At 47.1% G+C, this 71,064-nt stretch overlaps 1 non-coding gene and 1 pseudogene across 1 annotated transcript; both read left to right on the forward strand.

Moving 5' to 3' along the window:
* The first annotated feature begins 14,218 nt into the window (after window positions 1–14,218).
* Window positions 14,219–14,301, forward strand: trnal-uaa (transfer RNA leucine (anticodon UAA)). Its single transcript has one exon. It is a non-coding gene; the product is annotated as a tRNA-Leu (tRNA).
* Window positions 14,302–28,563: 14,262 nt separating this feature from the next.
* Window positions 28,564–56,373, forward strand: LOC125728216 (intersectin-2-like; annotated as a pseudogene).
* Window positions 56,374–71,064: the final 14,691 nt, after the last annotated feature.

Raw genomic sequence — 71,064 nt, forward strand, 5'->3', positions numbered from 1 at the left:
TTAATGTCGTCGACACTAGAAACAAAGTTCCTCAGATCAGAGTTGAGTAGAATCAGGTGATGAAAACTAGCGTCAAATAGGCACTGTATAAAAAAGCTACAAGCATTTTAATTATTTCAAAAGTTAGCATGCCTTGGCATGCTCAGATCAGGCTGAAAGGTTTTGATCTAGGCGTATAGCAACACCCAGATTCAGAATATGGAGTAATCTCAAAACTTAGCATGTTAGCATATTAGCATCAAAACCAGATTGTGTGGGCGTATCTCCGCCTAGGAATCTCGTAGAGACTAGAAACAAAGTTCCTCAGATTAGACATGATGAGAAAAGACATAAAACTAGCATCAAAAATGTACAAAAAACTACAATCATGTTAACATATTAGGCATCACAACCAGAAGATCGGCATCTCACCAGCCTAGGAATGCCCTAGAGATTAGAAACAAAGATCCTCAGATCCATCTTAATAAGTAGTAAAGACATAAAACTAGCATCAAACAGGCAATGTACAAAAAACTACAATCATGCTAGCATATTAGCATCAAAACCAGAAGTCGGCATCTCACAGCCTAGGAATACCCTAGAGATTAGAAACAAAGTTACTCAGATCCGGCTTGATGAGTAGAATCGAGTGAAGAAATTAGCGTCAAAATAGGCAATGTACCGAAAAAAAAACTACAATCATGTTAGCATATTAGCAACAAAACCGGAAGTGGGCGTAACTCACCCTAGGAATGTCGTCGACCACTAGAAACAAAGTTCCTCAGATCAGAGTTGATGAGTAGAGTAAAGACCACTTCCGGTTATCTCACTGCTGATTTCCTGGAGCTGCTAGATTCCCTCAACCTACAACAACAACAAGTTGATGTCCCCACACATTCCAGGGGTCACACACTTGACTTGGTGTCAAGTGAGGCCAAGCACAGAGCCTGTGGGACACCACAGGTGACGTTGTGGATGTGAGATTTTGCGCTGCTAAGGGTGACATGTTCGGTTCTGCCAGTTAGGTATGACGTGAACCAGTTATGAACAGTTCCTGAGAGTCCCATGGTGCATTGCAGGCGGTGAAAGAGGATGTTATGGTCTATTGTGTCAAAAGCAGCTGTCAGGTCAAGGAGGATGAGTATAGAAGGGGAACCAGTATCTGCAGTCATCAGAAGATCATTGGTGACCTTGACCAGGGCTGTTTCTGTGCTATGGCCAGGGCGGAAACCGGACTGAAATTTTTTCAAACAGGTTATTCAGTTTGAGGTGATCATGAAGTTGTGCTGCAACTGTTTTTTTTCCAGAACTTAGAGAGGCATGGAAGATTGGAGATGGGCCCATAGTTAGAGAGAACTTCAGAGTCCATGGGTGGGTTTTTTTCAATAGAGGTCTGATGACAGCAGTTTTTAAAGTAGAAGGAATATGGCCAGTCAGGAGGATTGGTTTATGATCCTGGTGATGAGTGGAGAGACGGCAGAGATGTTGACCTTTAGCAGGGCTGAAGGGAAAGGGTCAGGGAACTGGTAGATGGTTTCATTTTCCTGATGACGTTCTCCACCTCTTCCCGTGTGGTAGCAGAGAAGGAGCAAAGTGGCTGGACCTTCTCAGGTAGTAGGTCGACAGTTGGAGGAGGCAAGATATTCGTGAATGGAGAGGTATGAACGGATATTATCAACATTTTGTCTGAAGAAATTGATGTGCATGTTGCACCTCTGCTGTTGCACTGCTGACAGGTTCAGAGGAGAGAAATTTAAGGTCCAGGGCCAGGGCATCTGCATTGATGGTCTTCAAGATTTCTGAAATGGATCTGACGTTTTGGTTTGATATGGGGCGGAGAGAAAGGCCAGCTCCATTGACACTACTTTATGGTCCGAGATACCAAGATCATATACCTGTAGATTACTGATGGGGGCGAAGTTTGAAATGACCAAGTCAAGTGGTGTGAACCCTGGAATGTGTGGGGACATCAACATGTTGTTGTAGGTTGAGGGAATCTAGCAGCTCCAGGAAATCAGCAGTGAGATAACCGGAAGTGGGGCGTATCTCCGCCTAGGAATGTCGTCGACACTAGAAACAAAGTTCCTCAGATCAGAGTTGAGTAGAATCAGGTGATGAAACTAGCGTCAAAATAGGCACTGTATAAAAAAGCTACAAGCATTTTAATTATTTCAAAAGTTAGCATGCTAGCCTGTTAGCATGTAAAATGCCTTGGCATGCTCAGATCAGGCTGAAAGGTTTGATCTAGGCGTATAGCAACACCCAGATTCAGAATATGGAGTAATCTCAAAACTTAGCATGTTAGCATATTAGCATCAAAACCAGATGTGTGGGCGTATCTCCGCCTAGGAATCTCGTAGAGACTAGAAACAAAGTTCCTCAGATTAGACATGATGAGAAAAGACATAAAACTAGCATCAAAATGTACAAAAAACTACAATCATGTTAACATATTAGCATCACAACCAGAAGTCGGCATCTCACAGCCTAGGAATGCCCTAGAGATTAGAAACAAAGATCCTCAGATCCCATCTTAATAAGTAGAGTAAAGAAATAAAACTAGCGTCAAAACAGGCTATGTACAGAAAAAACTACAATCAAGTTAGCATATTAGCATCAAACCAGAAGTGGGCGTAACTCACCCTAGGAATGTCGTCGACACTAGAAACAAAGTTCCTCAGATGAGAGTTGATGAGTAGAGTAAAGACATAAAACTAGCATCAAACAGGCAATGTACAAAAAACTACCAATCATGCTAGCATATTAGCATCAAAACCAGAAGTCGGCATCTCACAGCCTAGGAATACCCTAGAGATTAGAAACATAGTTACTCAGATCCGGCTTGATGAGTAGAATCGAGTGAAGAAATTAGCGTCAAAATAGGCAATGTACCGAAAAAAAAACTACAATCATGTTAGCATATTAGCAACAAAACCGGAAGTGGGCGTAACTCACCCTAGGAATGTCGTCGACACTAGAAACAAGTTCCTCAGATCAGAGTTGATGAGTAGAATCAGGTGATGAAACTAGCGTCAAATAGGCAAAGTACAGAATGTAGCGTCCCCGGTTGAAATGATGGTCTCTCAAACTGATGGTTCACAATCCTTTATTTAACCTTGCCTTGTGAACTCACCGTAAGAGCTATAAAGTGTACAGAAAATAATCACCATTAGTAGCTCAGACAGCAAGTTACCTTTAACACCTTTCCTTATTCCAAAACATAAATGAATTCTTTCCTTTAAGTTCTAATTTTGTTAACGTTTTCTACATGGATTATCTTTTACACGTATATTCAATTTAAACCATTTTAACAACATGTAACAGACTGGGCCACAGCCTGCGTAGTAGAGGTTCTAGGCTGCCCAATCCTCCAAACGGAGAAGGTACAGCAGGATGTAGGTCCCCTGTACCCTCACCAATCGCCTCCCTAGTCTGCTACATGCACTACGTGAGCAGATCGGCTAAGGCTCCAGCACTTCCCTATCAGCGTCACGGTGCCAACCTGGAGTGTAGTACTGTTGGGGAGTAGCGTGATGTTTAAGTACCCACACCGTTACCCCACCCCCCGACCGAAGTACCCAGCAGTAGCAGGTGAGACGCCCCTACTCCGGATGAGAGCCTAAATAATAGAAGCAGGGTAACCACTGTACACCAGGATAGGGTAAATTGAACACATAGGCAGTTTATCTCTGTAAGATTACTAAATTATTAGATGGAAAGAACCAAAGCTCACATAAAACAAAGGACTGCAATTACCAAATTGAGTTTCACCAACCACCTGACTCCCCTCTATTAATGAAACCCCAGCCCCAGTCACCCTACTGAGCGCTCAGTGTCTAACGGTGGAGGCTTCAAGCAAGAACTCCCGTTTACCTCCGACGGGATATTTTTTACCCTTCATATAACACGTTCGTAGTAACCTTACAACAGGACACATTCATATTAAACATGCACAACAACCTCATAACAGAAATGAACCTTATTCATTTAGCACTTTATACCACCGGCACATTGTAATAATCCGTCCGATAACATCAACACTCCCATGCGAAAGTCTGTTCAGTACATTTACTTCCAAAAATGACCGCCAGAGAAATCAGGCATCCGGGCATGCAGTTAGAACATAGCGGGCCTGCCCTGCCAGGTGGGTAGCGTGCGCAGAAATGGGGAGTGCAGCAGCGATCTTTTAAAACTCCGCTTAGTGTCCGTCACGTTAGCAGAAGTCTTCTACTTCTTGGCCAAGTTGCTGATCACCCTGATGTACATTCGCCGAAATAAACTTTATTAAATATCACCTGCGTCGTCCTTGGTACTGGAGCTGATGAGTCGTCTCTGTATAGCAGGGAAGCTACCGCGGATTCCTCCAAGCTCCGGGTCCCACTGCGCGGCACCGGGAGCAGCTCTCCTCTGTCGTTCTGGTAACACACAGCAATTTCCCTTCTCCGGAGCACCAACGTGGCTCGAACCTGCCTTCAGACTAATCTGGTCCTGTGTGACTACATTAAGGAATTCTCCCTACTTACTCTACATCACCCGAACGAACCAAAAAAAAAACCTCCTTTCCCCCTCTCTCTCCCGCCAACTCCACTGCCCTGCTATACGCAGCCACGTTACGTCGTGACGCACCGTCACACTTGCTTTTAAACACCTTTGAATCACGAAATAAACTAAAGTAAATCATTATCAAATTGTCCGTGACCTTACATGACAAATAAAACAAAGCAGCTTGTAAATTATAACCCTTTAACAACGCTTAATTTATCGTGCTCTTTAGCACCTTGTAGTGAGCAAAAACGTAGTCCATTTTACTCGGCAAAACACCTTACAACAGAAATATTAAACATTATACATTTACAAATCAACCTTCAAAACCCACCTTGTTCCTCATCAACCAGGAGCTAAAACCATCACTGGTATTTAAGAAATTAACCAAAAAAGAATCGTAATATACTATTCCTTTTCACGGAACACACCTTGCTTCGACTTCCATGAGTTTTTCCCGCTACTGTGCGGTTTGCAACACTGGTTTACGGCAGCTTGTTGTTCTATGTTCCTTCAAAATAAAAGCCGTTCTTTCACAATAAAGGCATCACTCGTCTTATACAGTTAAACAAGGAATAACATTTACTAATAAATGGAATAAACGAAATATTAATACGGTCATTTAAACTCCCACCAAATCATTAGAGCTCAAATGGGAACCAAACGGAGTGATAATGATTTCCTAATGAAGAAATGACCTGTAACCGTTGACCTGTAAACATTACATTGTATGAAAACACAGTTTACATGACAGAATAAACCTTAAACTTCAGAATGTAATTAAACAGTCTCCAATAGCAAAACCAGTTTCTGCACTGGGCGTTCCACTACAGAAGGTTTACTGTAACATTGTCCTTTGTCCATCTTCCTTTCTCCAAAACGAAGCTTTACCTTTCTTACAAGTCCATCTTTGTCAGTTGTTGTGTCCATTACACGTGCTAATCTCCATTCATTGCGTGGCAAGTCATCCATTTTCTCCATCACAACATCTCCAACCTTCAAGTTTCTCCTTGGAGAGTGCCATTTCTGTCTTGTTGCGATGTTAGACAGATACTCCTTTTTCCAACGTGACCAAAACTGTTCTGATAAATACTGCACCTGCCGCCATCTTTTCCGTGCAAATGTGCGAAATGTGAATTTGCATTTTTACAGGGTGGTTCTGTAACACTCATTAATATTCATGAGAGAATATTACTGATTGGTCACTGAATGCCTTAAACCAGGGGAGCCCAAATCCAGTCCTGGAGGGCCAGAGTCCTGCACATTTTTGGGTTTCCCCTCATTTAACACACCTGATTCATCTCCTTGTGCTAATAACCACACAGCTCTTGAGCTGAATTATTTATGGTGGAACAGGGAAAGAGCTGAGCTACACAGGGCACCGGCCCCCCAGGACTGGATTTGGACACCCCTGCTTTAGGTAGAAGAAACAGGCAGCACAAGTCGATGTTAACTGGCCAATGAGGTAGTGCCCCTCTCATAAATATTAATCAGCCAGCCAATCGTGTAGGGCTTCACTCATGAATATTAAAAAGTTCTCCTGATCCACGGTGCTAAAAGAAATTAGCGCCCAGGACACACTGGATGTGCATCATGTGCGGCGGAAAATATCAAATTTCATTTCGGCGCCCATGTTAACAGATTAGAGCGGCCGCTGTGCGCGAGATGCGGGGCTCACGCCTCGCGGGTAGCGGCGCCGTATCTAGAGTCACGCGCGTGGTAAGCGGTTCGCTATGGAAGCGTATTGCATTCATCTGGGAAAAAAATCAAGTCTGTTTTTTCGAATTAATAAAATAATAATCCCGTTTTTCTGAGCAATATTTTTCTGTTTAATGAGGTAATGAGAACCTTTCTGTTTTTCATGATGCACGTCTCACTGTGTAGTTTAATCCGCTTTTTTTGATGGTTTGTAGACGGTATTATCATTAGTTTGCCGGCTTTGCGCTGGCACCTATTCCGCCCCGCTCCACACTGCAGCGTTTCTCCCGGATCAGTAGATACAGTATGACATATGCTTCATGGAAATGAGGCGATGCATTTGAAATGCATTCAGACCGGCTTTGCTGTGACTAAAGACCATCTTTAGCAATCGCTGTAAATACTGAATCCTCATGGAGCGCAACTCCGGCGCCGGAAACAGCTTTTGTATCAGAATCCAGGTCCAAACTTTTATTAAATGTCACTTTAAATATGTAATAATATTACTTAAATATTCTGTTATTGATGGCCATTTTCATGCCGCACTCGCCGGAATTAGCAGTTAGAAGGAAAGACACTGACTTTAGTATTGATCTCTGGTGCCGTTTTGTGGTAAATATGCTTGTGATGAATATGTCTGATGAATATCGCTGCTTTGTAATTTTACTTCCCCGTAATTTCACTAATTAAGCTGTTAGTTTAGCTCGCTTCCCTCCGACATTTCCTGAGCTGTTTCATAAGCTTCAGTTCCCGCTTCGTTAGGGGAAGCTGTGCTGTTTTTATATCGTACAGAAACATAAAGTACAGGCGGCCTGATGGGATTAATAATTCTTCCTCCTGCCTACAGACTCCTGCCAGCTGACGCTGGACCCCAACACAGCAAACAGACGCCTGTCTCTGTCAGGGGGGAACAGGAAGGTGACAGAGGGGGCAGAGCGGCAGCCATATCCTGATCATCCAGAGAGATTTGACAGCCGCCCCCAAGTTCTGTGCAGAGAGAGTCTGACTGGCCGCTGTTACTGGGAGGCTGAGTGGGATGGATATGAAGCCTGGATAGGAGTGACTTATAAAGGGATCAGGAGGAAAGGAGGGAGGGACTGTCTCCTTGGATACAATGACAAGTCATGGATTCTGTGCTGTTATACTGACAGTTACTCTGTCTGGCACAATAATAAAGAGACTCTCATACCCATACGGCCCTCAGGCTCCCGCAGAGTAGGAGTGTATCTGGACTGGGGGGCTGGTGCTCTGTCCTTCTACAGAGTCTTCTCTGATGGACTGACCCCCCTGCACAGATTCACCTCCTCATTCACTCAGTCCCTCTATCCAGGGTTTTGGGTTTATAGTGACTCCTCAGTGTCACTGTGACATGTTGCTGGTTCTCCTGGCAAAAAGGTGAAATCTCTGCTTTTTAACCTTTATAATCCTTTTCACTCTGAAAGTGTGTCATCTTCGCCATTTCAGAACCTCTGCTAAAATCATCCTAGTATTTGCAGCGACCGTCCAGTGCAGCCATGTATTTTTTGACTTGGCCACTAGCAGACCTCATACAGCTAGTCAATCTCGCACTGACTTTTTTAACCAATATATTTAATAATTTAATTGAGCTGTTGGTGAAATTTAGCAAAATCATGGAACGGCTGAGGTGCCCCTGAGGAGAAGTTTGGGAACTGATGTGGTGTTCATCTAGCCATCCAACTAGATATCAGTAACTTTTTAGAACACAGAAGAAATTATTACTAGTTTTTATTGTGTTACTCTTAATTTGCACACGTTCTAATGTTAAATTGTATTTTTTGTTCTAAGCCAAAGTACACTTGCTACCCAGATAAACAGCTTTAAACATTTCTTTGGACTGCCTAAGACTTTTGCACAGTACTGTATGTTTGACAAAAATAAATGCCTGTGTTCAGTGAGCTGATTAAACACGAAAAATATAGTATTATACATTTTCTCTCTGGCTAGAATATAACTAAATGTAATCCTGATTGGGGGGGGGGGGCTTTCCCTCTCCCCTGTATATGTACATTTTATATATTTATGTGAAAAAATATTATGTGGTACCTTGGGCGGAGCTTAATTCTCCGCTTCTGACGTCATAAGAGGAAGTGGCTTATCCTTGATGCTGATTGGTCGAGGGTTTATGCCCATATATGGTATCAATACATGCTTATGCCACGTGTTGCAGATAGGGGGGTTTGGGAGATTAAACTTTAATAGAATAAAAATACATTACATGTATTTTATTAATGTGCTTTTTTAATTACGTTTTTAAGGTAAATAATAATAATAAAACATAGAACAGGATAATGGCAAGCTAGCGCATACACGTTCAGAGGGGGCGTCCGTCCGGCCCTGTGTTGTTAGTAAGCGCCGCGGCGTATTTTAAAAGAAAGCGCCCAAATGTTTTAAAAGAAGAAAGCACCAAGTGTGTTAAAGAAGAAAACCCTTAGTGTTATTTTAAAAGAAAAGCAGTGTGAATTTAAACAAACATGCCCGAAAGAAGCAGCAGAACAGCAAATTTAAACAAGCGAAAACAACAAACAAGCCCGTCGTTTTAAAAGAAGCGATCACTCATTACATTTAACCAACACGAAAGACTTTAGTTATATTTACCAGGTTTGAGAAAGCATGTAAGCGGCAAACTTTTAGAAGAAATAGGACGAAACGATCCTGGAGCTCCGACACATGCGACTGCCCTGTTTGAACAACGCGGGTCGGAATGGACGATCGCTAGTCCGGCGTTTGGCGCATGCGCACCCACGCCGACGCCCCTTTAAAAATGGCTACGCCGGCGGAGCGCCTGTTTTAGCAAATAAAACCCCTATAACCGTAATGATTTTAAGTAATGAAGCACATTTCTGTCAATGTGAATAATAAAGTAAAGCGCTCTGAGCATTTTCGATAGCAATAATCGCAGTATTTGCGAAGCGATGCTGGATGCGCTGAGCTCGCCGGGAAGGTCATGTGGTCCGCATTCCCTCCCCATGCACACGTGATCAGCTCAATCACACCGAAATTGTCGGTTTGCTGCCCTTCAGGGAAACAATCTAAAGGGTGTTACGGGAAAAGTAATCGATGCAAGAGCCAATGATGTTCTCCTGGTGCCTACCCGTGTTTATGTTATCGTTACTGACACAAACAATGATGAACGATAATAAGCATATTTGTGGCCACTGCCCCGTGTACAATCTGCCACTGAAGATCCACCGTGTGCTTCTCAATGGGGGGCTTGTACAGGGACCTCCAACATCCCTGCGGGGAAGATCCAGGCCTCAACAAACCTGACCACCTAGAATCTGCCAGTCCACTCAGTGCCCGAAAATGCAGCACTTTAACACAAACCTGGAACAGACCTTTCTCAGACAAATCTCTAAGAGCCACCTGCTGAGGAGACACGAAAGAGAGCAGCAAACCCACCTCCTCCCGATGACCCTCTACAGCAGGAGGGAAAAATGGGGACTACTGCCTCCTCCCAACTCAAGCACATTCTTAGTTGCCTCTGGTAGCGTGCAGGACAATGTCCTCCAAAGCTCTCTGAAGAAGTCTGGGGGAGGGGGAAACATTTCCGCATGTAGGGGGCCAGTGGCATTTCATTATTTACAGAAAATTCCATAGAGCCAATGTAGGAACCTGAGGTCAGTTTAACACAGGTCACTGTCCGTGGTGCTGAAACCTTTACTTGATGGGCTGGTCCTGAATGAATACAATGGTTGGCCAGCGTGCCTCACTATGCGTTTCCACTGACTGACACCTTCACATGTAATGTGATTGTTAACAATGAGGAACATTTTACAAGTTACTACAGGAAGCAATATTTACATGCCTGTAGCTTTCATTTCTCACCACAGAAAACCCAAAAAAAAAGAAATAAGAAATACATTCATGTTATATCCAATATATTACTTCATCATTTAAAATCACAAAACATATCTGACTGTTAATCTCTATGTTTTAATAATTTCAATAGCATTGCGTGATTTGCTTATTTTTTTCAAAAGCCACTGTGAAAGCGAAATTTAAAGAAGTTTGGTCCCCTTATAACAGCATTGGGTAAGAGAGCCGAGGGCTGCTGGGATTGTTCTCAATGTCTTGTTGGTGCCGTGTGGGTTGTGCTGCACAAACAGCTTCAAGTTATGAGATAACATGAGCAGATGCCATTACGTCATTAGTGCTACACAAGATATTGTCATGACCTGGCTCAAGGCCATAAGAAAAAGTGGACCAGTGTTAAATCACTGTGCCCTCAGACCTCTTCAGATTGCAAGCCCATTTAAATGGCACAGAGGTACACAATGGGTGGCCTGTATCTGCTTCACTTAATGTGCACCAAAGACCTCATATGAGGACCACAAGAGCCACCCCAGATTTACCCACCATCATGAGAAAGACTAAGATCAGCATGGATCAAATGGCCTATTTGCGTGTACAACCACCACCAGACCACTCTGACTGGCTTTGGGTTTTTGAGACAATATGAGAAGGACAGGTGCCCTTTTGCGTGGAATGTCTCCGATTCCTGTTATTCCTTCTTCCTCTTTTTGTTTTCTTCAAGTGCCAACAAGAGAAATTAATATGACAATAGCAAAGCATCTGTAATTGCAACAATTTTCTAGGAGAAGGGGTGTGTTTTTTGACACAAGTGCCAATATTTTTGGCCATGACTGTAATAGTTATTTGTGATTTGTAATAATTATTTAATTTTATCGATCCATCTACTTACCTACACTAAAAAATGTACTGTTGGATGTAATTAATTTTAAGACTAGTGGTTACATGAGAGAGAGATGCAATACCGCTTTCGTCAAAATGACAGGTCAGGTCAAAGGTCACGTTCAAAAGTTCAGTGGGCGGAGCTTATGTTGTAGTGGGTTGAGCTTGGTTGTGTAACTGACGCAATAGCATGTGGATTTAATTATTTATTTAAATATTTTTTTTTGTCTTCTTCCCCGGGGGTTGGTTGTGTAACTGTTGCAATGGTATTTGTATTTAATTATTTATTTATTATTTTAAATGATTGTGGCTTAGGGGGCATGGGTTGGTTGTGTTAGTGATGCAATGGTATTTGGATTTAATTATTTATTATTTTAAATGCTTATTTTAAATGTTTATTATTTTAAAATGATATTGAGGAGAGTGCTTATGAGTGTGTATTATTTTAAAAATGATATTGATGAGAGTGCTTATGAGCGTGTGTTATTTGAATAAGTTATTATTATTATTATTTTGTGGGGCGCGGGCGGGAGTGAGCGTGGCTGGGTTACCTGATGGAGCGCGAGCGTACGGTGTGCGGTAGCGTGGTAAGGTCCCCGGGCTTCGGAGAATCAGCAAAGGACTTATTCACATACTGGTGCGGTAGCGCGGAAAGGTCCGCACGGCTTTGGATAATCCTCGGAGAGAGCGATGCGGGAGAGCTGAGAGGCGTGCTGCTGCGCGAGTCTGAGAGAAACTGTGAGAGACTGTGGGATAAAATGGTAAAGTTGGAGCAAAGAATGAGAGGAGGAGGTGCAGGGTCTATCGTCCAATAAAAACGCTCGGCGCTAGTTTTGACCGTGTGTTTTTTCCCTCACGCGAGCGTTTGTATCACATCGGCGTATGGCGCCAATTTGTAAAGGTCATAAGTCGAGACATACATCGAGTCTGTCAATTTGTCTGCCAGTAAATTCTGCAGGGCCGTGCCACCTGGCCATCGAGGCGCCCCCCTACCCGGCCACGCGGGCCATACATCGAGTCTGACACTTTTGCCCTCCAGTAAATTCTGTTTAAAGTTTTGTTTTCACATACGTCCCAAATTACAGATAATTTTCTTACACAGGCACGAGTAGCATCATCAAGGCCGTACCACCTGGTCATACATCAAGTCTGACAATTTGCCCGCCAGTAAATTCTGTTTATAGTTTTGTTTGTCATACATGACCGTGCAGATATGGGGTGACAGAGACAATTAAATTGTATTACGTCGAGCGGGGGGCCTTTTCCTCCTCCTAGAGGCATCATCTTCATCCGTACCACGCCCCCACGAGCAGGCCGTGTAGAATATAGGGAGCTTCGCGCTGCAGGGCCAACTCTATCTTTTCAAAAAATACAGACATGTCTGGGACTTCCGAAATGAAAGATTCAACCTCACCTTCTAAGACTCAACAGGAGCAGGAGGCCATTATGCAGCCTCCGGGGGCTCCCAGGAAGATTCATACGGCACGTAGACGGGTACCTATGATGCGACCGTCGGAAGACCCGAGGGCTATCTGGGAGCTGCCCAACGGGAATAAACTGGTCTGCCTCTTTGACAACGTTGCGGAGGAACTGCGCGTCTTTCAGGTCACCGGAGACGGCCCAGACCCCCCGAAAGACGACCCGTATCTGGTGACTTTTTCCGAAACGGAATGGGGAAACTTGAAGACTGTCGTTACCCCGATGATGGAGGAGAGCACCGACCCCGACCTTGAGGTCGAGACTGGAAGAATGGAGATGCACTATAGAGATGCTCGTAAACAGCGTACCACCATTATGAAGTGGGACGTGACCGGGGAGCTGGACAAGAGAATGGTGAATATATGGCAGTGGCCTAAATGCGACTGTTTTGGCCTGAGAATACCGTTAGTGATTTGGATGCAGATGATTCAAGAAAAGTCTGGTTACTACCAAGCGATGTTTAAGGAGAGTCGGGGAGATGACAAAACCTACGCCGTAAGGACCCCCCTCACCCCCTCACCCACCGTCGCTATATAAAGTGGACTCTGTTACAACCCCTTTTCACAAACATCATGGCAGCAGCAGCAGCAGCAGCAAATTATAGCGACGGTGAAAGCGGGGACAATGAGGCTCCAGCAGCAACCCTGACCTCTGATCCCGGGGAGCTCCTTCCAACCCCCCCATCATCACCGGCCTCTGATCCTGGAGAGGACCCTCCGACGCCTGAGATCTGCACGCTTCTCTCCAGACCGGCTCTCTGCCGTGGGATGTTGGCTTGTATTAAGGCTATGATAGTGGGCCTTTTGCATCAGGAAGCATCAAGAGAGAAACTGCTACGGTTGTGAAGTGGATCACCCCAGTCAGAGACAACACCCTTGTCTGTTTCCTCCAGGCAGAAATTACTTTTACATACACTTTGACTCTGTGTTGCGTGACCTCTGGACCGATCGGCTGACACCCGCCTTGACCCACGTTCTATCGACCCTGGGCATCCGAGCGGCCGCCGGCAGGTTGGAGGGGGCCGTGGAAGCTATCCTGTACGATCTGCGTGAGGCCCGCAACGGCATGGTGGAAATCACTCGACTGGAACAAGATCTGTTTGAACAGAACCCAGCGTTTAAGCAGATCCTGGAAGAAGAATTTCTGACTCGTTGGGAGGCCCGAGACTAAAACAAAAAGCATCTTGTGATGGGGAACGGTATCAGCAGACCCTTACGGCGGTTTATGTTAAATGTTTTTTTAGAAAAAGTTAGTCCACTATTGTTGCGTGCTATTGATAAAAGTGATTGTCGGGATGATTATGCTTGTTGCTGCTTTCATAGAGTGTTATTTGAGATTTCTCAAGTCGGAGAAAATTATCAGCGGGGGATGGATTTACTTACTCAACTGATGTCAGAGGGTGAAAGACATTCCCCCGAAAGTCTCATACGCGCTTGTCTATCTTGTATTCCTGACAATGAATTTGACTGTAATCACATTTTTGTATTTTACGCTTTAATAGTAGATGTAGTCACCTCTAAATTTCATGATAAGCAGCCTATCGATGTTAATCAGATGCTTTCTACTCTACATACATGTATCGTTGAAAAAGCCACTATATCCACTTTACTGCATGTGACATCGCTAATCTACCTCAACAACTGTCACGGCTGTAACTAAATGTATACCTGCATTTTGAAAATGTAACCTTCACAAATTGTATACCAGCTTTTTTAAAATATATCTTTCACTAATTGCAAAAATAAAAAAAAATTAAAACTTGAATACCGTTGTAATAGTCTTTGTAAAATAACGGGTAAAAATGCTGAGCAGGTTGGCCGAGTGGTTAAGGCGTTGGACTTAAGATCCAATGGACGTATGTCCGCGTGGGTTCGATCCCCACCCCAGCTAAACTCTTTTGTAAAATAATAATAATTAAAAAACAAACTACACAATATGGGTTAAATGTAGAAAAAACACACAAAATTTCACTGATGTTCACTCAGTCTCTTAACAACCCCCATCCACAGTCAGCTATAAAACGCCGCACCCCGCTCTCCCCCCACTCAGTGTGTGAAAAGCATGTCTGTTGCCAAGACTACAGCTCGCGTCTTGAGCAGTTCGTACTATGACCCCAGCCAACCGGGGTCATACGGAGGTGTCTCCAGACTGCAGAGAGCCGTGCAGCAAGATACGGGGAAAAAAGTGGCTGCTGATGACATCAGAGACTGGCTGTCTATGCAAGACAGTTATACTTTACATAAACCGGTTAAAAAGAATTTCCCCAGGAACAGAGTGTTTGTTCCGAGAGCCATGTATCAGTGGCAGGCCGATTTATGCGACATGCAAGGGCTGGCCAAATACAACGAGGGGTTAAAATACCTCCTTACGGTGATTGATGTTTTTTCTAAAAAAGCCTACGCGCGTGCTATAAGAAACAAGACTGGGGAAGCTGTAAAGGAGGCCTTTGATTCTATTTTAACCGAGGGGGGCGTCCCCCTCAAGCTACAGACGGATGCCGGTAAGGAGTTTTTAAATGGGACTTTTCAGAAACTTTTAAAAACTCATAAAATCACCCATTTCACTACGGCTAGTGAACTTAAAGCTTCCATCGTAGAGAGATTTAATCGAACGTTAAAAGAGAGGATGTACAGGTACTTTACGGCTAAAAACACCCGGCGATATGTGGACGTGTTGGACGATCTAATAAAGGGGTACAACCAGTCATTTCACAGCGCTATTAAAATGAAACCTGCCGAGGTCAGGCCCGATAATGCTCATCTAGTATTTGATAATCTATACGGTCCCCTGAAGAAAAAAAGCACACGGCCACGTTTTAAGTTTAACATAGGGGACACTGTGAGAGTCTCCAAGCACAGTCAGATATTTGACAAAAAGTACGAGCAGACATTTACGGACGAGTACTTTGTCATATGCGAACGTGTACCCAGATCCCCACCGGTATATAAATTGAGGGACGTGAGCGGTGAAATACTCGAGGGAACATTTTATGAAGCGGAGCTGCAGAAAGTCAAAATATCTCCGAGACGCGCGTTCAAGGTCGAGAAGGTTATAGGCTCAAAGACCGACAGAAAGGGGAAAAAGTGGATTTTAGTACATTGGCAGGGTTGGCCCTCGAGGTTCGATTCGTGGATACCGCGGTCGGACTTGATACAGGTTTAATTTTTTAAAAAAGAGAAAAAAAAGAAAAAAAAAGAAAATGGACGCCCGCCCCTCTTTTTACCTCACGCTACCGTCAAACTCTTGTCTCTCCATCTTCCCCGATAACCAGAGTTCGGATTACACCGTGATGCTCTCGCGACCTATAGAGCTACGGGGGCCTTACGAAGTAGCTCTGGCTGAAATCATGTATTGTTACACGTGGCGAAATGTTACACACCCGGATAATACTTTTGAATTGCGGGATACGGAGGCGGAGGCAAAGAGAGAGGCCGATCCTTTAGTGGACCTACCTTACCTTTTTCCTCGGAAAATTAAAGTGGGCTATTATGAATCTCTGAAACAGATTGTGACAGAAATCAACGCTACGTTAAAAAAATTAGGTACCGAAGTTTCCTTCTCATACAGCGAGATTACACGAAGGGTTAATATGACGGGAAACCATAAATACAAGATCCAATTTAAACCTACTCTGGCCTACATGCTGGGCTTTGAGCCGGGTCAGTGGTATAACCTAGGAGGAGGTAGCGGGTCGACCTCACCCTACCCGGGCGACATTCACGCGGGATTCTACAATATGTACGTCTACTGTAACATCGTGGAACCGCAGCACGTGGGGGAATTTGTAGTCCCGCTCCTCAGAACCGTTAAAATAGACGGTGCGTTCGGCGACGTAGTCACTTTGCCGTTCCACAAGCTGCAGTACGTACCGGTGAACAAGCAGAGCCTACAGAATTTGCATATCGAGATAAAGAACGATCAGAATACTCTGATTAATTTCTCCTACGGAAAAACGATCGTCAAGCTACACTTTCGCCCCGTTTAAAAAAAAAAGAAAACAATGGCTTACCACAATCCACAGAGATTTATTACGTATTACACCAGTCAGGCGGGACATGGGCTCCCCGGTTTTGCGGGGAGCCCCGTGATGTACGGGCGTGGGTTGGGGTCCATGCTCAGTAGGGCTTTTAGATTTGTTTTACCCTTTCTTAAGCGTGGGGTCGACATAGCGAAACCTCATTTGAAATCGGCGGTCAAAGGAATAGGTTCGGATCTCGCCAGCTCTGTAGTCAGCGGCCGTTTTACAAACACAGCTGACCCCAAGCAGGAAGGGTCGGGTCTGCTATTCCTGTCTCGGAGGAGGAGGGGGAGTAGAACGAGAGCCCTTCAGGAAAGTCGTAAAAAAAAAAAAAACCTGGCAGAGTCGTCAGGATTCCCAAGTCTCGACCAGCTAAGAGAAACAAGAAACCCCCCGGGGACATATTTTAAGAGAGAGAAAACGCAGCGTAAACAAGAATGGCTCTAGCTCACCGGCTCTCGGCTGAATGTACCAAATCTGAATTGGACCTGTTTGCGGCCCCTATGACGCAATTATCCATAGATCAGACCAATTATGTAGAAATCAACCCATTAAATTCCATTACCGATCAGGATGTTTTGGATTTCCTAATACCGGGGTCGGGCAATTTCTATGTGGACCTCAACTCTACACTGCTATATCTAAGGCTCAAGATCGTTAGGGCCGATGGAGCCCCCCTGCTTGACGCCGACCCCTGCGGTATTATACAGTACCCGCTAAACGGCATATTCTCCCAGCTGGATGTGAGTCTGAACGACGTCCTGATCAGTTCTTCGTCGGCCACGCACCCCTATAGGTCAGTCATAGAGACCCTGCTCAATTTTTCTACGGATACGCTAGAGAGTCAGTTTTCGGCAGGGCTCTGGTACAAAGACGTCGGGGGCGACTTGGATAGCGTGGACGTCTCAGCGCAGGGCCCCAACGTGGGGTTACAGAAGCGAGCCGCCTTCTGTAGAAACTCTCAGGAGTTTTCTCTGATGGGTCCTATACACGCCGATATTTTTTTCAGCGAACGAATGCTGTTAAACAACGTGGATATACGCTTAAAGTTTGTAAAGGCTAAAAGCGACTTTAGTCTCATGTGTAGAAATGACACCGATTACGAGCTGAAAATACTGAGGGCCAGCCTGTTTGTGAAAAAAGTGGAGGTCTCCCCGGCGGTGTCACTGGGTCACTCGGCCGCTCTCATGAAAGCAAACGCCCTGTACCCTATAAGCAGGGTAGTCGTTAAAAATTATACGCTGCCCGCACAATCGCGGGTTTGCCCGCAGGACAACCTCTTCCTGGGCAACTTACCGCGCTACATCGTTTTGGGGATCGTGGACCACGCCGCGTTCGTGGGCACGCGAAACAGAAAGCCGTTCAGGTTTCAGCATTGTGACCTGGAATTTCTGAGCCTCTCAGTCAACGGGCGACACATACCCAGCAAACCGTTCCAGCCCGATTTTAGAGCGAGGCAGTCGGTCAGAGAGTTTTACAACCTTTTCCTGGCTACAAACAGGCATTTAAAGGATTCGCCCTTATGCATCAACCGCGAGGATTTTGAAAACGGATACTCGCTATTTGCTCTCAATCTCTCCCGAGACGACGAGCTGGACGGCGGTGCCCTGTCACCCGCCATCAGCGGCACGTGCCGTCTGGATTTAAGGTTCAGAGCCCCACTACCTCGAACCATGAGTCTCATCGTCTACGCCTGCTTCGACAGCGTGATTGAAATAAACGCCAAGAGACAGGTTTTGGTGGACTTTTAATCATCATCATCATCATGAACACTCACCAGCTGGAATGCGTTTTACGGCCCCTGCTGGGGGATGCTTTTGGAGGCGTGTGGCCTAGCGATTTATTACCCACCCGCATAGAGACCAGGCCCGCTTTTCTGGTCGCAAACACGCATGACCAGAATAGAGAGGGTGAACACTGGATCGGGATAATTTTGGAGCCCCAAGAGGGTAAAGCCTCCTTCTTTGATTCTTACGGTTATCCCCCCGATTCCCCTTACTACCCAAAGAGTTGGGGAGGCACGCTACCGAAATAAGGTATAATACGCGTCAAGTTCAACATGACTTTTCTTCCACGTGCGGGGCCCACGTCGCCTTTTTCCTCTACCGGCGCTTCAAGGGACTTTCATTTCAAGAGACTATGATGTTGTACTCTGACGACTTGAGGAAAAACGACGCTCTAGTATCCGAGTTTATCAAGAAATATCACAAGTGTATTAGCCGTGTTAATGCCGATAAACTTTCAAAGCCGCAAAATGTATGTTCGTTAAAACTATTTAAAGATTGTTATGCTTGTTAGATTCATGTTGGGGAAAAAATAAAAACGTGACACCCTTTATTCAATAAATTTTACATTTTATTAACCGACGCGTTACAGGCGTTTTAATTCTTTTTCACACACGTATATAAAACACTTAATCGTTGTAATCTATCCACGGAGCATAAGGAGTACCCTTTAAAGGCCATAAACGATATTCTGGGGAGGAATCGCGCGCTGTGTGAGGGGTTCCCTCAAGCGGTGGTGGTGAGTCGTCAACAATACGTTTTCTACGTCTCCCGAGGTTCTGTTTCACAGGAGGGGAGGAGGGAGGCGGGGGATCCCTTCCGCCGTAATCTTTAAGATGACTTAGGGCTTTCCTGGCTTGGATGTTACCCACGCTCGTGAGGGGGATGTTTAATTCTGATATCACGTTTAAAAAGGGTTCCCAGCCTTTAGGATATCCGCCGGCGTGGGATTTAGGCTGCGATAAAGTTTTCATCAAATCTAAAATATGGGAACCTTTAATGGGTCTATCTCTGATGATGAGTTCACCCGACTGGGTCCAACGTACCAATTAGCACCGATTCAGGCATCCCGATGAACAAATATGAAATTCATTTAAACTGTGGTACCTTAAATCCGTCAAGTTACCCCGATAAGCCAGTAACCCTGATTCGTAGTACAGGCCACTGATCGGTGTAAACGTATTGTTTAAACGGCGCTGTTGCATTACCAGGGTGAGACGTTGACTTGTTGGTTAGCTATAAAAACAGACGTTAGTGCAACTCCACGTTAATGGTGCGGTCATCATGGCTTATAAATGCTTATTATCGTTCATCATTGTTTGTGTCAGTAACGATAACATAAACACGGGTAGGCACCAGGAGAACATCATTGGCTCTTGCATCGATTACTTTTCCCGTAACACCCTTTAGATTGTTTCCCTGAAGGGCAGCAAACCGACAATTTCGGTGTGATTGAGCTGATCACGTGTGCATGGGGAGGGAATGCGGACCACATGACCTTCCCGGCGAGCTCAGCGCATCCAGCATCGCTTCGCAAATACTGCGATTATTGCTATCGAAAATGCTCAGAGCGCTTTACTTTATTATTCACATTGACAGAAATGTGCTTCATTACTTAAAATCATTACGGTTATAGGGGTTTTATTTGCTAAAACAGGCGCTCCGCCGGCGTAGCCATTTTTAAAGGGGCGTCGGCGTGGGTGCGCATGCGCCAAACGCCGGACTAGCGATCGTCCATTCCGACCCGCGTTGTTCAAACAGGGCAGTCGCATGTGTCGGAGCTCCAGGATCGTTTCGTCCTATTTCTTCTAAAAGTTTGCCGCTTACATGCTTTCTCAAACCTGGTAAATATAACTAAAGTCTTTCGTGTTGGTTAAATGTAATGAGTGATCGCTTCTTTTAAAACGACGGGCTTGTTTGTTGTTTTCGCTTGTTTAAATTTGCTGTTCTGCTGCTTCTTTCGGGCATGTTTGTTTAAATTCACACTGCTTTTCTTTTAAAATAACACTAAGGGTTTTCTTCTTTAACACACTTGGTGCTTTCTTCTTTTAAAACATTTGGGCGCTTTCTTTTAAAATACGCCGCGGCGCTTACTAACAACACAGGGCCGGACGGACGCCCCCTCTGAACGTGTATGCGCTAGCTTGCCATTATCCTGTTCTATGTTTTATTATTATTATTTACCTTAAAAACGTAATTAAAAAAGCACATTAATAAAATACATGTAATGTATTTTTATTCTATTAAAGTTTAATCTCCCAAACCCCCCTATCTGCAACACGTGGCATAAGCATGTATTGATACCATATATGGGCATAAACCCTCGACCAATCAGCATCAAGGATAAGCCACTTCCTCTTATGACGTCAGAAGCGGAGAATTAAGCTCCGCCCAAGGTACCACATAATATTTTTTCACATAAATATATAAAATGTACATATACAGGGGAGAGGGAAAGCCCCCCCCCCAATCAGGATTACATTTAGTTATATTCTAGCCAGAGAGAAAATGTATAATACTATATTTTTCGTGTTTAATCAGCTCACTGAACACAGGCATTTATTTTTGTCAAACATACAGTACTGTGCAAAAGTCTTAGGCAGTCCAAAGAAATGTTTAAAGCTGTTTATCTGGGTAGCAAGTGTACTTTGGCTTAGAACAAAAAATACAATTTAACATTAGAACGTGTGCAAATTAAGAGTAACACAATAAAAACTAGTAATAATTTCTTCTGTGTTCTAAAAAGTTACTGATATCTAGTTGGATGGCTAGATGAACACCACATCAGTTCCCAAACTTCTCCTCAGGGGCACCTCAGCCGTTCCATGATTTTGCTAAATTTCACCAACAGCTCAATTAAATTATTAAATATATTGGTTAAAAAAGTCAGTGCGAGATTGACTAGCTGTATGAGGTCTGCTAGTGGCCAAGTCAAAAAATACATGGCTGCACTGGACGGTCGCTGCAAATACTAGGATGATTTTAGCAGAGGTTCTGAAATGGCGAAGATGACACACTTTCAGAGTGAAAAGGATTATAAAGGTTAAAAAGCAGAGATTTCACCTTTTTGCCAGGAGAACCAGCAACATGTCACAGTGACACTGAGGAGTCACTATAAACCCAAAACCCTGGATAGAGGGACTGAGTGAATGAGGAGGTGAATCTGTGCAGGGGGGTCAGTCCATCAGAGAAGACTCTGTAGAAGGACAGAGCACCAGCCCCCCAGTCCAGATACACTCCTACTCTGCGGGAGCCTGAGGGCCGTATGGGTATGAGAGTCTCTTTATTATTGTGCCAGACAGAGTAACTGTCAGTATAACAGCACAGAATCCATGACTTGTCATTGTATCCAAGGAGACAGTCCCTCCCTCCTTTCCTCCTGATCCCTTTATAAGTCACTCCTATCCAGGCTTCATATCCATCCCACTCAGCCTCCCAGTAACAGCGGCCAGTCAGACTCTCTCTGCACAGAACTTGGGGGCGGCTGTCAAATCTCTCTGGATGATCAGGATATGGCTGCCGCTCTGCCCCCTCTGTCACCTTCCTGTTCCCCCCTGACAGAGACAGGCGTCTGTTTGCTGTGTTGGGGTCCAGTCTGTAGGCAGGAGGAAGAATTATTAATCCCATCAGGCCGCCTGTTTCTGTACGATATAAAAACAGCACAGCTTCCCCTAACGAAGCGGGAACTGAAGCTTATGAAACAGCTCAGGAAATGTCGGAGGGAAGCGAGCTAAACTAACAGCTTAATTAGTGAAATTACGGGGAAGTAAAATTACAAAGCAGCGATATTCATCAGACATATTCATCACAAGCATATTTACCACAAAACGGCACCAGAGATCAATACTAAAGTCAGTGTCTTTCCTTCTAACTGCTAATTCCGGCGCGTGCGGCATGAAAATGGCCATCAATAACAGAATATTTAAGTAATATTATTACATATTTAAAGTGACATTTAATAAAAGTTTGGACCTGGATTCTGATACAAAAGCTGTTTCCGGCGCCGGAGTTGCGCTCCATGAGGATTCAGTATTTACAGCGATTGCTAAAGATGGTCTTTAGTCACAGCAAAGCCGGTCTGAATGCATTTCAAATGCATCGGCTTATTTCCATGAAGCATATGTCATACTGTATCTACTGATCCGGGAGAAACGCTGCAGTGTGGAGCGGAATAGGTGCCGCGCAAAGCCGGCAAACTAATGATAATACCGTCTACAAACCATCAAAAAAAGCGGATTAAACTACACAGTGAGACGTGCATCATGAAAAACAGAAAGGTTCTCATTACCTCATTAAACAGAAAAATATTGCTCAGAAAAACGGGATTATTATTTTATTAATTCGAAAAAACAGACTTGATTTTTTTCCCAGATGAATGCAATACGCTTCCATAGCGAACCGCTTACCACGCGCGTGACTCTAGATACGGCGCCGCTACCGCGAGGCGTGAGCCCCGCATCTCGCGCACGCGGCCGCTCTAATCTGTTAACATGGGCGCCGAAATGAAATTTGATATTTTCCGCCGCACATGATGCACATCCAGTGTGTCCTGGGCGCTAATTTCTTTTAGCACCGTGGATCAGGAGAACTTTTTAATATTCATGAGTGAAGCCCTACACGATTGGCTGGCTGATTAATATTTATGAGAGGGGCACTACCTCATTGGCCAGTTAACATCGACTTGTGCTGCCTGTTTCTTCTACCTAAAGCAGGGGTGTCCAAATCCAGTCCTGGGGGGCCGGTGCCCTGTGTAGCTCAGCTCTTTCCCTGTTCCACCATAAATAATTCAGCTCAAGAGCTGTGTGGTTATTAGCACAAGGAGATGAATCAGGTGTGTTAAATGAGGGGAAACCCAAAAATGTGCAGGACTCTGGCCCTCCAGGACTGGATTTGGGCTCCCCTGGTTTAAGGCATTCAGTGACCAATCAGTAATATTCTCTCATGAATATTAATGAGTGTTACAGAACCACCCTGTAAAAATGCAAATTCACATTTCGCACATTTGCACGGAAAAGATGGCGGCAGGTGCAGTATTTATCAGAACAGTTTTGGTCACGTTGGAAAAAGGAGTATCTGTCTAACATCGCAACAAGACAGAAATGGCACTCTCCAAGGAGAAACTTGAAGGTTGGAGATGTTGTGATGGAGAAAATGGATGACTTGCCACGCAATGAATGGAGATTAGCACGTGTAATGGACACAACAACTGACAAAGATGGACTTGTAAGAAAGGTAAAGCTTCGTTTTGGAGAAAGGAAGATGGACAAAGGACAATGTTACAGTAAACCTTCTGTAGTGGAACGCCCAGTGCAGAAACTGGTTTTGCTATTGGAGACTGTTTAATTACATTCTGAAGTTTAAGGTTTATTCTGTCATGTAAACTGTGTTTTCATACAATGTAATGTTTACAGGTCAACGGTTACAGGTCATTTCTTCATTAGGAAATCATTATCACTCCGTTTGGTTCCCATTTGAGCTCTAATGATTTGGTGGGAGTTTAAATGACCGTATTAATATTTCGTTTATTCCATTTATTAGTTACAAATGTTATTCCTTGTTTAACTGTATAAGACGAGTGATGCCTTTTATTGTGAAAGAACGGCTTTTATTTTGAAGGAACATAGAACAACAAGCTGCCGTAAACCAGTGTTGCAAACCGCACAGTAGCGGGAAAACTTCATGGAAGTCGAAGCAAGGTGTGTTCCGTGAAAAAGGAATAGTTATATTACGATTCTTTTTTGGTTAATTTCTTAAATACCAGTGATGGTTTTAGCTCCTGGTTGATGAGGAACAAGGTGGGTTTTGAAGGTTGATTTGTAAATGTATATATGTTTAATATTTCTGTTGTAAGGTGTTTTGCCGAGTAAAATGGACTACGTTTTTGCTCACTACAAGGTGCTAAAGAGCACGGATAAATTAAGCGTGTTAAAGGGTTATAATTTACAAGCTGCTTTGTTTTATTTGTCATGTAAGGTCACGGACAATTTGATAATGATTTACTTTAGTTTATTTCGTGATTCAAAGGTGTTTAAAAGCAAGTGTGACGGTGCGTCACGACGTAACGTGGCTGCGTATAGCAGGGCAGTGGAGTTGGCGGGAGAGAGAGGGGGAAAGGAGGTTTTTTTTTGGTTCGTTCGGGTGATGTAGAGTAAGTAGGGAGAATTCCTTAATGTAGTCACACAGGACCAGATTAGTCTGAAGGCAGGTTCGAGCCACGTTGGTGCTCCGGAGAAGGGAAATTGCTGTGTGTTACCAGAACGACAGAGGAGAGCTGCTCCCGGTGCCGCGCAGTGGGAACCGGAGCTTGGAGGAATCGCGGTAGCTTCCCTGCTATACAGAGACGACTCATCAGCTCCAGTACCAAGGACGACGCAGGTGATATTTAATAAAGTTTATTTCGGCGAATGTACATCAGGGTGATCAGCAACTTGGCCAAGAAGTAGAAGACTTCTGCTAACGTGACGGACACTAAGCGGAGTTTTAAAAGATCGCTGCTGCACACCCCATTTTCTGCGCACGCTACCACCTGGCAGGGCAGGCCCGCTATGTTCTAACTGCATGCCCGGATGCCTGATTTCTCTGGCGGTCATTTTTGGAAGTAAATGTACTGAACAGACTTTCGCATGGGAGTGTTGATGTTATCGGACGGATTATTACAATGTGCCGGTGGTATAAAGTGCTAAATGAATAAGGTTCATTTCTGTTATGAGGTTGTTGTGCATGTTTAATATGAATGTGTCCTGTTGTAAGGTTACTACGAACGTGTTATATGAAGGGTAAAAAATATCCCGTCGGAGGTAAACGGGAGTTCTTGCTTGAAGCCTCCACCGTTAGACACTGAGCGCTCAGTAGGGTGACTGGGGCTGGGGTTTCATTAATAGAGGGGAGTCAGGTGGTTGGTGAAACTCAATTTGGTAATTGCAGTCCTTTGTTTTATGTGAGCTTTGGTTCTTTCCATCTAATAATTTAGTAATCTTACAGAGAATAAACTGCCTATGTGTTCAATTTACCCTATCCTGGTGTACAGTGGTTACCCTGCTTCTATTATTTAGGCTCTCTCCGGAGTAGGGGCGTCTCACCTGCTACTGCTGGGTACTTCGGTCGGGGGGTGGGGGTACGGTGTGGGTACTTAAACATCACACAACCCAACAGTACTACACTCCAGGTTGGCACCGTGACGCTGATAGGGAAGTGCTGGAGCCTTAGCCGATCTGCTCACGTAGTGCATGTAGCAGACTAGGGAGGCGATTGGTGAGGGTACAGGGACCTACATCCTGCTGTACCTTCTCCGTTTGGAGGATTGGGCAGCCTAGACCTCTACTACGCAGGCTGTGAGATGCCGACTTCTGGTTTTGATGCTAATATGCTAGCATGATTGTAGTTTTTTGTACATTGCCTGTTTTGATGCTAGTTTTATGTCTTTACTCTACTCATCAACTCTCATCTGAGGAACTTTGTTTCTAGTGTCGACGACATTCCTAGGGTGAGTTACGCCCACTTCCGGTTTTGTTGCTAATATGCTAGCATGATTGTAGTTTTTTTGTGCATTGCCTGTTTTGATGCTAGTTTAATGTCTTTACTCTACTCATCAACTCTCATCTGAGGAACTTTGTTTCTAGTCTCGACGACATTCCTAGGGTGAGTTACGCCCACTTCTGGTTTTGATGCTAATATGCTAACATGATTGTAGTTTTTTCTGTACATAGCCTGTTTTGACGCTAGTTTTATTTCTTTACTCTACTTATTAAGATGGATCTGAGGATCTTTGTTTCTAATCTCTAGGGCATTCCTAGGCTGGTGAGATGCCGACTTCTGGTTGTGATGCTAATATGTTAACATGATTGTAGTTTTTTGTACATTTTGATGCTAGTTTTATGTCTTTTCTCATCATGTCTAATCTGAGGAACTTTGTTTCTAGTCTCTACGAGATTCCTAGGCGGAGATACGCCCACACATCTGGTTTTGATGCTAATATGCTAACATGCTAAGTTTTGAGATTACTCCATATTCTGAATCTGGGTGTTGCTATACGCCTAGATCAAACCTTTCAGCCTGATCTGAGCATGCCAAGGCATTTTACATGCTAACAGGCTAGCATGCTAACTTTTGAAATAATTAAAATGCTTGTAGCTTTTTTATACAGTGCCTATTTTGACGCTAGTTTCATCACCTGATTCTACTCAACTCTGATCTGAGGAACTTTGTTTCTAGTGTCGACGACATTCCTAGGCGGAGATACGCCCACTTCCGGTTATCTCACTGCTGATTTCCTGGAGCTGCTAGATTCCCTCAACCTACAACAACATGTTGATGTCCCCACACATTCCAGGGTTCACACACTTGACTTGGTCATTTCAAACTTCGCCCCCATCAGTAATCTACAGGTATATGATCTTGGTATCTCGGACCATAAAGTAGTGTCAATGGAGCTGGCCTTTCTCTCCGCCCCATATCAAACCAAAACGTCAGATCCATTTCAGAAATCTGAAGACCATCAATGCAGATGCCCTGGCCCTGGACCTTAAATTTCTCTCCTCTGAACCTGTCAGCAGTGCAACAGCAGAGGTGCAACATGCACATCAATTTCTTCAGACAAAATGTTGATAATATCCGTTCATACCTCTCCATCACGAATATCTTGCCTCCTCCAACTGTCGACCTACTACCTGAGAAGGTCCAGCCACTTTGCTCCTTCTCTGCTACCACACGGGAAGAGGTGGAGAACGTCATCAGGAAAATGAAACCATCTACCAGTTCCCTGGACCCTTTCCCTTCAGCCCTGCTAAAGGTCAACATCTCTGCCGTCTCTCCACTCATCACCAGGATCATAAACCAATCCCTCCTGACTGGCCATATTCCTTCTACTTTAAAAACTGCTGTCATCAGACCTCTATTGAAAAAACCCACCATGGACTCTGAAGTTCTCTCTAACTATGGGCCCATCTCCAATCTTCCATGCCTCTCTAAAGTTCTGGAAAAAAAACAGTTGCAGCACAACTTCATGATCACCTCAAACTGAATAACCTGTTTGAAAAATTTCAGTCCGGTTTCCGCCCTGGCCATAGCACAGAAACAGCCCTGGTCAAGGTCACCAATGATCTTCTGATGACTGCAGATACTGGTTCCCCTTCTATACTCATCCTCCTTGACCTGACAGCTGCTTTTGACACAATAGACCATAACATCCTCTTTCACCGCCTGCAATGCACCATGGGACTCTCAGGAACTGTTCATAACTGGTTCACGTCATACCTAACTGGCAGAACCGAACATGTCACCCTTAGCAGCGCAAAATCTCACATCCACAACGTCACCTGTGGTGTCCCACAGGGCTCTGTGCTTGGCCTCACTTGACACCAAGTCAAGTGTGTGACCCCTGGAATGTGTGGGGACATCAACATGTTGTTGTTGTAGGTTGAGGGAATCTAGCAGCTCCAGGAAATCAGCAGTGAGATAACCGGAAGTGGTCTTTACTCTACTCATCAACTCTGATCTGAGGAACTTTGTTTCTAGTGTCGACGACATTCCTAGGGTGAGTTACGCCCACTTCCGGTTTTGTTGCTAATATGCTAACATGATTGTAGTTTTTTTTTCGGTACATTGCCTATTTTGACGCTAATTTCTTCACTCGATTCTACTCATCAAGCCGGATCTGAGTAACTTTGTTTCTAATCTCTAGGGTATTCCTAGGCTGTGAGATGCCGACTTCTGGTTTTGATGCTAATATGCTAGCATGATTGTAGTTTTTTGTACATTGCCTGTTTTGATGCTAGTTTTATGTCTTTACTCTACTTATTAAGATGGATCTGAGGATCTTTGTTTCTAATCTCTAGGGCATTCCTAGGCTGGTGAGATGCCGACTTCTGGTTGTGATGCTAATATGTTAACATGATTGTAGTTTTTTGTACATTTTGATGCTAGTTTTATGTCTTTTCTCATCATGTCTAATCTGAGGAACTTTGTTTCTAGTCTCTACGAGATTCCTAGGCGGAGATACGCCCACACATCTGGTTTTGATGCTAATATGCTAACATGCTAAGTTTTGAGATTACTCCATATTCTGAATCTGGGTGTTGCTATACGCCTAGATCAAACCTTTCAGCCTGATCTGAGCATGCCAAGGCATTTTACATGCTAACAGGCTAGCATGCTAACTTTTGAAATAATTAAAATGCTTGTAGCTTTTTTATACAGTGCCTATTTTGACGCTAGTTTCATCACCTGATTCTACTCAACTCTGATCTGAGGAACTTTGTTTCTAGTGTCGACGACATTAAACAGCCATAAACGCTTTTCCTTTAATGATCTGAATGTGGGTGTTGCAGTCATAACAGTAAGTAATTCACAGAGATGTGTAAGGAGTAGATTATTCAGATGCCACCTCTGCACTTGACAGGTTCCCCAGCGAACCCAGTTAGCACCTTTTAATGACAATTAAACACAGCATGTTATTTGTAATAAGCTTGTTCAGGGATTCGTCAGGCATGTTCGTAATAATAGGAAAGCAGTTCACATTAATTACAGACTTTTGCATCACTGGTAAAAGGCTCAGGGCTCCGGCTGTTGATTTAATTACTCCAGTAATTAAATGAGTCACAGCTCACAAGTGACATTGCAGGCTGTGTTCGACGGGAGCTAGATTATGAAACATTTTGTACGTTAATGGTGGTTTCTTGGTGGGAACCCCCCCTCCCCCCCCCACAGTTTTCAGGTCGTTCAGCTTGAAGCTCATATTCCCCTCGCCATTTTTCTACCTTGCAGGTGTGCAGGTCAGGAACGTTCTGGCCTCATCCCAGCTCACTCAGACTCAGCTAGCCACTGTTTGGTGAGTGTCCACTGAATTCTTCACGGCCGCAGTGGTGCGCTTGGTTTATTTGCCCCTCTTAAATTACGTAGCTCAATCCTTTCAGCATCCACTCTATGCGGGCAGTGTGTGGCTCCACAGGTGAGGACCATATGTCTGTAACCGCAAGGTCGACAGTTCAAGTCCCCGGATTGGCAGTGATTTCTCTGCTGGTCCCCTGAACAACCTCTAATTGCTCCAATTGACCCTGCGCTGATTTCAGAAGCCATCATGATATTTCCAGGGCTGGTTGCTTTTCTTAAGTGGTCTGTTCCTGTTAGCACGCGTCAGGCAGCTGGTGCGACGGCTCGAGGCAGGAGGTCTGTACTTCTGAGTTGTGACTCATGGGATCCTACTGATAATCAACTAATAGGAAGCGTGTCGCAGGTTTTTAATGTGCTGCAATAATCACTGCTTTAAAAAAAAATAAAAAAATTTAAAGGCATTTTGTTTTTTATATGTCTGTCTCTCAAAATACTGCTAAAAAATATATTGTTAGGTGAGAATACATTTTATTATTACAGCTCACCTAACAAACTTCATAGCCTAGCCTAGCATACCTTAAACATGCTTGGAACACTTGCATTAGCCTACAGTTGGACAAAACTCAGGGTAAGTTGTCATTTTTTTGTAGGTTAGTTTGGTTTTTAAATTGGACCCCTCATGGTCTGGGTGAAGTTATGCTGGTCTTCGCCATCTGTGCACCCGGTTCGATTACTGACCTTCCCACATGTTCTCCCAAGGAACCTGGCAGATGTGGACAAGGACGGCCAGCTGACAGGGGAGGAGTTCATCCTGGCTATGCACCTGGTGGACATGGCGAAGGCCGGACAGCCGCTGCCCCTCACGCTTCCCGGGGACCTGGTGCCCCCCTCCGTCAGGTAGACAGCCGCCGCCGGTGGCCAATCGGTGAACCCGGCAGAGCAGTAAATAGAGCTCTGGAAAAAAATTGAGACCACTCTATACTGGAAAAAAAATCTGCTTGTTTAAAGCTGGTTTTGCTGGCAGAAAGGTACGCTGAGCGTCAGGTTGCTTCCAGGTTCTAAGTACGCAAGTGTACAAGAATATGGTGAAACGGGAGACACTGAGAAAGGCCAGAAAGCAGCCAGGTAAAGGGTGGAAACGACTTCCCAATGCTTGAGATGCCCGTTCACTTATCCGACAGTGCCTCATGAATCATGACCTCAAGTGACCTGTACTTGGTGGAAACGTTAAGTGCAGGTGTGAGGTGCACTGCTAGGACAGTTCATAACAGGCTCATAGAAGCAGGGCTGAAGTCCCATAAAGCAAGGAAGAAGCCCTTCATTAATGAGAAGCAGGAAAGAACCAGGCTGCAGTTTGCAAAAGAAAAAAAAACATTATTCACAGATCCATACCCATAAAGGAGAACTGAGTGAAACAAAAATTGGTGCTATGGTCTCTAACTTTTTTCCATAGTTATATGTAATGAATGGGGAAAGGCGGGGGGGTTGAATATGCTGTGTCAGGCCTTGACCCATCTGGAATCACAGGCTAGGAGGCTTTGTTACAGAAAGGGAGAGTGTCCCCATACACTGAGATACTTCGACTGAGCCCAGCTAAGGGACTCCTGATGAGTGAGCACGGGAAGCTGTATGGTGGTTGTTCCTGTGTAGCCTGACTCAGAGTCTCAGGTTCTAGCACCTTCTACCTACACGGAGGCATGTTGTATTTTGCAGAACGGGGAAGCAGGGGGAATTGCTTCCTTTGAATCGCACCATCGTCCCTGAAGAAATTCAAGTTGAACCACCCCAGAAGACAAAGAGTAATGGTAGCATTAGTAGAACGGACAGACGGATTTACACACACACACACACACACACACAAAGACAGGCACCTTCAGCTAGTGAATGTTTTTGGTGACACAAGTGTGTATTAGTGATGTGCCGTTCTTAGTATCTTTACAAAGAATCACCTGATTCACATTGAATTGCAGGAGGTCAAAGGTCACTGCCCCTATTGCCATGGTTACCACGTGTGCGTGTGCATGGCCCTCCTTGCAGTTTCGTTCGAGGACAAGCTAAAGGAGAACTTCCAGCGGGGAAACGCTGAGCTGGAGAGGCGGCGGCAGGTCTTACAGGAGCAGGAGCGGCGCGAGCAAGAGAGGCGGGCCCAGAAGGCCCGGGAGGAGCAGGAGCGGCGTGAGCAGGAGGCGCGGGAGCAGGAGAGGAGGCGGCAACAGGAGCAGGAGCGGCGGCTGGAGAGGCAACGCGAGCTGGAATGGCAGAAGGAGGAAGAGCGCTTAAAGGAGCTGGAACGCAAGGAGGTCAGTCTTTCTAGTATGGAATGCTAGCATTGTACTTGGGGTTAGGCAGTCGCTCTTTGGTCATTGGTCCAGTCCCAGCCAATCACATTTGGGTTTAGCAAATTAATGTTGTTGGCGATTCACCAGCACTGTTGCCTCATACCTTTCAGAGCTGGGGGTTGGAATCCCACCTCCACTCTTTGAGAGTTTCCATGTTCTCCCAGTGTTGTGTGGCCTTCCTCCAAAAACATGCCCTTAGGTGGTCTGGTGCCTTTAAATTCTCTGCAGTGCGAGGTTCTAGTGTAAGTGCATGTTTTGTGCCCTGCGATGGGCTGACATCCCGTCCAGGGTGTACCCCCCCAGCCTGGTGCCCTGTGCTGTCCTGGATAGACTCCAGGCCCCCCTGTGATAATTGGCTGGAAGTTAATAAAACTTCATTATTGTAACCCTGTGTTGGGCAAATACAGCATTATAACTAATTAAACTAGTTTACTGGTGAAACTCCGTTTATGTACATCTCTGAATGGCTGGGAAGGTTTGACAGCATGTATTTGGTTATTGGTTTAGCTTGTGTGTGAACGTGTGCGACCTGTGATTAGCGCGTGTGTGTGTGTGTGTGTGTGTGTGTGTGTGTGTTTGGTCGTGATCATGTGTGTGTCCCTGCAGGCTGCTAAGCAGGAGCTGGAGCGTCAGAGGAAGATGGAGTGGGAGTGGAGGAGGCGACAGGAGCTGCTGAATCAGAGGAACCAAGAACAAGAGGACATCATCAAGCTTAAGGCCAAGAAGAGGAGCTTGGAGCTGGAGCTGGAGGCTGTGGTGAGGACCAGGCCGTCCTGCACCTGTTTGCCCCGACCGACTGCATTCCCCTTCAGGAACGAGGAACAGCCAGCTGTTGAAATCGCACTATCAGAGACGCACGTTTTCCTTTCAGATGTCAATGGTACACATGCTTGTGTCCACAGCGACAATATTCCCGCCCTCAGGACTCATAAGACCACTGTTTAATTTCAGAGAGACAAGCACAAGCAGATCTCTGACCGACTCAGGGACGTCCAGAGCAAGAGGAGCATCCAGAAGGGAGAGCTGGAACTGATCAGTCAGAAGCAGGACAGCTGCCTGCTGGAGGTCAACGCCCTGCAGCGGCAGCTTGAGGTCTGCGGCCTTCCTCCGCTGCCGTCCAAGATCCCAGCAGCTATGGGACGAGCACCAGCTGCAACACTGATAAATAGATTCAACACGGTTCTTTTTCCATGTGATCTGGCGTTATGTCTGCTGTGCGTTATACAACAGCTGTGCCACTCCTGTCTGATTAGCAGTCTTCAGATTTTGGCAACCAAGGGAGAGACTGTTCTTCACACCTTTCCTGGAGAATGTGCAGTTTTTTTGGGGGGGAATTTACTATAAAAGCAATAGATAGATAGGGTGAAGTTTCCAGGGAGGGTTTATTTCAGGATTCTCCAGCTTTCTGAGGGAGTTTGGCCTGTTTTTGTGCAGGAGGGGCAGAGGAAACATTCTCAGCTGATTGTGGAGCAGCAGAGATGCAAGGAGATCCTATGCAACATGGGGCTGAACAGTAGGTCTGGTGAGTCTGATCTCCCTGCTTCTCCCTGCGTTACCTGGCGCCCCCCCCCCCTGCAGTCATTCTTGAAGTACTTAAATGTCATGGTGGCACATGGGTGGTACATGCTTCTTGTGCTTCTAAAATGTAGGTGTACACTACCAGACAAAAGTTTGGATGCACCCACTTGTAATACATCTTTATATTTTAGCTACATTATTCACCTTAGAGTAAAAGGCTTGGAGGCAGTCGACAGTTTTGCTTCGATGACAGCAATGCAGAATCTTGGCGTTCTTTCAGCCAGCTTTCAGATGTAACCCCCCCTGGAAGGCTTTTCCAGCAGTACAGGAGTTTCCAGAAGTTCTGGGCACAAGTCGGCTACCAACTCATCTCGGCTCTGTAGGGTTTGGGTGGAGTGGGGGATTGTGGGGGCCAGGTTATCTGTCACAGCCCTCCCTCTCACATGTCAACAAGAAAATACTTACCATATAACCTCGAGGTGCACTTAGGGTTGTTAATGTAAGGGCCCCCTGCTGATACAGCGCGTTGCTGCACCCTCCACACGAACCACCTCAGGGATGAGAACCTGAGTGTAGTCGTGCAGCGGGTGACACCTCAGCATCACACTAGTCCGAATGGAATGGAACAGTGTACATTTTTTTCCGGTGGCTGGAGTGCCAACCCTGCCACCAACCCCCTTGCAGTTTTCCCTGCAAGTTGGAGGACTTCCTTGCAGGGCTTAGATGTAGATTGTCAGTCCCAGGATGAAGCAATTGCAGGTGAAGGGTCTTGCTTAGAGGTAGTGTTTCTGTATACAGGTCCGACACTTTCCTCCGTAAAGAGGGGCGTGACTGAGAAGGACATCGTCTGTCGGAAACTCAAGGAGCAGCTGGATGTGCTGGAGAAGGATACCGTGGCAAAACTGTCGGAGATGGACCAGTACAACGTGGACATCAAGGTGAGGAGGCATTACTGGTGGTAGAAAGGCATCAATGTTGTGGCTTGCCTCTAGTTAGCCCAGTGTGCTGTACAGGGGCCAGTAGCATTTGTAAATAGAATAAAGTGGAGAAGTGAAGCCTCAAAACATCCATAATCTATGGCCCAGAATCCCGTGTGTTCTGAATTGGATCTGGTGTCTGTACCTTGTATAGCGAGTGGTGGTTGGCGGTGTGGCTTGGTGCTCTGCGCTAATGGTGGTGCGGGCCCGGTCCCTTCCCACAGGAGCTCCGGGAAAGCCAGACCAAGCAGCAGCAGGTCCTGGACAGACTGCGGCAGGTCAAGGCCGACAAGCTATGTGACCTGCAGCGGAGGCGAGAACTGGAGTTGGAGAGGAGGAAGAGAGAGGAGGAGGAGGCGGTCAGGTGAGCTAGGCCTCCTGCAAGGCCTGCATGCTCTGTTGTCGTTTTTGCATTTCTGTTGGCTGTCATGGTGCCAGGTTTGGTTTCCCTGCAATGGTGACTGACCTGTCCTAAATCGCTTTTTAATATCACTTTAACACTGTGCTTCCCAAGCTGGTCCTTGGGGATCCAGAGCTCCCTTTTACTTATTTTTTGTTTGTTTTTCTATTTTTAAGTGGGTCAACACATCACCTACATAATGTCAGAACATGTCAGATGGCTAAGAGCAATTTTAATGTCAATTACAGACCCAGTGTGACAAAGTTCAGTTAAAGCATTAAATTTGAATGGATGACGTGACCTTGATGGTTTGTTTAAAGAAAATATAGCTGCATCACGTGATTGAAGGGCCATGATGTGGTGCTGGGCCAAATTCAGCTTCAATGTGATGCATCATGTCATTCACAGGCAAGCCAAGCTGGAGAAAGAGCGGCAGTGGCGTGTGAAGTTGGAGCGGGAGGAGGAGGAGCGGCGGAGGAGGATCCAGGAGGAGCGGGAGGCCAAGCTGAAGGAGGAGGAAGAACGTGAGCGTGAACTCCGGGCCAAACTGCGCGCCGCTCAGGAGCAGGCTGAGCGGAACCGCCGGGCCGCTGGAGAGGAGGAGGCAGGAGGAAGCCCAGAAGAGGGAGGAGGAGAAGAGGATAGAGGAGGAGAGGCGGCGAGAGGAACATAAAAGGGCGGAGGAGGAGAGGAGGCAGAAGGAAGAGGAGAGGAGGCGGCAAGAGGAGGAGCGGAGAAAGGTGGAGGCAGAGAGAAGGAAGCTAGAGCTGGAGAGGAAAAGACTGGAAGAAGAGAAAAAGAGATTTGAGGAAGAGAGGAGGAGGCAGGAGGAAGAGAGAAGGAGGCAAGAGGAAGAGAACAGAAGGAAGAAGGAGGAGGAGCAGGAGCTGGAGAGGGAGGAGGAGGAGAGAAGACGTCAGCGGGCTCAGATAGCTGCTGTCAGGGATGCAGAGGAGCGGAGGAGACAGGAAGAGGAGCAGAGGAGACAGGAAGAGGAGCGGAGGAGACAGGAGGAGGAGCGGAGGAGGCTGGAAGAGGAGAAGAAGAGACAGGAAGAGGAGAGACGGCGAGAGGAGGACAGGAGGAGAAAGCAACAGGAGGAGGAGGCCGTGGCCAGACAGCGGGAGGAAGAGGCCCGGCAGCAAAAGCAGCAGCAGCAGCACAATTTAGGCAAGACAGACATTCATGAGAAGCTGTCGGCCCTGATCAGGGGCCTAGAGGAGCGAAAAGGTAAGGATTATGGCCTCGATGCAGCCCCCTTCGGGAGGTGTGGAAACGCAGTGACAAATCACAATCTCAGACACGTAAAGCTACCATTAGCGGTGGGGTTTGTACAGTTTCTTCATCAGCCTCCAAATGCAAGTGTCCCATCAGCAGACCCGAGGTGTCGTGTGCTGGTTCAATAGCTGCAGTGCGTCATTAGTGACACAGCGTTCTGAAGAACAGTCACACAAGGAGGTGACTGACTCACTGTCGTTGCAGGGAATTTGAGACCCGTCAAGTCAACGCACAGGAAATCGGCCTCCCTGACAACCTACAGAGCCCTGTACCCCTTCACAGCACGGAACGCGGACGAGCTCACCTTTGACACGGACAGCTTGATTGAGGTATACAGAGTGCACCCCCATATGTTAATCTGTTTGTACCATAAATTAAATGTGCTGAATCATTGCCCTGGTGCCTGATTAGCTCTTTTTTTCTGAATCCTTTTCGGGTGTTTTACAGTTAGATCTAGAATCCTTTTGTTCACCATAAAGTGCAACAAGGAGCAGTTTTTTGGGGGGGGGAGGACAGAGGGGTACAAGTGCCCCTGTGACAAAATAAATAAACATGTAGACATATTTAATTTATTAATGGCACATTTCTCCTTTCATATGTTTTAGGGTGTTTTCTGGCCAGTCGTGACCTGGTTTTGGATAGTACGCCCATGTGTGTCATGTGGTAGCCCTTAACCAATCGCCTTGAGTCCGCAGGTGGACGAGAAGACGGAAGGCGAGCAGGGCTGGCTGTATGGCAGCTACCAGGGCAAGATGGGCTGGTTCCCTGAGAGCTACGTCGAGAAGCACAGCCAACCGGAATCTGCGGCCAGCACCAAGCAGGCTCTGATGCCCACAACTGCATCTACCTCAGTCTCTGCAAGGTAATGTTGCCCCTTGGTGTCCAGCATCTAAACTGGTCCTGTGTCATATCTGAATGCTTATGTGGGTCTCACTGACCGTTTTCTCCTGGTCTGTCCCTACTTCAGCAAGGCGGAGGCTAATTCCAGTACCTTCCCAGCAGGACAGAGCACTCCTGGGGGGGCAGGGCAGAACTCTGCCTTCACTCCCACCCACCCTCCAGGCTCTGCCTCTATGGAGTATGGACAGGTAGTTATCCTGGGAGCGCCCCCTACCTGAAGAATACCGTAACTGTCTCGAGTGAGAATTCAGAACTGGCCCCACCCGATCGGTCGTGTTCTTTTTCTGTATTTCCACTGCATGCCTATGCGTATTTATGTGCCAGTGAGTCTGTGGCCTGTTTGCATGGCTGCATCTGAACCATGTCTGTTCAGAAGCCTTCAACTGCTTCTGCGACTGTCTTGCACGTTACTGCAGTATTTTGTTCTGTACTATGCTTTTTCTTTATTTATATATAACAATCAGAAGCAGGTTTGCTGTTTCTGGGGACCCATTTAAAAAGCCACTTTGGGGCCCCTCCACAAGGTGGTGACTTTGTGGCCAGCAAGGGGCCCCCAACACAAATGCATGATTTTATCGCCATAAACAAGTCAACTATGTTTGCTAATAGTGTAGTTTGTATATATGTTGTTTTTTTGGTCATATTTGTGCATGTGTTTGCACATATATAACAATACACTGAGATGTACCATGTATGCACGAGAGTGTTAACTTTCTAGGTATATTCATAAGTTGGTAAACTTTCATGTTAACATTTATCAAAATGTCCATTTTTGGGGGGATTTTTAAGGTAGTTTCAAGTACGTCTAGATCAGATCTTGTTTCCTGAGTGGTGTCCCGGCTGACAGACATGTTTTCTGCGTTGTCAGGTGGCAAGTGGCCTCCAGGTGCAAGCGCTGTGCTCCTGGACGGCCAAGACGGACAACCACCTGAACTTCTCCAAGGATGACATCATCACGGTGCTGGAGCAGCAGGAAAACTGGTGGCTGGGGGAGCTGAATGGGGTGCAGGGCTGAGCCGGAATGAGTAAGTGACACTCTTGGCGGTTCCTCGGGAGGTTCCAGAAGGGTTCTGGTTCTGCTCAGACCAAAGCCTGTCAGCTACCTGGAGACTGGTGGTCATTTACTGAGCCATTTCCTTATTCTAATTCCATATTTCTACGTATTTATTACTGAAGTGGTATTTGATTTGCATTTTTCGGGGCAGGCATCTAGGAGTGATTTTAAATAATCCCTGCCTTTTCTTTGTGACATGTTTGAGAAAATGTGCTAGATTTAGTATGGTAAATTTGGTTTGACTGATTGACTCAACACTTATGAATGCTATTGTGATGTTTTTGTGCTTATATTATTGGTTGAGATAAGCGAGATCAATTTGTAAGGGATTTTTTTCTTTTTCTATTGAAAAATGCGTATGAGCAGAATCGCCGATCCATTTTTTTTCACTTTATTTTGCCAGACCCCTATATTCTTCTGTGGATGAGTTCAATAACCCTGACAATACTCTACAAGAAGGTAAGTTTCTTTTCCAGGGAAGAATTTGAATGAAAAGAAGTTAAATTAAGCTAAGCAGAAGCGCATTTTGCATACATTGTGTCTTTCTTTGATACCCAACATTCCATTTTAGCCAGTCACTACTCTTCACTTTGTTTGGCCATCTGTAATCTAGCATATTGTCATCTTGACTTCTCTTGCGTACCTTTTAATCATCTTGATATTAATGGTATTGCTGCTAGCATGTCAGAAGTAACCTTGAAACAGGGTCTGGTGTGAGAGGCCATTGTCGAAAAGGAGAAAGCCGGATTTTGTCACTGGCTGTTGACCGTTGATTTTCTGTCTAATCAGAAGGCAGGTTTTGTGGCAGTTAAAAATCATTTGGCCATTCTGTCTCTCATCCAATCAGAGTATGTAGCCTTATATACCTATGAAAGCCCAGAGTCAGGAGACCTCACTTTCAACGAAGGAGACACCGTCGTTGTGACGGAAAGAGAAGGGGACTGGTGGAAAGGGTACATCGGAGACAGGAGTGGAGTCTTCCCCTCCAACTACGTAACGCCAAAGGAATCTGAAGTAAATTGTCATGAACGACTTTTCTCAGAGATACTTAAACTGCAGAGTTTATTGTCTATAAATAATAAATCATGACAGGCTAACTTTTGCTACTCTGTGTCTGTCTACAGACATATAGCACCACTGGAAAGTCAGGTGGAGTCGGCAAAAAGCCAGGTAAGGATGCGGGATCCCACAGTCACCACTCAGTAAAGAGCCAAGAAATTCACTGGCAGCCACCACACACCTTTATCTTTGCCTTTCCGTTGATGCTGGTGCATCTGCAGCTAGGCTGTGTCCTGTATACAGATGAAACACAGCTGTGTTCAATAGTCTTTGCGAGTGCCGACTGTTGCGAAGCTCTATCTACCTTGAACACGTGTGCTTGTTTGCGTTCGCATTCATTTGTGAATGTGTATGACAGAGGTTGCCCAAGTGACGACTGCGTACACGGCCACCGGAGCGGAGCAGCTGAGCCTGGCCCCGGGACAGCTTATCCTCATCCAGGGCAAGAACCCATCTGGGTGGTGGCAAGGGGTTCTGCAGGTCTGTGGACCCGTGTTGTCATGATAGTGACGTTAATCAAATGTGGAGGCCGCCCATAATGAGGTCTAATCCTGGGCTGTTTTTGGGAGGAGGCATTGAAGTTGAGTTGCGGGTCTCTCTCAGGTCAGATGCATTTGTCCTAAATTAGGTTGGCATGTATGTCCTGATGAGGAACCTCTTGTCTTGTATCTGTCCAGGCTAGGGGTAAAAAACGCCAGAACGGATGGTTCCCCGCCTCCCACGTCAAGCTCTTGGGCCCCACCAGTGGGAAGTCCACACCAGCTCCAGTTCCAAGTAAGATCAACAGCATCACATGCCAAGATCTGCGATGATCTCCGTCTGCATCTTCCGTAACAGCCTTTCCTACATGTTGGCTGTTCCTTCAGTTTGCCAGGTCATCACCATGTACGACTACAAGGCGGGCAACGAGGATGAGATGAGCTTCTCCAAAAGTCAACTGATCAATGTGCTGAACAAGGACGATGCTGATTGGTGGAAAGGGGAGCTGAATGGCGTCGTCGGCTTGTTCCCCACCAATTACGTCAAGATGACCACGGAGTCCGATCCCAGTCAACAATGTAAGTTTAATTTTTTTCCCCCCCCAAGTAATATTTGTTTGTCTTGTTGATAGTTGCAAATGTCTTAAGATACAAAGTTTGCAGCCTAGTGTTTCATGCTGTTGGCAATAAATGAGAGAGCGGTAGTTCCAAAATCTAAGGTGGAAAGTGACCTTCGGGTAAAAGTTGACCCACGTTACAGTGCCCACCTGCATTGTATGGGTCTCTCAAAGGGCTGTTCTCCTGCTGACTGCAGCTCTACCAAGGCTACGGTTTGGCTTCCTGCTTGGGTCTGACTTTCTGAACAGAAATGGTTTGTGTCCAAAGATGAATCGAGAGAGTTTGCAGTAGCTGTGTGCTGCAGGGGAAACCTAAACACAGATAAGAAATGATTCATTGGTGACCTCATGGGAGGCCTGGTGATGTGAAGTAGGGCAGTTTGAAAGATACTACCTGGTATTGGCAAATGTCTTCATAAAAAACCATGATGAGAGGGTCGATGAGTTTCCACATCATGGCGTGCATACTCTCTCTTCTGCCATCCGCCTATTAGGACTGGGTTTCTTCTCAGAGTTGTGCTTCAGAGAAGCACTCCTCTCCTTCCATCCATCCGTCCACCCTCCTTACACTCTTCTCCTGCCATCTTTCCCTTCTTTCCCCCCCACCTTTCCCTCCATCTTTCCCTCTATCTGTGTTGTTCTTGTAGGACGGCATCGTTGCCTCTTCCTCCACAGCTTCTCAGAGCTGTTCAGATACCCTTTAGGTGCTCCATATCAGTCAATGCTTCCTCGCTGGATAGGGCCTGCCTTCTCATCAAATTCACTTTCTTTTACTTCTGCTTTAATATTATTATTATTATTATTATTTAAATTTTTTTCCTCATGTGTTGAAGCAGGTCCCACACACCTACCAGTCCAACAGCAAGTGCCCCCCTCTGTAATTTTTATATTCATGTTTTTAGTCTTTAAAATTGTTCTTGCTTATGATGCAAAGCAATTACAATGCCAGTGATAGATGCTGATGCCATATTTAAAGTATAAAGCATATCATTTAAACAGCTTTTTGGGAGAGCGTGAAGGTATGTAGAGTCATAGTCATTAACTATTTAAAACATATTTTTCTTTCAAAAATGGCTTTTTACCCTAAGTGCAATTGAGTATCCTAACTTTTTTTTGTTTGTTTGTTAAAACGTCTCTCACTGACAGTTATATCTGAATGTTACTGCGCAGATGGAAAATCTGGGATAATCTGTGCAGGCAACGGTGCGTTTACGCTTAGCTTGTAGTTCAGTTATGGGCTACGTACCGTTGGGTAATTGCATAAGTGTGTGTGCGTGTGTTCACAGTATGAATTCACATGTACACAGACACATGCTTTCCATTGGTAGGTTTTTTTTGCCAACCCCATGAGTGCAAACCTAACCCTAACCCTAACCCTAACCCTAACCCTAACCCTGCTAACCCTAACCCTAACCCTAATCCTCTCCCTCTACGAAATCCCATGGCTTTAGCTATAGTACTGTGCTCAGTGCTGGTCAACCCATTAGGTGACATAGGCAGCCACCTGGGGTGCCATCTTTTGGTGAGGCGCTGCCTTAGCCAGCCAATATCACTTTGTCGCAGACAGGGGGCCCTGGTGGTGTAGCTTGCCTACGGCGACACATGAGCTTCAACGATTACTGGCTGTTTACGTACTTCTTTAAGTACTGTGTTTTGCCTATGGGTATAGTGTGTAGAATATTCGTCATACATACCTAGACTAAGGGGAAACCTTTGTTGCCTTACATGTAGTTGTGTATTTTGAGGGTGTTATTTGTTATAATGTATGGAGTGGAAGGGTATTCAAGCAGGCAGTCATACACTGGTTGCAGCCTTCATCTTTTCCCTATGTGGGGGTCGGTGAGCCATTCGAGGGTCAAAGTTCTGGGTCCTTGCTTCACTGTTTGCTGTTTTTTCCGAACACTCGCGGCGGGCTTTGGTGGACTTTGGTTTGCCCTGTTAGTGCCCCGGTGCAGTGTCTGCCGCTTTCCCGCCTGAGGGGGTTTGGACCAGGATGCTGTGAGTTTTCAGCTGATCTGCCATAATACTGGAAATGTTTTAGAATATATTTTTTTTTGCTTTAAGTGACCTTAGGGAGGTAACGTCAATGTAAATGCCCCCCCCCCCCCACCAAGATGGAGTGGTTAATTCAGGTAATTATATGCATAACCTTTAACGAAACAAGGCCTGCTGGTGTTTAACAGTACATGTTTTGCGGTTTCTGGGTTCTAACAAGTTTAAAAACTAGTTATAACTAAGATACATGTCTTTATTTAATAATAATTGATACTTTATTGAGCCCTATGGGGAAATTCTCTTTACGCCACCCCCAGTTTGCTTTCTGTAAGTGACAGCAAGCTGGCCGCAAAGGGTAGCCACCCATAGCAGCATCCAGGGAGCTGGGGGTTAAGGGCCTTGCTGAAGGACCCGCAGATGTACTGAGGCTGGGCGAAAAACGAGGCTTTAGCCCACTGAGCCTCACACTTTGCTTTTTCATGCAACTTAAAATGAAAATCTGCCTTGCAGTTAGATACCATTGATTATTTGGTTATTGATAAAATTCAGATGTTAGATGGGCTAATTCTTTTTTTGGTCACTAAGGTTTAGACTCTGAAGATTATCCTTCTGCATGGTGCCTGCTGACTATTTGGTCCATGCCAGTGTAACTATTAGCCAGAGGTAAATTCATGTGTTGACAATGTCCTTGGAACAAATGCTAAAGAATCGTATTACTCGGTTAAGGATAAAAATGGCAGATTTGGTGGTTTATAAAGTGTGGTCTTTTGCTCTCACATCAGGGTGAAACTCTCTGTGCCTCAGTGTTCAAGAAATCATCACTGCTGCGGCACTTTGTAGTAAAACTACAAGCATTTTGAATGTAACCTGGTTTGCCCAGATTTTACTCTTAGTTGTATTGACTTATTTTATTTTATATGAAAGTGCAGTTTAATGAAAAAAAAATGGATGACTGTGATATTGTGTGCTCAGTCTACAATATGTGTGATTACTTGCAGTAAGGCATAGAAATGTCTGAATAAGGTATTTAACAGCTGAAAAATATCCTCTACTTGGAAAACATTTTGCAAGCAATTAAAGGTTTGCTCTGTTTATGCAAATTTGCAATCTGTTTATGCTGCTGGCAAGAGAGATGCATTTTGAATGAATCCCTTGCATTAATTGTTAAACAGTCTATGCAGTTTGAGGTTTCATTTGGCCCCACTGGGAATTTACCCACAGTGCATTGGCAGTAGTCAAGTCAGTTTGTCTGTGTTAAAGTTCCCAAGCTGTGTTACTTTGAAAATGTGCCTCAAATTATACATATGTACATTTATCGTGAAAATAAAGGATTTGCTTAAAAAGCACCTGCTTTTTTTTGGCAAGTCATTGTCTTACACAAGGATGGTGTGAGGTTTGGTTATTAGCGTCTAATATATATATATATCCAGGACCAGGTTATTCAAGAAGCTAAGCACTAGGATGGTTACAGTCCCAGGCAAAATGGGTTCGAGAGAGGAAACCTGGCTGCGGTTTTTAAGGCTTGGGGATGAGGCTCATGCAAAAAGGCGTATTGAAAGTTACCCAATGGAGTTTCAGCGTCTGCGCGCATCTGAATTTTCAGCAAAAGGTAAGACGGACGGGAGGGTTGTTCTCGCGCAGTGACTTAGCGACAGCTCCGGGTAGCGGCTTCTCAAGCCAGTGGTTTAGCCACATGTTTGGGGCCACGCAAGACAGCTGCTGACCGCGGCTGCCCCCCCCCCCCACTCCCACCCCCACCCCCGTCATCCCCGACCCTGCAGGGTGTGCTGACCTGACCAGCCTGGACACCATGAGTCCGCAGGAGAGGAAGCGACAGGGTTACATCCACGAGCTCATTGAGACGGAGGAGCGATACATGGCTGACCTTCAGCTGGTCCTGGAGGTATGATCTGCAGTGGGGCCCCCGTGAGGTCTTTGCACTTCAGTCTGCTTTAAGCATTTGCAGTTTTGAGTTTTTATATTCTTGTCATGGATCTCATGTATAGGGCTTTGAGTGTAGGTTTTTGTGCCAGAACATGTTTAACTTATTTTCCCTAACATTTTGTTATCCCTCTTAACCTTTACTAACCCTTTCCAACTTTGCCCGTCTCTCATTTTTTTTTCTCCAGGTGTTTTACAAGCCCATGTCTGAGTCGGGACGCCTGACAGATGTTGAAATGGCCATGATCTTCGTCAACTGGAAGGACCTGATTATGTCCAACACCAAACTTCACAAGTGTGTCTTTCCACAAGCTTGTTTCTTCTTGGTAGCTGAAATTCTTGGGAATGAAACGTGATCCGATGCTGCCACCTTGCTCTAGGAATACGAACTGCGAGTATCGTGTCCCACAACAGCAAATGTCATAGGCAGAGTGAAGTCCCAGAAATAGAGAAGTGCCAGGAAAAGGAATTATCTATGCAGTCGATGGATAATAACAAAACAGGCTGCACAGTTTTTGCACTTAAAGATCATGGAAACTGGAATGTTTGTTGAGAATGGCACTGGCCAGCATTCTGTTTTTGAAACTCACCTGAACTTTTACGAAGAAATTGCTTGGTACTGGACTTGGCGGCCTTTGCGGTTTTGGTGATTGTGTTTGTGAATGGCAGGGCACTGAGGGTGAGGAAGAAAACGGGTGGCGAGAAGATGCCGGTGCAGATGATTGGGGACATCCTGGCCTCGGAGCTCTCGCACATGCAGGCCTACATCCGCTTCTGCAGCTGCCAGCTTAACGGTGCAGCCCTGCTGCAACAAAAGACTGACAAGGAACCCGAGTTCAAGGACTTCCTCAAGGTGAGGAATGGTGGGCAGCAGCCCTGGAACAAATGGGAGGGGTAGATAGTTCATTGTTAAAGGCTGTTCCAGAGCGATCGGTAAGCGGGAGAATTGCAGCCGTCCAAATGTCCTCAGTGAAAAAGCGGTAGCGGGTTAAATGGATGTTGAACTGTTCTTTATTTTCTTCTGAAATGAATTACAAAGATATCTTGCGGGCCAATACTATGTTCTATGAGACCTCTGGACTCAACTCTTCTAAAGCACCTAGACTGAAATTTAGAGTGGTGCTTTAGATAAGGACGTAGGCTAGGGTTTCTGACTCCTAAGTGTGTGTGTGTCTCTCTCTCAGAAAATCGCTACAGATCACCGGTGTAAAGGTATGCCACTGTCCAGCTTCCTGCTGAAGCCTATGCAGAGAATCACCCGCTATCCACTCATCATAAAGAACGTAAGTCCTGCACATTGTCACCCGTGGTCCCTCCTTCAGTGTGCGATGTGGGAGGCATGACGAATTAGCCTCATCCAATTTGCCTTGGATTTAGCTCAATTTGGGTTGCTGCTACGTATGACTTTGCCCTGCCAAAGATGCAGTTCGTGTCAATTCCTTTGGGGACCAAATGATAATGGTTGTGACCATCATCATGGTCAGCAAATACAAGAAAGAATGTGCTGTTTTGCTGGAGTTAAATACCAATGAAATGCAAAAACTTCAGGCAGAAGAGTGAGTGTTGGGGAAAGCGCCCGGCGTTTCCACCCCAACTCCACATTTACGAGACACACACAGGTTACAGTTTTACTTGCAAGGGTACCCACACTCTCTGCAATGCAAACTACAGCAGAATGTGTTACAAAGGGTGGTTCCCCTTGGCTTCTTTATTTATAGTCAATGGGGGGTGCAAGAGAGGGAAGTGAGATTCTTATCTAAGTAGGCAGCTGTTAACCACCTACTTAGAGTACAATAGCTAAGAGTATGTGGCTAGAAGATAAGAAATAACGTATACATATATATTTACACTCATTGCTGATCATACAGAATTGATTAACAACTGTTTCTTCAACCTAACAGTCCCTCCTGTTTATCATGACAGTATGATCAGAAGCATCAACATTGTAGAAGTTGCAAAAGCACTTTAGGTACAACCTTCATTTAGACCACATTGTCATTATCCTGGAAAACATTTAATTCCGTTTCTTCAGGTCCGAGCCCTGCACGGGTGCTTTCGGCTCGGCCGTCATTATGAATTATATGTCTTCTTCATCGCCATCGCTGGAAACAGGCTCTGTCTCTATAGTTTGGGTAAGGGAGAGAAACATTGTACTGCGTGTCCGAAAAGCAGCATTAAGAGCTTGATTAATAAACATTTTCAAACATGGTATAACAGTAATAAAACAACAGAAAAATAAAATGAAAAACAAAAGAAGAGGTAGGCATGTTTTCATCAGTATTGACCACCATGTTCCTGTAATAAACCAGTCTAACCAGGATGAGGAGGACTGCGGTCGACTGTCCATGGTCATCACTTTTTGTAAGTTTCGGAGGCGGTCTAAGGCAGATGTCATATTGGGTGAGTGCACATTGTCAGGAATGTAAGTGCAGCACGTTTGGTTCAGGAGGACACATACTCCTCCTTGTGCGGCTGTCAGTAGGTCTAATGCCATACGATTCTGGATTACCATCTGTCTGGTTATGTCTAATTGTTCATTTTGTTTTTGGTTAATCAGTATCGAATCATTCATAAATAGACCTAGTCTATAATTTAGAGTTTCTACGCGTAGCATGAGTTTTCCAATTCCTAGCCCAGGGAACAGGGCCAGCATAACTTTACTGCCTGTTCCCCACAATTTATGTTCAGCGGGCACGTCGGTTCCCCACACACTATCATGGGGTTGTATTGATATCGAACGCCTTCTCCTGCTTCTGAAGAAAGTTTTACTTTCCTGTGCTATCAGGAAGGTGTGATCTGAAACAAAAATAAGAGCGCACACTCCAAACCAGTTCGGTGGTAAGACAAAGTATGCACGAGGTCCACACAACCATGCTACTCCGTCCACCCAATATGTTCCATTACTGGGGCGAAGCATCGAAATTGGAGATCCATACATGCTGTCTACATATGTTAGGTTACAGTTCGTGGTGTTTCCTCCTATCCATCGCGTACCATTATCTTGCTTAAAACAAATGGCATGCTGATATGTCAGTGGGTCTCGGTCCATCAAGACAGAAAAAGGAAGTGAGACATTAGTTTTAGCAACAGCGAAGTCTACCCAGAAATCCTGTATACAGGTACCATTTTGAAACCCAACGTCATCTGGGTAGTTTCCTGTAGCCTCCTGATACTTAATTCGGACCACTGTCATTCTATTAGTCCCAGGTATAGTTATGTTCACATCTTCCCCTGCTAGCGAAAATATAAGGGAAAGACGGCTCTGGTATCCTATTCCTGCGAAAGAAGCAGCGCACTTGGCTTGGGATATGTTCATAGCTTTACCATACACCGTAGGTCCTTCACTATGAGTGGGCATTACTGAACAAACATAGCAATTTGTCACATTTTTCGCTGTTACAGTATCATGTACATATCGGTTACCAGTAGTTTTGCATAAATGGATGTGAGTGGTCAGCGGGCAACGGGCGTAGATGGAAGTCATCATGGGTCCATCGCCGTAGGTGCTGTAATGGAGCTGGTGAGAGCCAGGACAACCATACAAGTCCTACAACAAGAATGACCCCTAGAGTCACTTTACCACATCCCCACCCTATCAGGGCCATCCTAAATAGAGTGCAGCTCAGTTGTTTTCTTCACCGGGTTGAGACAACAGCACCCTATTGGTTACTGTGCCTTTGTAGCGGACTTCCACTGCTACTCTGTTGCTGAGGCCTCTGATAAGGGCTTGATGGGTTTACAGTGACTTTTGTGTATCCAGGAAGGTCGTTCTGCGATCTTTACTGCTGTTGGTGTTGTGAGGAGGACTTGATAAGGACCGTCCCACCGAGGTGTGCTCCAATCTTTCCGCAACAGGACCTTGACCAGGACCCAATCTCCCGGCTGCAAGTTATCCTGTTGAGTAGAAACAGAATTTACCGGCAGACTACTGGGGCTATGTTTTTGTTGTGATGTTAGTAGTTTACGCATCCAATCAGCCAGCGTATTTTCTCGGTCTGCTTTTTCTATGTCATTCATTTCAGTTGCTAGGGGAAATGGTCTACCATACACTATTTCAAAAGGTGTTAATCCTGCAGGAGTGGGAGTTATTCTCATCCATAATTTTACTAGAGACAAACATTCTGGCCACGGCCTTTTTGTCTCTTCCATTGTCTTTTTTAGCCTTGTTTTAATAGTGCCGTTGGTCCTTTCCACTAAGCCTGCGCTCTGGGGGTGATACGCACAATGATTCTTAAGCGTAAAACCTAATGCTTGTGAGCAAAGGGACATAGTCTGATTTACAAAATGAGTCCCATTGTCTGATCTTATAATATGAGGTATGCCATAGGTAGGGAAATAATGGCTTACCAAACATTTTGCAACGGTCATTGCATCACAATGCTTTACAGGGTATATTTCTACCCACTTAGAAAAGGTGTCTATAATAACTAGACAGTATTTCTTTCCTTGTGACCAAGATAATTCAATAAAATCCATATGTACAACTTGGGGAACTGGCCACGTTTTGGTCTGATGTTTCCTTGTGCATTGTGTTTACAACAAATTAAGCATGTCCTACAAAATTGTTTTGCATAATCAGAAAAATTTATAGCATAGAAATATTGTTGTATGATATGTACCATCCCTCCTGTTGAGACATGAGTATTTCCATGGCTCACCAAAGCAGCTGTTTTGTATAAATTTTTTGGTAGGATGGGCTTGTCATTCATATAGTAAACTTTCTCTCGTTGTATTGCTCCTCTTTTGATCCAACTTTGTACTTCTATTTTAGGAGCATGAATCTGTGCATCACATAGCACATCGCTATCTATAAAAAGAATGTCTGCCACTGATAAGGTAGGTTGTTTCAGTGCCGCTTCTTTGGCGGTTTTATCTGCAAAACTATTTCCTGCGGTTTCTGCAGAGTCATCAGTCTGGTGTGCTTTGCATTTGCACAGTGCAAAGTGAGTCGGTAAATGCACAACGTCTAATAATCTAAGTAGCAAATTCGTATGAGTAAGAGATGTGCCCTGTGATGTTCTAAAACCTCTATTTTTCCAGACTCTTGCATGGTGATGGACAGCTGCAAACACATATTGACTATCAGTGTAGATAGTAAGTGACTTGTTCTTGAACAGTTCACATGCCCTGATCACAGCATAAAGTTCAGCCGCTTGTGCTGAACAAGTAGAAGGGAGTGCATTGGCTTCTAACACTTCAGTAGATGTAACTACAGCATACCCAACTTTATTTTTTTCCATATCATTTTTTGATGCTGAGCCATCTACATAAACAACTTCTGATCCTGGTATAAAAGTTTGCAGAATATCTGCTCTTGGTTTTGTTTGTTCTTCTATTGTTGCTTTGCAAGAATGTGGCTCCCCATCCTCTGCGGTAGGGAGAAGCGTACTAGGGTTCAATAGGCCACACCGCTGAAGTTCAATGTTACGTTGTGAGAGCAAAAGTGACACTAAGGTAAGATGTCTTGTATGTGTTAAGAATGGAAGCGGTGTCTGCAACAAGATTAGAGACACAGAATGAGGAACTTTAAGTATGAGGGGGTGACAAAGTACCAATTCTGCTGATACCTTTACTGCTTCTGCAGCAGCTGCACAGGCCTGTAAACACTGTGGAAAGCCAGCTGCTACTGCATCTAATCGTTTTGAATAGAATGCTAACGGTCTCTCTTTTGCTCCGAATGGCTGTGTTAATACTGCTTTCATATAACCTTGATTAGCATCTACACATAGGGTGAATGGTTGTTGATAATCTGGTAGAGCAAGGGTCACATTGGTTTGCAACATTCTTTTTAAATTTGTAAAAGCATTTTCTCCGTCCTCAGTCCATTGTATTTTGTCCTTTAGAGTCATCTCCTTCCCGTATATTAAATTTTGCAAAGGTTGAACTAGAAAAGCATAATCTGGTAACCATTCTCTACAATAATTGCATCTGTTGTTTAGTCTGTGGTTTAGGTGCTTCCTGTATAGCTTGTTTCCTTATCTCTAGCAGCGAGCGACCTTTTTGTGAAAGGTTATGCCCTAAATAGACAACTGTCTTTTTGCAGTACTGCAACTTCTGTTTAGAAGCTTTATGTCCAGTATTGTATAAATGCTGAAGCACAGTTAGGGTAGTTTCTTTGCAATGTTGTTCTGAATCTGCTGCTATTAAGATATCATCCACGTATAGTAATACCTGACTATGTGATGGTATTTCACAGGTACTCATAGAGTATCTAAGGGCCATGGTATATACATGTGGGCTTTCAGAAAATCCCTGAGGGAGTCTAGTATATGTATATTTTTTCCCTTTATAGGTAAATCCAAATAAATGTTGAGAATCAGGGTGCAATGGTACTGAGAAAAATGCATTACTAAGATCCACTACTGAGAAGTAGCTTTTATCAGGAGTCAATGAGTTGAGCAATAAGTGTGGGTTAGGCACGTCTGGTGCTGCATGTTGCACTATGTTATTAACAGGTCTTAAATCCTGCACCATGCGCCATTTCCCTGTATGTCCCTTCTGGACTGGAAAGATAGGAGTGTTGCAAGTGGCTTCAGGAGCCTCTCGCAATATTCCTGATGCTAACATGTCTTGCACTACAGGGGCTATACCTTTCTCTGCTTCAGGTTTTAATGGGTATTGCCGGACGGTGTTCTGATTTCACAGTTACTTTGTAAGGTGGGAATCCCTTTACCAGCCCTACATCAGTGGGGGAGGACGACCACAACCCTTCTGGAAGGCGATCTAGATCTGGACATGATCCCTCCTCCAGGGTTGAAAAAATTTGTCAGGTTGGGTCCTTTAAGTGTGTGGTGGGAGTGGTTTGAACTCTCCATCCCAAAGGAAACCGCCACACATTGTGTTTCTCATCATAGCTCCAACAGGAGCCAGATACGGGTTGGTAGTCATTGTAACTGTGCATAGAATCTCGTAAGAACATCTCTACATCTCTCCACTGCATCTGGGGTGGTTTTGAAAGAGATACGTGTGGTGTTCTCTCTCTAAATACAGCTTGTTGCTTGTTAGATAAAATGACTGAGGCTGCTGAAAACCCAGTGGTGGGGTTATACATATATTATACAAGTGTCTTGGAGGGCATGAAACGTTTTGTCATAGACGTAATCTGGTCCAAGGGTGTCTTTGTACCACATAGTGACGTGTAAGGCATCGTCAGGCATGAACTGGGCCTGTCTAGGGGACTGCTTTTCTCTAGTTTTCCGCAATAATTCTCGTGTCTGTGCAGTTCCCCCTAGGTCCAGAGACCAGTAATATTGTGGTGTTGTGGTTCCTTGCACAACATAAGCTTCCTCATTTACGATTGCTTTCATGCCAGTGGCTGTGGCAACCACGCTAATGCCCATTTGTACCATAAGGTCTCGACCTAACAAGTTAACAGGACAAGAAGGGCTTATTAACACCTGTGCTTGACATTCAAGTCCAGTTTCCTTATCTTTTACTGCAACTGGGTTTGTTAACTGATGTCTGTCTGTCTGACCTCCTGCCGTTTTTATATTTATGACTGATGAAGAATATGTGACTCCGGGAGGACTGGAGGTTAGGACAGTCCTACATGCTCCAGTGTCACACAGACATTCATATACTTTGCCGTTTATGACTAACTTCCGACTTGGCAAGGTTTCCCACTGCCTTTCTGCTAATAACTGACACACTGCTTGTAAATCTATTTCCTTATCTAAAAGGTCTTGTAAAGTGACCTCCGTTTCCTTTCTTAAAATCACCTCTGTTTTGCCTCGGATGGTGTCGGTAACAGGGGCCTCCGAGGGGGGTCATTGATCATTGTTTTCAATGGAGTTTGGGTTATATGGTTGTTTCCCTACTCTACAATTCCTAGCTAAGTGTCCAGGTTTCCTGCATGTCCAGCAAATGTTATCTTGCTGAGACGAATTCCTGTAATTGTTTCTGAAAACACCTCTCCCCCTTCCTCGGCCTCTTGACCTTCCTCTGAATCCTCCCCTCCCCGGAGGATTCATTTGCACTAACGCTACTACATCTGAGGCGCTGAATATTGTGTCTGTCTTTTCCTGTTTCTGCGCTCTCTGCGCGTGTTGGGCATATTCTAGTGCTTGTTGGACTGAACCAGTATTCTGATGTACCCAATGTTTGTCAAGATATTTTCGCAATTCGGGCTTTAGGCCTGCGACAAAAGCTCGTTTTAGCTGTTGTTGGTACACTCCTACTGCCTCTTCATCAAATGGGATCCCTGAGTTTCCTCTAAATACAACTCTCATTCTATCCATAAAATCCTCAGGTTCCTCTCCATCTTTTTGTTTACATTGCGCTATTCTGCCATAATCTGCTCGTCTCATAAACACTATCTCTATCCTTCCATGTAATTGTTGCATACTCTGTTTTCTACGTACATCTCTTAACTTACTTTGTTCCAACCATGCATCAGAAAAAACATATTCTTTTTTTCTGTCTTTACCTTCTTTCTTATTGGTAGTCTGTAACATCTCCAGTTTTAAGTTTAGCTTTTATACAAAAGTCTGTGAGCTTTTATATATATCTGGAGTGTGGAGTTTTCCTTCAAACCCATGTTTTTTCCTCCATCTACTTATTTGTCCTGATCCTGGCTTATATCCTTCCATAAACTTCTCATCTCCCTCTAGTTCCATTTGTTTACTTTGATTCTTCCCCATTGTTACCTTTTAATGGATACACTACAAAAAATAAAAAATCCTAAAAGCAAGTATCTGGCATGAGACCTCAGGAGGACACTAACACGGCCTTCTACTGCTCCCTATTAGAGCAGCGGTGTTAGTTTTCAGGGATGAAACCCGTCCTTGATCCTTCAGTCACCAGTATGTTGTTGCTTTTAGGGTGGATCGTGTAGGTTAATCTAAAACCTATAAAAACACATCCACATACATCAATATATATATTTCCAACAACGCCTACTTTCTCTCCCGGTTAATTTCGGCTAACCTCAACCACATGCATGTCTTGGCCACCTACTCACTTAGGTGCCGTATCTCTCACCTGTATAGTGTGCTCTCTGATCCGTCACCGAGGTCCTTCAGACATCACCAGACGTCGAGCGCAGTTCTAACCACCGGCCTGATGACGAATTCACATCACAGGTCTTTCTTGCACCCGACTTCGAGTGGCTGTCGACAGACTTCGGTGTCGCTTCTCTCGGCGTACTGGAGACGTCTTCGGGGTTCCTCGGATCCGGCTCGAAGGACCAAATTCTATGTTGGGGAAAGCGCCCGGCGTTTCCACCCCAACTCCACATTTACGAGACACACACAGGTTACAGTTTTACTTGCAAGGGTACCCACACTCTCTGCAATGCAAACTACAGCAGAATGTGTTACAAAGGGTGGTTCCCCTTGGCTTCTTTATTTATAGTCAATGGGGGGCGCAAGAGAGGGAAGTGAGATTCTTATCTAAGTAGGCAGCTGTTAACCACCTACTTAGAGTACAATAGCTAAGAGTATGTGGCTAGAAGATAAGAAATAACGTATACATATATATTTACACTCATTGCTGATCATACAGAAATGATTAACAACTGTTTCTTCAACCTAACAGTGAGTATGGGTATTGTGAAATGTTGGATGTCAACTGTTACAAAACGTGCTGCACCAGTTTATTTATGGATGGATGGATGGATGGATGGATGGATCTGATTAACATCAAACCGCCAGTAACTTCACTCTACCCTGAACTCCACAGTCCTTGTCCAAAGACAGAGTTCATTCTTAGGCAGGTCCCAGACCTATTTCCAAATCTCCTGCTCCCCAGATTCTCGAGAACACTCCAGAGAATCACTTGGACCATGGACACTTGCGGGAGGCTCTGGACAGGGCCGAGGAGCTCTGTCTGCAGGTCAACGAGGGGGTCCGGGAGAAGGAGAACTCCGACAGGTTAGAGTGGATTCAGAGCCATGTCCAGTGTGAAGGCATCACTGAGGTGAGCACATCTAATGCAACTATATCACGAAGCTCTTGTCTATAGCCTGGGTTTTATATAATCTACAATATTCCCTCCTGAAGTTCTTAACAAATGTTTGTTTACATGCACAGCCTCTAACAAAGTCGTCTACAGAGTTAATCCTACTACAAGTTAGGGTCTGGATTTTTGCAGCTTTCCTACAGTTTACTGGACACTTCCAATTGTTCCATTTCCCTACAGAACTTGATATTCAACTCCTTGACCAACTGCCTGGGTCCCCGAAAGCTGCTACACAGCGGCAAGGTCTATAAAACTAAGAGCAACAAGGAGTTATACACCTTCCTCTTCAATGACTTCCTGCTGCTCACCCAAGCAGTGAAGCAGTTCACCTCATCAGGGACGGATAAGCTCTTCAGTCCCAAGTGCAACATGCAGTTCAAGATGTACAAGAACGTGAGACTCTTTTTCATGCTGGGGAGTAATGGAGGGGGCTAGCAATACCAGACAGTTACATTTACGGCACAAAATCATACATTGCGTTTTAAATGAACTTTTCATATCCATACAATTCGGAGTAGAACTTTCTAGAAAGAGGTGCCATTTCCTTAGTTGTATGTTTAGCCCATTTTTACGGGCTTTCTCTACTGTGTGTACTTCCAATTTAATGCGAGTCTATGACCCGATTTTGGTCTTCTATCCAACCAGCCCGTGTTTCTAAATGAAGTTCTGGTGAAGATGCCCTCCGATCCGTCTAGCGATGAGCCAATCTTCCACATCTCCCACATCGACCGTGTTTATACTCTCAGGACAGAGAACATCAATGAGTGGGGAAGGAAGGGAGTTAGAGAAGAGACTAAGGAGAATTGAACAAGGAAGCTGTGGCTTCAGTCCACAAGGAGGCTCCCTCGGTGTCCTGTTCTGGTAACAAATCAGGTGTTTCTTCTTATTTAATCAATCAGGACTGCCTGGACGCAGAAAATCAAAGCTGCTTCAGAACATTTCATAGAGACTGAGAAGAAGAAGCGAGAGAAAGCTTACCAAGGTGAACTATTTTATTTGCATTTAATCCTTTTCAGTGTCTTAGCATAACCCTTCAGTCCAGTTTGATTATGTAATGGTTTTATTCATCTGTCTACAAAATTGCTTGTCCTTTTCCTATTTAATTTAGTTATATGTATGTGTGTGTGTGTATATTTATGTATCTGTAATATAAAATCCTCTAAGTCACCAGTATATATTCATTACCCTATTCAGTGTTTCAGAACCCTGACCCCATGTTTTAGTCCATGTTGGACGTTTCACAGCCAGAACCTACAAACCCCATGAGCAAGAATTTGTTTCTTCCAACCAGTTGAGCATAGAGAGTCAGTCAAAGGCTACTCAACTGGTTTGTAAAAACAAAATCTTGGTCTGAGTTTGTAGCTGAGCACTGGTTTTTCCTGAATTTGAGTTTCCCTCTTTTACACAGCCTGTCCTTCCAGTGAACACATCCGTTGCAGTTTAAGAACCTACTACTTTCCCTTTTGGTTGCTGTACAGTCTATTTATGCAGACCTTCATTACTGAACCCTTGATAACCCTATCATAGACTGCAGTGCCCCATTAACTACAGTTTTTTTTTCCAGTTGCTGTATCTTATTTCTGCCAATTCCTTGGGAGTTCCTTGCATCTTAACTTCTTTATTATGAATCTTATTTATTGTTCCTTGGTCTTTCGACTCATGCATCACTTGCTGTATGCATTTCCAGCTCGTTCCCTGAAAACCAGTGGCATTGGCCGCCTGCTGGTCACTATTTTGGAGGCCACAGAGCTCAAGCCCTGCAAGCCCAATGGTGAGGGTCAAAGGTCAAGTCCTATCTCCCGAAACTCCAGCCGCTAACCCCCTAATGCCTTGTACCTCATGTATGGCTTGATGGTTGGGTTTAATGGTTTTTTTTGATGGCCTACACCCTCCAGGAAAGAGTAATCCATATTGCGAGGTGACCATGGGGGCACAGTGTTTCACCTCCCGGACAATAAATGACACAATCAACCCCAAGTGGAACTTCAACTGTCAGTTCTTCATTAAGGACCTGTACCAGGATGTTCTATGTGTCACCATCTTCAAGAGGGACCAGTTCTCTCCCGATGGTTAGTCCTTTCTTCAGATGTTTATTTCTCCTCTTTTTACACGTTGACACTTCCTGAAATTCGTCTTGGGAACAGTTCTGATGTTAAATGTGCTGATGTTAAATTTCCCTTAGAAAAATTTGGGTGTCATATTTGAAGTTTCGTCTTGTTTTTTTTTTTTTTAATTTAACTTTTAATTTATTTTTAATTTATTTATTTATTACACGTCATTTTAAGTTTCTCCATGGGGTATCACTGTGGTTTCATGCTTCAGGGTTCTGGTTCCATATCCTCCCCCTGGTTCTGTGTGTGTGAGTTTGAACATTCTCTTTGTATTTGTACGGGTTACTCCTACAGCCCAAGAACACATACAGATGAACTACGTTCTCTACTTTATGCCCTGGTATATTCTGCAGTCTCACTGCAACCCTTCTACTAGATAATTTCTTTTGTGTTTGACCGTTTATTTCTTTCCCCCCCCTATTGCTTAATTTCTTTCATTGTGCCACAATGGCCTGTGTTCTATTACTAGCGTTTGATGGTGGCCGCTTTCATCATGGCTGCTTGTATCATTGTTAGACTTCCTGGGCCGCACTGAAGTTCCTGTGGCCACCATCAAGAAGGAGCTGGAAAACAAGGGAGCAGCGACAAGGCGCCTGCTGCTGCACGAGGTGCCGACAGGCGAGGTGTGGGTGCGCCTGGACCTGCAGCTGTTCGACCAAAAATCTCTCAAATGAGGCGACGCGGATTGGTGCCATGCCATACGCCCCCCGCCCCGCCCCCGCCTCCACCCCGCTTCCCAAGACAAACGGACAGAGCTGAGGCTTCCTGACGAGATGCTCATTCCGATCCCCGGAACCAGCGGCAAGCATCAGCAGAGCAGGTTCTAGGCTGATGCCACGGGCAGTCCGGCTCCAGCACAGACAGGGTTCTGCCACGTTCACTCGCCAGGTGGCGTCTGTGAGCTGAGAGCTGTATGCCAGTGCTGCTGGAGACCGTCTGGACTCCTGAGTACTTCTGATAATGTGGACGTTTGACACAAATGCAAAATATAGGAAAGCCCTTTTGGGACTGATTATTGTTTACCACTGGATATGGTAATATCTCAGGTTTTTGTTTTTCCTGTCAGTTGTTTATAAAACCAAAAATATATTATGTCAATATCTTATCTTATTTTAATTATACAAATTCGGTACCTGTGAGACAAACCAACTTTACCAAGGAACAAATTTTTTTTTTTTTTTAAAGAAAAATCTTCCCTCACTGAAAGCAAGATGGATGTATGCAGTGTATGTTGTACTGAATACTAACACAGGACTTTGGTAAAACTAAGTTTATTACAAGAATCACACTACCCTGTAACTGTCAATAGGTCGTTTTTTTGTTTCCCCTAACATTATTTAGTGTCAGCAAACCACAGCACATACAAATGTTTGGAAACATATTGTCACTCCTAGATACATCACATTTTACTACTAAAGACTTGCTTCATGTGGATTTAACTAACAGTTCCTTAATTGCTTATGCATTCATTCCACTGTTAAAATATTGTTATATGATTTTAACATTTCCACTCAGAAAATCTTAATTCATAAAGGTATGAATGGAAACTAAAACAGGTAATTCTGAACCTTATATGTAAGACACACATCAGGTCAGGGTCAGGGTGCTGGTTTGTCAGGGTGCTGGTTTGTCAGGCTGGTGGTTTGTCAGGCTGCTGGTTTGTCAGGCTGGTGGTTTGTCAGGCTGCTGGTTTGTCAGGCTGCTGGTTTGTCAGGCTGCTGCTGGTTTGTCAGGCTGCTGCTGGTTTGTCAGGCTGCTGCTGGTTTGTCAGGCTGCTGCTGGTTTGTCAGGCTGCTGCTGGTTTGTCAGGCTGCTGCTGGTTTGTCAGGCTGCTGCTGGTTTGTCAGGCTGCTGCTGGTTTGTCAGGCTGCTGCTGGTTTGTCAGGCTGCTGCTGGTTTGTCAGGCTGCTGCTGGTTTGTCAGGCTGCTGCTGGTTTGTCAGGCTGCTGCTGGTTTGTCAGGCTGCTGCTGGTTTGTCAGGCTGCTGCTGGTTTGTCAGGCTGCTGCTGGTTTGTCAGGCTGCTGCTGGTTTGTCAGGCTGCTGCTGGTTTGTCAGGCTGCTGCTGGTTTGTCAGGCTGCTGCTGGTTTGTCAGGCTGCTGCTGGTTTGTCAGGCTGCTGCTGGTTTGTCAGGCTGCTGCTGGTTTGTCAGGCTGCTGCTGGTTTGTCAGGCTGCTGCTGGTTTGTCAGGCTGCTGCTGGTTTGTCAGGCTGCTGCTGGTTTGTCAGGCTGCTGCTGGTTTGTCAGGCTGCTGCTGGTTTGTCAGGCTGCTGCTGGTTTGTCAGGCTGCTGCTGGTTTGTCAGGCTGCTGCTGGTTTGTCAGGCTGCTGCTGGTTTGTCAGGCTGCTGCTGGTTTGTCAGGCTGCTGCTGGTTTGTCAGGCTGCTGCTGGTTTGTCAGGCTGCTGCTGGTTTGTCAGGCTGCTGCTGGTTTGTCAGGCTGCTGCTGGTTTGTCAGGCTGCTGCTGGTTTGTCAGGCTGCTGCTGGTTTGTCAGGCTGCTGCTGGTTTGTCAGGCTGCTGCTGGTTTGTCAGGGTCAGGCTGCTGCTGGTTTGTCAGGGTCAGGCTGCTGCTGGTTTGTCAGTGTCGTGCTGCTGCTGGTTTGTCAGTGTCGTGCTGCTGCTGGTTTGTCAGTGTCGTGCTGCTGCTGGTTTGTCAGTGTCGTGCTGCTGCTTTGTCAGTGTCGTGCTGCTGCTTTGTCAGTGTCGTGCTGCTGCTTTGTCAGGGTGCTGCTGCTTTGTCAGGGTGCTGCTGCTTTGTCAGGCTGCTGCTGCTTTGTCAGGCTGCTGCTGCTTTGTCAGGGTGCTGCTGCTTTGTCAGGCTGCTGCTGCTTTGTCAGGCTGCTGCTGCTTTGTCAGGCTGCTGCTGCTTTGTCAGGGTGCTGCTGCTTTGTCAGTGTCAGGGTGCTGCTGCTTTGTCAGTGTCAGGGTGCTGCTGCTTTGTCAGTGTCAGGGTGCTGCTTTGTCAGGCTGCTGCTTTGTCAGGCTGCTGCTTTGTCAGGCTGCTGCTTTGTCAGGCTGCTGCTTTGTCAGGCTGCTGCTGCTTTGTCAGGCTGCTGCTGCTTTGTCAGGCTGCTGCTGCTTTGTCAGGCTGCTGCTGCTTTGTCAGGCTGCTGCTGCTTTGTCAGGCTGCTGCTGCTTTGTCAGGCTGCTGCTGCTTTGTCAGGCTGCTGCTGCTTTGTCAGGCTGCTGCTGCTTTGTCAGGCTGCTGCTGCTTTGTCAGGCTGCTGCTGCTTTGTCAGGCTGCTGCTGCTTTGTCAGGCTGCTGCTGCTTTGTCAGGCTGCTGCTGCTTTGTCAGGCTGCTGCTGCTTTGTCAGTGTCAGGCTGCTGCTGCTTTGTCAGTGTCAGGCTGCTTTGTCAGTGTCAGGCTGCTTTGTCAGTGTCAGGCTGCTTTGTCAGTGTCAGGCTGCTTTGTCAGTGTCAGGCTGCTTTGTCAGTGTCAGGCTGCTTTGTCAGTGTCAGGCTGCTTTGTCAGTGTCAGGCTGCTTTGTCAGTGTCAGGCTGCTTTGTCAGGGTGCTGCTGGTTTGTCAGGCTGCTGCTTGTTTGTCAGGCTGCTGCTTGTTTGTCAGGCTGCTGCTTGTTTGTCAGGCTGCTGCTTGTTTGTCAGGCTGCTGCTTGTTTGTCAGGGTGCTGCTTGTTTGTCAGGGTGCTGCTTGTTTGTCAGGGTGCTGCTGGTTTGTCAGGGTGCTGCTTGTTTGTCAGGGGGCTGCTGGTTTGTCAGGGGGCTGCTGGTTTGTCAGGGGGCTGCTGGTTTGTCGGGCTGCTGGTTTGTCAGGCTGCTGGTTTGTCAGGCTGCTGGTTTGTCAGGCTGCTGGTTTGTCAGGCTGCTGGTTTGTCAGTGTCAGGGTGCTGCTTTGTCAGGCTGCTGCTTTGTCAGGGTGCTGGTTTGTCAGGGTCAGGCTGCTGCTTTGTCAGTGTCAGGGTGCTGCTTTGTCAGTGTCAGGCTGCTGCTGGTTTGTCAGGCTGCTGCTTTGTCAGGCTGCTGCTTTGTCAGGGTGCTGCTTTGTCAGGGTGCTGCTTTGTCAGGGTGCTGCTTTGTCAGGGTGCTGCTTTGTCAGGGTGCTGCTTTGTCAGGGTGCTGCTTTGTCAGGGTGCTGCTTTGTCAGGCTGCTGCTTTGTCAGGGTGCTGCTGCTTTGTCAGGGTGCTGCTGGTTTGTCAGGGTGCTGCTGGTTTGTCAGGCTGCTGCTGCTTTGTCAGGGTGCTGCTGGTTTGTCAGGCTGCTGGTTTGTCAGGCTGCTGGTTTGTCAGTGTCAGGCTGCTGGTTTGTCAGTGTCAGGCTGCTGCTTTGTCAGTGTCAGGGTGCTGGTTTGTCAGGGTCAGGCTGCTGCTTTGTCAGGCTGCTGCTTTGTCAGGGTGCTGGTTTGTCAGGGTCAGGCTGCTGCTTTGTCAGGGTGCTGGTTTGTCAGGGTCAGGCTGCTGCTTTGTCAGTGTCAGGCTGCTGCTTTGTCAGTGTCAGGCTGCTGCTGGTTTGTCAGTGTCAGGCTGCTGCTGGTTTGTCAGGCTGCTGCTTTGTCAGGGTGCTGCTTTGTCAGGGTGCTGCTTTGTCAGGGTGCTGCTTTGTCAGGCTGCTGCTGCTGCTTTGTCAGGCTGCTGCTGCTGCTTTGTCAGGCTGCTGCTTTGTCAGGCTGCTGCTTTGTCAGTGTCAGGCTGCTGCTTTGTCAGTGTCAGGCTGCTGCTGCTTTGTCAGGCTGCTGCTGGTTTGTCAGGCTGCTGCTGCTTTGTCAGGCTGCTGCTGCTTTGTCAGGCTGCTGCTGCTTTGTCAGGCTGCTGCTGCTTTGTCAGGCTGCTGCTGCTTTGTCAGTGTCAGGCTGCTGCTGCTTTGTCAGTGTCAGGCTGCTGCTGCTTTGTCAGTGTCAGGCTGCTGCTGCTTTGTCAGTGTCAGGCTGCTGCTGCTTTGTCAGTGTCAGGCTGCTGCTGCTTTGTCAGTGTCAGGCTGCTGCTGCTTTGTCAGTGTCAGGCTGCTGCTGCTTTGTCAGTGTCAGGCTGCTGCTGCTTTGTCAGTGTCAGGCTGCTGCTGCTTTGTCAGTGTCAGGCTGCTGCTGCTTTGTCAGTGTCAGGCTGCTGCTGCTTTGTCAGTGTCAGGCTGCTGCTGCTTTGTCAGTGTCAGGCTGCTGCTGCTTTGTCAGTGTCAGGCTGCTGCTGCTTTGTCAGTGTCAGGCTGCTGCTGCTTTGTCAGGGTGCTGCTGGTTTGTCAGGGTGCTGCTGGTTTGTCAGGGTGCTGCTGGTTTGTCAGGGTGCTGCTGGTTTGTCAGGGTGCTGCTGGTTTGTCAGGGTGCTGCTGGTTTGTCAGGCTGCTGCTGGTTTGTCAGGCTGCTGCTGGTTTGTCAGGCTGCTGCTGCTTTGTCAGGCTGCTGCTGCTTTGTCAGGCTGCTGCTGCTTTGTCAGGCTGCTGCTGCTTTGTCAGGCTGCTGCTGCTTTGTCAGGCTGCTGCTGCTTTGTCAGGCTGCTGCTGCTTTGTCAGGCTGCTGCTGCTTTGTCAGTGTCAGGCTGCTGCTGCTTTGTCAGTGTCAGGCTGCTGCTGCTTTGTCAGTGTCAGGCTGCTGCTGCTTTGTCAGTGTCAGGCTGCTGCTGCTTTGTCAGTGTCAGGCTGCTGCTGCTTTGTCAGGCTGCTGCTGCTTTGTCAGGCTGCTGCTGCTTTGTCAGGCTGCTGCTGCTTTGTCAGGCTGCTGCTGCTTTGTCAGGCTGCTGCTGCTTTGTCAGGCTGCTGCTGCTTTGTCAGGCTGCTGCTGCTTTGTCAGGCTGCTGCTGCTTTGTCAGGCTGCTGCTGCTTTGTCAGTGTCAGGCTGCTGCTGCTTTGTCAGTGTCAGGCTGCTGCTGCTTTGTCAGTGTCAGGCTGCTGCTGCTTTGTCAGTGTCAGGCTGCTGCTGCTTTGTCAGTGTCAGGCTGCTGCTGCTTTGTCAGTGTCAGGCTGCTGCTGCTTTGTCAGTGTCAGGCTGCTGCTGCTTTGTCAGTGTCAGGCTGCTGCTGCTTTGTCAGTGTCAGGCTGCTGCTGCTTTGTCAGTGTCAGGCTGCTGCTGCTTTGTCAGTGTCAGGCTGCTGCTGCTTTGTCAGTGTCAGGCTGCTGCTGCTTTGTCAGTGTCAGGCTGCTGCTGCTTTGTCAGTGTCAGGCTGCTGCTGCTTTGTCAGTGTCAGGCTGCTGCTGCTTTGTCAGTGTCAGGCTGCTGCTGCTTTGTCAGTGTCAGGCTGCTGCTGCTTTGTCAGTGTCAGGCTGCTGCTGGTTTGTCAGTGTCAGGCTGCTGCTGCTTTGTCAGGGTGCTGCTGGTTTGTCAGGGTGCTGCTGGTTTGTCAGGGTGCTGCTGGTTTGTCAGGGTGCTGCTGGTTTGTCAGGGTGCTGCTGGTTTGTCAGGCTGCTGCTGGTTTGTCAGGCTGCTGCTGGTTTGTCAGGCTGCTGCTGCTTTGTCAGGCTGCTGCTGCTTTGTCAGGCTGCTGCTGCTTTGTCAGGCTGCTGCTGCTTTGTCAGGCTGCTGCTGCTTTGTCAGGCTGCTGCTGCTTTGTCAGGCTGCTGCTGCTTTGTCAGGCTGCTGCTGCTTTGTCAGGCTGCTGCTGCTTTGTCAGGCTGCTGCTGCTTTGTCAGTGTCAGGCTGCTGCTGCTTTGTCAGTGTCAGGCTGCTGCTGCTTTGTCAGTGTCAGGCTGCTGCTGCTTTGTCAGTGTCAGGCTGCTGCTGCTTTGTCAGTGTCAGGCTGCTGCTGCTTTGTCAGTGTCAGGCTGCTGCTGCTTTGTCAGTGTCAGGCTGCTGCTGCTTTGTCAGTGTCAGGCTGCTGCTGCTTTGTCAGTGTCAGGCGGGTGCTGCTTTGTCAGGGTGCTGCTTTGTCAGGCTGCTGCTGGTTTGTCAGTGTCAGGCGGGTGCTGCTTTGTCAGGGTGCTGCTTTGTCAGGGTGCTGCTGGTTTGTCAGGGTGCTGCTGGTTTGTCAGGGTGCTGCTGGTTTGTCAGGCTGCTGCTGGTTTGTCAGGCTGCTGCTGGTTTGTCAGGCTGCTGCTGCTTTGTCAGGCTGCTGCTGCTTTGTCAGGCTGCTGCTGCTTTGTCAGGCTGCTGCTGCTTTGTCAGGCTGCTGCTGCTTTGTCAGGCTGCTGCTGCTTTGTCAGGCTGCTGCTGCTTTGTCAGGCTGCTGCTGCTTTGTCAGGCTGCTGCTGCTTTGTCAGGCTGCTGCTGCTTTGTCAGTGTCAGGCTGCTGCTGCTTTGTCAGTGTCAGGCTGCTGCTGCTTTGTCAGTGTCAGGCTGCTGCTGCTTTGTCAGTGTCAGGCTGCTGCTGCTTTGTCAGTGTCAGGCTGCTGCTGCTTTGTCAGTGTCAGGCTGCTGCTGCTTTGTCAGTGTCAGGCTGCTGCTGCTTTGTCAGTGTCAGGCTGCTGCTGCTTTGTCAGTGTCAGGCTGCTGCTGCTTTGTCAGTGTCAGGCTGCTGCTGCTTTGTCAGTGTCAGGCTGCTGCTGCTTTGTCAGTGTCAGGCTGCTGCTGCTTTGTCAGTGTCAGGCTGCTGCTGCTTTGTCAGTGTCAGGCTGCTGCTGCTTTGTCAGTGTCAGGCTGCTGCTGCTTTGTCAGTGTCAGGCTGCTGCTGCTTTGTCAGTGTCAGGCTGCTGCTGCTTTGTCAGTGTCAGGCTGCTGCTGGTTTGTCAGTGTCAGGCTGCTGCTGGTTTGTCAGTGTCAGGCTGCTGCTGGTTTGTCAGGCTGCTGCTGGTTTGTCAGGGTGCTGCTGGTTTGTCAGGGTGCTGCTGGTTTGTCAGGGTGCTGCTGGTTTGTCAGGCTGCTGCTGGTTTGTCAGGCTGCTGCTGGTTTGTCAGGCTGCTGCTGGTTTGTCAGGCTGCTGCTGCTTTGTCAGGCTGCTGCTGCTTTGTCAGGCTGCTGCTGCTTTGTCAGGCTGCTGCTGCTTTGTCAGGCTGCTGCTGCTTTGTCAGGCTGCTGCTGCTTTGTCAGGCTGCTGCTGCTTTGTCAGGCTGCTGCTGCTTTGTCAGTGTCAGGCTGCTGCTGCTTTGTCAGTGTCAGGCTGCTGCTGCTTTGTCAGTGTCAGGCTGCTGCTGCTTTGTCAGTGTCAGGCTGCTGCTGCTTTGTCAGTGTCAGGCTGCTGCTGCTTTGTCAGTGTCAGGCTGCTGCTGCTTTGTCAGTGTCAGGCTGCTGCTGCTTTGTCAGTGTCAGGCTGCTGCTGCTTTGTCAGTGTCAGGCTGCTGCTGCTTTGTCAGGGTGCTGCTTTGTCAGGGTGCTGCTTTGTCAGGCTGCTGCTGGTTTGTCAGGGTGCTGCTTGTTTGTCAGGGTGCTGCTGGTTTGTCAGGGTGCTGCTGGTTTGTCAGGGTGCTGCTGGTTTGTCAGGGTGCTGCTTGTTTGTCAGGGTGCTGCTGGTTTGTCAGGGTGCTGGTTTGTCAGGGTCAGGCTGCTGCTTTGTCAGGGTGCTGGTTTGTCAGGGTCAGGCTGCTGCTTTGTCAGTGTCAGGGTGCTGCTTTGTCAGGGTGCTGGTTTGTCAGGGTCAGGCTGCTGCTTTGTCAGGGTGCTGGTTTGTCAGGGTCAGGCTGCTGCTTTGTCAGTGTCAGGCTGCTGCTTTGTCAGTGTCAGGCTGCTGCTTTGTCAGTGTCAGGCTGCTGCTTTGTCAGTGTCAGGCTGCTGCTTTGTCAGTGTCAGGCTGCTGGTTTGTCAGTGTCAGGCTGCTGCTGGTTTGTCAGTGTCAGGCTGCTGCTGCTTTGTCAGGGTGCTGCTTTGTCAGGCTGCTGCTTTGTCAGGCTGCTGCTTTGTCAGGGTCAGGCTGCTGCTTTGTCAGTGTCAGGCTGCTGCTTTGTCAGGGTGCTGGTTTGTCAGGGTCAGGCTGCTGCTTTGTCAGGGTGCTGGTTTGTCAGGGTGCTGCTGGTTTGTCAGTGTCAGGCTGCTGCTGGTTTGTCAGTGTCAGGCTGCTGCTGGTTTGTCAGTGTCAGGCTGCTGCTGGTTTGTCAGGCTGCTGCTGGTTTGTCAGGCTGCTGCTGGTTTGTCAGGCTGCTGCTGGTTTGTCAGGCTGCTGCTGGTTTGTCAGGCTGCTGCTGGTTTGTCAGGCTGCTGCTGGTTTGTCAGGCTGCTGCTGGTTTGTCAGGCTGCTGCTGGTTTGTCAGGCTGCTGCTGGTTTGTCAGGCTGCTGCTGGTTTGTCAGTGTCAGGCTGCTGGTTTGTCAGGCTGCTGCTGGTTTGTCAGTGTCAGGCTGCTGGTTTGTCAGGCTGCTGCTGGTTTGTCAGTGTCAGGGTGCTGGTTTGTCAGGGTGCTGGTTTGTCAGGGTGCTGGTTTGTCAGGGTCAGGGTGCTGGTTTGTCAGGGTCAGGCTGCTGCTTTGTCAGGGTGCTGCTTTGTCAGGGTGCTGCTTTGTCAGGGTGCTGCTTTGTCAGGGTGCTGCTTTGTCAGGGTGCTGGTTTGTCAGGGTCAGGCTGCTGCTTTGTCAGGGTGCTGGTTTGTCAGGGTCAGGCTGCTGCTTTGTCAGTGTCAGGCTGCTGCTTTGTCAGTGTCAGGCTGCTGGTTTGTCAGTGTCAGGCTGCTGCTGGTTTGTCAGTGTCAGGCTGCTGCTGCTTTGTCAGGGTGCTGCTTTGTCAGGCTGCTGCTTTGTCAGGCTGCTGCTTTGTCAGTGTCAGGCTGCTGCTTTGTCAGGGTCAGGCTGCTGCTTTGTCAGTGTCAGGCTGCTGCTTTGTCAGGGTGCTGGTTTGTCAGGGTCAGGCTGCTGCTTTGTCAGGGTGCTGGTTTGTCAGGGTGCTGCTGGTTTGTCAGTGTCAGGCTGCTGCTGGTTTGTCAGTGTCAGGCTGCTGCTGGTTTGTCAGTGTCAGGCTGCTGCTGGTTTGTCAGGCTGCTGCTGGTTTGTCAGGCTGCTGCTGGTTTGTCAGGCTGCTGCTGGTTTGTCAGGCTGCTGCTGGTTTGTCAGGCTGCTGCTGGTTTGTCAGGCTGCTGCTGGTTTGTCAGGCTGCTGCTGGTTTGTCAGGCTGCTGGTTTGTCAGGCTGCTGCTGGTTTGTCAGGCTGCTGGTTTGTCAGGCTGCTGGTTTGTCAGGCTGCTGGTTTGTCAGTGTCAGGGTGCTGCTTTGTCAGTGTCAGGGTGCTGCTTTGTCAGTGTCAGGGTGCTGCTTTGTCAGGGTCAGGCTGCTGCTGGTTTGTCAGGCTGCTGCTGGTTTGTCAGGCTGCTGCTGGTTTGTCAGGGTCAGGCTGCTGCTGGTTTGTCAGGGTCAGGCTGCTGCTGGTTTGTCAGTGTCAGGCTGCTGCTGCTTTGTCAGGGTGCTGCTTGTTTGTCAGGGTGCTGCTGGTTTGTCAGGGTGCTGCTGGTTTGTCAGGCTGCTGCTGGTTTGTCAGGCTGCTGCTTGTTTGTCAGGCTGCTGCTTGTTTGTCAGGGTGCTGCTTGTTTGTCAGGCTGCTGCTTGTTTGTCAGGCTGCTGCTTGTTTGTCAGGCTGCTGCTTGTTTGTCAGGGTGCTGCTGGTTTGTCAGGGTGCTGCTGGTTTGTCAGGGTGCTGCTGGTTTGTCAGGGTGCTGCTTGTTTGTCAGGCTGCTGCTTGTTTGTCAGGCTGCTGCTTGTTTGTCAGGCTGCTGCTTGTTTGTCAGGCTGCTGCTTGTTTGTCAGGCTGCTGCTTGTTTGTCAGGCTGCTGCTTGTTTGTCAGGCTGCTGCTTGTTTGTCAGGCTGCTGCTTGTTTGTCAGGCTGCTGCTTGTTTGTCAGGCGGGTGCTGGTTTGTCAGGCTGGTGCTGGTTTGTCAGGGTGCTGCTTGTTTGTCAGTGTCAGGGTGCTGCTTGTTTGTCAGTGTCAGGGTGCTGCTTGTTTGTCAGTGTCAGGCTGCTGGTTTGTCAGTGTCAGGCTGCTGCTTTGTCAGGCTGCTGCTTTGTCAGGCTGCTGCTTTGTCAGGCTGCTGCTTTGTCAGGCTGCTGCTTTGTCAGGCTGCTGCTGGTTTGTCAGGGTGCTGCTTTGTCAGGGTGCTTTGTCAGTGTCAGGGTGCTGCCGGTTTGTCAGGCTGCTGCCGGTTTGTCAGGCTGCTGCCGGTTTGTCAGGCTGCTGCCGGTTTGTCAGGCTGCTGCCGGTTTGTCAGGCTGCTGCCGGTTTGTCAGGCTGCTGCCGGTTTGTCAGGCTGCTGCCGGTTTGTCAGGCTGCTGCCGGTTTGTCAGGCTGGTGCTGGTTTGTCAGGGTCAGGCTGGTGCTGGTTTGTCAGGGTCAGGCTGGTGCTGGTTTGTCAGGGTCAGGCTGGTGCTGCTTTGTCAGTGTCAGGCTGGTGCTGGTTTGTCAGTGTCAGGCTGCTGCTTGTTTGTCAGGGTGCTGGTTTGTCAGTGTCAGGGTGCTGCTTGTTTGTCAGGGTGCTGCTTGTTTGTCAGGCTGCTGCTGGTTTGTCAGGCTGCTGCTGGTTTGTCAGGCTGCTGCTGGTTTGTCAGGCTGCTGCTGGTTTGTCAGGCTGCTGCTGGTTTGTCAGGCTGCTGCTGGTTTGTCAGGCTGCTGCTGGTTTGTCAGGGTCAGGCTGCTGCTGGTTTGTCAGGGTCAGGCTGCTGCTGGTTTGTCAGGCTGGTGCTGGTTTGTCAGGCTGGTGCTGGTTTGTCAGTGTCAGGCTGCTGCTTGTTTGTCAGGCTGCTGCTTGTTTGTCAGGGTGCTGCTTGTTTGTCAGGGTGCTGCTTGTTTGTCAGTGTCAGGGTGCTGCTTGTTTGTCAGTGTCAGGCTGCTTGTTTGTCAGGCTGCTTGTTTGTCAGGCTGCTGGTTTGTCAGGCTGCTGCTTTGTCAGGCTGCTGCTTTGTCAGGCTGCTGCTTTGTCAGGCTGCTGCTTTGTCAGGCTGCTGCTTTGTCAGGCTGCTGCTTTGTCAGGCTGCTGCTTTGTCAGGCTGCTGCTTTGTCAGGCTGCTGCTTTGTCAGGCTGCTGCTTTGTCAGGGTCAGGCTGCTGGTTTGTCAGGGTCAGGCTGCTGCTTTGTCAGTGTCAGGCTGCTGCTTTGTCAGTGTCAGGCTGCTGCTTTGTCAGGGTCAGGCTGCTGCTTTGTCAGTGTCAGGCTGCTGCTGCTTTGTCAGTGTCAGGCTGCTGCTGCTTTGTCAGTGTCAGGCTGCTGCTGCTTTGTCAGTGTCAGGCTGCTGCTGCTTTGTCAGTGTCAGGCTGCTGCTGCTTTGTCAGTGTCAGGCTGCTGCTGCTTTGTCAGTGTCAGGCTGCTGCTGCTTTGTCAGTGTCAGGCTGCTGCTGCTTTGTCAGTGTCAGGCTGCTGCTGCTTTGTCAGTGTCAGGCTGCTGCTGCTTTGTCAGTGTCAGGCTGCTGCTGCTTTGTCAGTGTCAGGCTGCTTTGTCAGTGTCAGGCTGCTTTGTCAGTGTCAGGCTGCTTTGTCAGTGTCAGGCTGCTTTGTCAGTGTCAGGCTGCTTTGTCAGGGTGGTGCTGCTTTGTCAGGGTGCTGCTGCTTTGTCAGGGTGCTGCTGCTTTGTCAGGGTGCTGCTGGTTTGTCAGGGTGCTGCTGGTTTGTCAGGCTGCTGCTTGTTTGTCAGGCTGCTGCTTGTTTGTCAGGCTGCTGCTTGTTTGTCAGGCTGCTGCTTGTTTGTCAGGCTGCTGCTTGTTTGTCAGGCTGCTGCTTGTTTGTCAGGCTGCTGCTTGTTTGTCAGGCTGCTGCTTGTTTGTCAGGCTGCTGCTTGTTTGTCAGGGTGCTGCTTGTTTGTCAGGGTGCTGCTTGTTTGTCAGGGGGCTGCTGGTTTGTCAGGGGGCTGCTGGTTTGTCAGGGGGCTGCTGGTTTGTCAGGGGGCTGCTGGTTTGTCAGGGGGCTGCTGGTTTGTCAGGGGGCTGCTGGTTTGTCAGGGGGCTGCTGGTTTGTCAGGGGGCTGCTGGTTTGTCAGGCTGCTGGTTTGTCAGGGGGCTGCTGGTTTGTCAGGCTGCTGGTTTGTCAGGCTGCTGGTTTGTCAGGCTGCTGGTTTGTCAGGCTGCTGGTTTGTCAGGCTGCTGGTTTGTCAGGCTGCTGCTTTGTCAGGCTGCTGCTTTGTCAGGCTGCTGCTTTGTCAGGCTGCTGCTTTGTCAGGCTGCTGCTTTGTCAGGGTCAGGCTGCTGCTTTGTCAGGGTCAGGGTGCTGCTTTGTCAGTGTCAGGCTGCTGCTTTGTCAGGGTCAGGCTGCTGCTTTGTCAGGGTCAGGCTGCTGGTTTGTCAGTGTCAGGCTGCTGCTGGTTTGTCAGTGTCAGGCTGCTGCTGGTTTGTCAGGGTGCTGCTTTGTCAGGGTGCTGCTTTGTCAGGGTCAGGCTGCTGCTTTGTCAGGGTGCTGGTTTGTCAGGGTCAGGCTGCTGCTTTGTCAGGGTGCTGCTGGTTTGTCAGTGTCAGGGTGCTGCTGGTTTGTCAGTGTCAGGCTGCTGCTGGTTTGTCAGTGTCAGGCTGCTGCTGGTTTGTCAGTGTCAGGCTGCTGCTGGTTTGTCAGTGTCAGGGTGCTGCTGGTTTGTCAGTGTCAGGGTGCTGCTTTGTCAGGGTGCTTTGTCAGTGTCAGGCTGCTGCTGGTTTGTCAGGCTGCTGCTGGTTTGTCAGGCTGCTGCTGGTTTGTCAGGCTGCTGCTGGTTTGTCAGTGTCAGGCTGCTGCTGCTTTGTCAGGGTGCAGCTTTGTCAGGCTGCTGCTTTGTCAGGCTGCTGCTTTGTCAGGCTGCTGGTTTGTCAGGCTGCTGCTGGTTTGTCAGGCTGCTGCTGCTTTGTCAGGCTGCTGCTGCTTTGTCAGGCTGCTGCTGCTTTGTCAGGCTGCTGCTGCTTTGTCAGGCTGCTGCTGCTTTGTCAGGCTGCTGCTGCTTTGTCAGGCTGCTGCTGCTTTGTCAGTGTCAGGCTGCTGCTGCTTTGTCAGTGTCAGGCTGCTGCTGCTTTGTCAGTGTCAGGCTGCTGCTGCTTTGTCAGTGTCAGGCTGCTGCTGCTTTGTCAGTGTCAGGGTGCTGCTGCTTTGTCAGTGTCAGGCTGCTGCTGGTTTGTCAGGGTCAGGCTGCTGCTGGTTTGTCAGGGTCAGGCTGCTGCTGGTTTGTCAGGGTCAGGCTGCTGCTGGTTTGTCAGGGTCAGGCTGCTGCTGGTTTGTCAGGGTCAGGCTGCTGCTGGTTTGTCAGGGTCAGGCTGCTGCTTGTTTGTCAGTGTCAGGGTGCTGCTTGTTTGTCAGTGTCAGGGTGCTGCTTGTTTGTCAGTGTCAGGGTGCTGCTTGTTTGTCAGTGTCAGGGTGCTGCTTGTTTGTCAGTGTCAGGGTGCTGCTTGTTTGTCAGTGTCAGGGTGCTGCTTGTTTGTCAGTGTCAGGGTGCTGCTTGTTTGTCAGTGTCAGGGTGCTGCTTGTTTGTCAGTGTCAGGGTGCTGCTTGTTTGTCAGGGTGCTGCTTGTTTGTCAGGCTGCTGGTTTGTCAGGCTGCTGGTTTGTCAGGCTGCTGCTTTGTCAGGCTGCTGCTTTGTCAGGCTGCTGCTTTGTCAGGCTGCTGCTTTGTCAGGCTGCTGCTTTGTCAGGCTGCTGCTTTGTCAGGCTGCTGCTTTGTCAGGCTGCTGCTTTGTCAGGCTGCTGCTTTGTCAGGCTGCTGCTTTGTCAGGCTGCTGCTTTGTCAGGCTGCTGCTTTGTCAGGCTGCTGCTGCTTTGTCAGGCTGCTGCTGCTTTGTCAGGGTCAGGCTGCTGCTGCTTTGTCAGGGTCAGGCTGCTGCTGCTTTGTCAGTGTCAGGCTGGTGCTGCTTTGTCAGGGTGCTGCTTTGTCAGTGTCAGGCTGCTTTGTCAGTGTCAGGCTGCTGCTTTGTCAGGGTGCTGCTGCTTTGTCAGTGTCAGGGTGCTGCTGGTTTGTCAGGCTGCTGCTGGTTTGTCAGGCTGCTGCTGGTGTGTCAGGCTGCTGCTTGTTTGTCAGGGTGCTGCTGGTTTGTCAGGCTGCTGGTTTGTCAGGCTGCTGGTTTGTCAGGCTGCTGGTTTGTCAGGCTGCTGGTTTGTCAGGCTGCTGGTTTGTCAGGCTGCTGGTTTGTCAGGCTGCTGGTTTGTCAGGGTCAGGCTGCTGCTTTGTCAGGGTGCTGGTTTGTCAGGGTGCTGCTTTGTCAGGGTGCTGCTTTGTCAGGCTGCTGCTTTGTCAGGCTGCTGCTTTGTCAGGCTGCTGCTTTGTCAGTGTCAGGCTGCTGCTTTGTCAGGGTCAGGCTGCTGGTTTGTCAGGGTCAGGCTGCTGCTTTGTCAGGGTGCTGGTTTGTCAGGGTGCTGCTGGTTTGTCAGGGTGCTGCTTGTTTGTCAGGGTCCTGCTTTGTCAGGGTCCTGCTGCTGGTTTGTCAGGCTGCTGCTGGTTTGTCAGGCTGCTGCTGGTTTGTCAGGCTGCTGCTGGTTTGTCAGGCTGCTGCTGGTTTGTCAGGCTGCTGCTGGTTTGTCAGGCTGCTGCTGGTTTGTCAGGCTGCTGCTGGCTTGTCAGGCTGCTGCTGGTTTGTCAGGCTGCTGCTGGTTTGTCAGGCTGCTGCTGGTTTGTCAGGCTGCTGCTGGTTTGTCAGGCTGCTGCTGGTTTGTCAGGCTGCTGCTGGTTTGTCAGGGTC

This window comes from Brienomyrus brachyistius, unplaced genomic scaffold, assembly GCF_023856365.1.
Source record: "Brienomyrus brachyistius isolate T26 unplaced genomic scaffold, BBRACH_0.4 scaffold205, whole genome shotgun sequence".
NCBI classification, from domain to species: Eukaryota; Metazoa; Chordata; class Actinopteri; order Osteoglossiformes; family Mormyridae; genus Brienomyrus; species Brienomyrus brachyistius.